This window comes from Colossoma macropomum, unplaced genomic scaffold (genome assembly GCF_904425465.1).
Source record: "Colossoma macropomum unplaced genomic scaffold, Colossoma_macropomum, whole genome shotgun sequence".
Taxonomy (NCBI): Eukaryota; Metazoa; Chordata; class Actinopteri; order Characiformes; family Serrasalmidae; genus Colossoma; species Colossoma macropomum.
In genome coordinates, this window is record NW_023494802.1 from 27,798,978 (window position 1) to 27,871,066 (window position 72,089).

At 37.7% G+C, this 72,089-nt stretch overlaps 3 protein-coding genes across 5 annotated transcripts; 1 reads left to right on the plus strand and 2 right to left on the minus strand.

The window, feature by feature from the left end:
- Positions 1-6,796: 6,796 nt before the first annotated feature.
- On the minus strand, positions 6,797-17,396 carry znf217 (zinc finger protein 217). Of its 2 annotated transcripts, XM_036592038.1 has the most exons (6): positions 17,030-17,396; positions 12,400-14,002; positions 11,788-11,910; positions 10,301-11,599; positions 7,834-7,955; positions 6,797-7,745 (listed from the first exon to the last, which is right to left on the minus strand). In XM_036592038.1, exons 2-5 carry the CDS (start codon positions 13,718-13,720, stop codon positions 7,846-7,848), a joined length of 2,853 nt encoding a protein of 950 aa, XP_036447931.1. In that variant the 5' UTR covers positions 13,721-14,002; positions 17,030-17,396; the 3' UTR covers positions 6,797-7,745; positions 7,834-7,845. The 2 variants fall into 2 exon arrangements, with proteins under 2 accessions (XP_036447931.1, XP_036447933.1); XM_036592040.1 differs by lacking the exon at positions 7,834-7,955.
- Positions 17,397-31,288: 13,892 nt separating this feature from the next.
- bcas1 (brain enriched myelin associated protein 1) lies at positions 31,289-55,636 on the minus strand. 2 transcript variants are annotated; one of them, XM_036591626.1, is made up of 18 exons: positions 55,203-55,636; positions 54,754-54,811; positions 52,997-53,075; positions 50,273-50,536; positions 49,265-49,528; positions 48,322-48,585; positions 47,785-48,048; positions 46,163-46,426; positions 44,963-45,288; positions 40,519-40,671; positions 39,498-39,557; positions 38,830-38,865; positions 38,555-38,743; positions 37,454-37,492; positions 36,986-37,111; positions 36,791-36,874; positions 33,816-34,034; positions 31,289-31,628 (listed from the first exon to the last, which is right to left on the minus strand). In XM_036591626.1, the coding sequence occupies exons 2-18, from the start codon at positions 54,790-54,792 to the stop codon at positions 31,563-31,565; spliced, it is 2,736 nt and encodes a 911-aa protein (XP_036447519.1). In that variant the 5' UTR covers positions 54,793-54,811; positions 55,203-55,636; the 3' UTR covers positions 31,289-31,562. The 2 variants fall into 2 exon arrangements, with proteins under 2 accessions (XP_036447519.1, XP_036447520.1); XM_036591627.1 differs by lacking the exon at positions 37,454-37,492 and having other exon boundaries at positions 55,203-55,635.
- Positions 55,637-67,634: 11,998 nt separating this feature from the next.
- Positions 67,635-71,105, plus strand: pfdn4 (prefoldin subunit 4). The gene is made up of 4 exons (XM_036592196.1): positions 67,635-67,711; positions 68,877-68,984; positions 69,102-69,242; positions 70,687-71,105. Exons 1-4 carry the CDS (start codon positions 67,685-67,687, stop codon positions 70,816-70,818), a joined length of 408 nt encoding a protein of 135 aa, XP_036448089.1. The 5' UTR covers positions 67,635-67,684; the 3' UTR covers positions 70,819-71,105.
- Positions 71,106-72,089: the final 984 nt, after the last annotated feature.

The window sequence follows — 72,089 nt, forward strand, 5'->3', positions numbered from 1 at the left end:
ATGAGTGAAAATGTACCCGCACAGAACCTTTACTTCTAACAGTGTAGTAGTTCAGAAAATATGCACGTCAATTACATCCATAAAAGACAATGTGTTTGTTTACAAATCCAAATCCAGAAAAAGTTGGGATGTGAAATGCCAGTAAAAACAGAAAGCAGTGATTGGTAATTCAATTTGACCTGTATTAAATTAAAAACAGTACAAAACACGATAGGTGATATGATAAGCAAGGTAGCATTAAAGATCATTATATATTCTTTAACAGGAACTGAAAAATGTGTGTTTCTCTAGAAATTCTGGGTAAGTCAGTAAATTTCCATTATTGTGAAACATATCACATTTTCTGTCCACCAAATTGAGTGAATGACAGATCATAATGCATTTTCTTTCCGTAGCCTGACATATTTCTTCGTGTTTGGTATAGTGTATGGGTAACACCTCTGCCTTCTACGCTATAGACTGGGGTTCAATCCCTGCCTGGGTAAGCACCCTGCACCATACTAATAACAGTCCTTGGGCAAGACTCCTAACACTACCTTCACCTACCTGTGTACAATGATCAAATTGCAAGTCGCTCTGGATAAGAGCGTCTGCCAAATGCCATAAATGAAACACAGTATTAGGGTCTTCAAGCCTGCTGTTTTAGAGGCAGTCAGAAGCCATAATGTTTTGATGGACAATTACAAGAAAACAAGAATTATCATATCATAAATGGTATGATATAATGAATCATGCTTCATATGATCAGGCACATGAAGTAACAGAGTAAAAATGTCGATTTTGGGTTGACTATACATTATGAATTAAGCTTATGATTTTAGCAGCAGTCAGTAACCACAAACTGGCATAGCTGTGCTGGCACTACAGTTGTATGCAAAAGTTTGGGCACCCCTGGTGAAATTACATGATTTACTGAGTGACAAATAAGCACACATCCTCTACAGAGAACACACTACTACACATTTAATGTACAATTGATTTGTTGAATTTAACTTATCTGGGAAAAGTAAAACACAAAAGGAAGCATGTGCAAAAGGAATAGCACACTTTATGTTAAATTATTTTCCCCAATATGTTAAACTTAATAAATAGAAAAAATGTGCACCAGAATTTGATGGAAAATGCCATATTTAACTTTACTTTTCAATACAACTGAAGCTATTGGTTTGTCGCTGTGTTTTTATTAAGTGAAGTCTCGAGTTCACTTGATAGTTCAGTGATAGCTTTGAGAAAAACTTTTTTAACCTTGTCAGAACCCTGTATTCCTTCTACACTGCATGTGTAAATAAAATCCCCTTTTAGCCAAACTAATAATAAAGACAGTCAACACATTCATCTACAGCATAATACCTTTATTGAACACATGGTTTAAACAATATTGGTGGTCACTAGTGGTCAAATATACACACCTCTAGAACAGGGGTGGGCAACTCCAGCAGAGTTGGGTGATTTCCCTGCTTACATTTCAACTAAATCTGGTAATGAACAGCAGTGACACTGACATCGTAGTGGTGGTGTTATGAGTGTATCAGGGGCAGCAGTGTCTCTAGGGTTTTTACACATCAGTGTCAAAATCATTCAGCCAGCAGCTGTCCTGTGGTTAGAAACTGACCACTAATGAAGGGATAGAGGTGATCAAGGTAGATGTGTGGTGCTCGTACCAGCACAGCATCCACTATCATGGCACTGTCACTGCAAAATAGTGTGTGTTCACTGGTGGTTCTATGGTGGTCTGTTTCCAATGAGGGATGGGGGAGAGGGCAGCTGATAAATAGTGCAGCAACAGTCAGTAACTAAACCTACGAAGTGCCCATGGTTCGCATTTCTGATTAAATGGACAAGAAGCATGAGTGTTTCATATGGTGTTTCTGTTATTTCTGATACCACCTGTAGTTTTTCAAGTTCAAGAATGAAAATTCTTGTACTCATTTTTTCTGTCTTGGGTTATATAGGCCTGTGGGATTGTGGGAGTGTTCAAGAAAGAAATGTGTGATGTTAATCATATATACAGTTTCTGGTGAGTGAGTTATAAACCCATTTATTGTTGAGTTTTAAAAGTAGGAGGCAGTAGGTCCACTTAAAGGATTGGACTATGTAAGAGGGAAAAAAACAGATTTTAGGGGCATACAGAGGGGGGGCCTTTTGGATTTGTGAACTTTTATCTCTGTTCTCTAATGGCAGGAATGAGGATCTTCATCTCGGTTGTTTTCTACAAAAAAGACTCTTTGAGAATCTTTGATTAATGTATTATATTTTGAAGTGGTTTTTGATGTTTTGAGTATATGTTCTTCCTGGTGTACTGTCACTTTAACAAAGCCCTAGCAGAACCTACACAGATGAGGGCAATTTGTGTCTTCAGAAGGAAGTAGGTTGAGAGAGTTGCTTCATGAGCACTGACGATATCAAGAAGCAGAAATGTTTGCTCGGTTTGTGCCTGTGTACTCTGTCTTGTTTTTTGTACTCTAAAGAAATAAATATATACTTTTGCAAAACTTGTCTGGCTTTTCAACAGTGTGCAGGTAACACTCTCTCTGCTGTATTTTAGGGGACGTCAGAAAAGCTGAATTAAACTGGGAATGGTTACAAACGGTTTTCTAAAGACTTGAGACACCTTTGATCAAATGGAAGAGATTTCAGCACCATTGCTACATTCCCTAAAAGCTTGTCCTCAAAGTTATAAAGAACCTTGAGAGATTGATTGCCATTCAGCCACAAGAGCATTAGTGAGGTCAGGTGCTGGTGTTGGATGATTAGTTCTGGATCACAAACACCACTCCAACTCATCCTGAGGCAACTGGATGAAGCTCCATCACTCCAGAGAACACAGTTCCACTGCTCCACAGCCCAATGCTGGTGGGCTATATATTCCTCTAGCCAAGGCTGTGCATGAAGACCTTAGACTCCTATGTGGGTGTTCCACAGCGTCTCATTCTATTAGCAATGCTTTTCTATGGAGACTATAAATGCCCCATGTGCAACTGAAAACCTGTGTCAGGAATGGGTGCATGTTAAAGCCACTAATTAAAAGTGGTGTGTGGAAATAAAGTGTATCCCTTAACTGCTGCACAAGACTGACCAGCACAGGACTGTTTGGTTGAGGAGGCTTGCAAGCAAGGCTTCAGTCCTTTTCCATCAGTGACCATGAACGTTTTACCCTGTAGCTCAACTAATATATGCTGTTTAATACATAATGTGTTTTAACTAAGATGATCAGGTCACGTTTAAGGAGCTGTTCCATGCAGAAATCATGGGTTCACAAAGTTCCTGGCTAGATACAGTCATGTCCATAAATATTTGGACATCAACAGAGTTATTGTTAGTTTAGCTGTCCACCACAGTATATTGGAGTTGAAATTAAATAATGTGAATATGACTACAATCTCAAAGTGTAGACTTTCAGCTTTAATTTGAGGGTATTAACAAATCAGGTGTTCAGCAAATCAGCACCCCACCCCCCCATCTTTAGGGACCTACAAATATTTATGGACCTGACTGTATATGAGTTAGCAATTGAACTTTGGATTGAACTTGAAGGTGCAGCAGTTATGAATGTGAATAAATACATTACATGACAGAGCGTCTGACTGGCATTTATCACTGTAGCTTTTCCAAACTCATGCAGGCCGGCTCCTGTACAACACTGCTGATGCTGGACTACATTACAGATGTGATATGAGGCTCAGTGTACAAAAATTTCAGCCTGCATTATTGAACATCCATTATTGCTTCCAGACGAAAATTAAAAGAGGAGTCAGTGCTTAAGGGCAGTTTGACTGAAACTGAACTAATTTAAGCTTTTGTCACAAGGTGAGGTCTTATTCATGGATTTTAAAGCAGATATTTTGGGTTCACTGTGGCAAGATCTATGAAAGAGAAAAATTATCATGAGCAATTTACATAAAGAAGGCCACCTAATAATTGTAGTTACACTGCAACTAGAGACGGTACCGACACATGGCCAACAACAGCAGCAAATGCAGGGGGGAAAAAAACGAATACAATCCAATCTTGTACAAATATAGCCTTAAATAGCAGCATTGTGTGATGTTGTTAGCTGTGTTTTTCTGAGTAGTTTGAGTGTGACATCCTACTTTTACATGCTCATCTTAAGGGGTTCCATTAAATTAAATGACCTCTGTAGTTGTTTAAAATGAAATACTGTATCGAAATCAGTCGCTACTCAGAGTTCCAATACTAATATTGGAAAAGAAATCGCTACATACTGCGATGGCAATACACCTTACATTTTTTTGTGGGAGGAGCACAAAGGGCACAACCAGTTACACCCAGTCAGTCCTCAGACGTGAAGCCACAACTTCTGCAGTTGCACATTGCATTTAAATTTTTTTTCTACATTTTCTTACTAAAATGTATAAAGTATATTATATATTACTATTATACATGTAATAGATATACTTTATACACACACACACATATATATATATATAAGGTAGTAGGAGTGTCGCATAGAGTGGACAGTGAGTGGACAGTGTTTAAAAACTCCAGCAGCACTGCTGTGTCTGATCCACTCGTACCAGCACAACACACACTAACACACCAACACGACGTCAGTGTTACCGCAGTGCTGAGAATGATCCACCACCCAAATAGCACCTGCTCTCTGAGGGTCCGTGGGGGTCCTGATCACTGAAGAACAGGGTAAAAGGGGGCTAACAAAGTTTGCAGAGAAACAGATGGACTACAGTCTGTAATTGTAGAACTACTAGGTGTACCTATATAGTAAGTGGAGCTGATAAAATGGACAATGAGGGTAGAAACAAGGAAGTGGTCATAATGTTATGCCTGATTGGTATATATATAGCTCCAAGTAGCTTAGCAACAAAATCTAGTGTAATGTTCTAAAAAACACTTTTAAAACAATGTATGGGGTTATATATTCTAGCAGGGCAAATCAACATAGCCATAGCCCAACTTGTATAATTTCAAATTTGTAATGACTAATACAATAGTGTTCTGATTATCAAACAGTACACTGTGCAAGCCTATTAAATCAAAGTGATCTAAAGTAATCAAACCAAATAGTGCAAAATACTAATTATATTCCTTTGAAACCAGAACATGATGTAATGAAACTGTCTTCACTGAGTATACTAATTAAATAAGAAGAGGTAGACGATGCCTTTTGCCCGGTGCTCCTGGCCACCATGTCTCACTTTTCGCACAGCAAAAATGCAGAGCCTGTGGCCCAAAAGGCTATTTACCTTTGTAGAGTTTTTGCATTCTTTTGCCATTTTAACAAGGCTGTTTGGTCGAACATGAGACAAAGTGCATGAAATCAGAATTTGCAATTTGTTAACTACAACTACCACAACAGCTAATGTGATGGTGTGGTGACTCTGCTGGTCTCCCTTGCATCTCAGATGCTGCTCAATCGGCTCTCACTCAAATGAGGTCTTAATTAAAATAAGGTGGTAAATAAGCTGGCGCAACACTAAGAAGCCATCACTGCAGTTTTTTAACAGTCCTTAAAGACACAACACAGCAGGTGACGTCAGGGTGGCAATGTTCTTCTTGCAGCATGCTTTTTTAATGTAAATAATGTATATACACTATAAACACATTTCTATTATTCTAGCCACAAGATTCATTGGTTTTGTGGTCCAAGTGGTCACTCATATCTGTGTACCCCAAAAGTAAGCCAAGCAAAAAACTTTTCTAGCAAATAAATGCTGGTTAAAAATGTAACTGCATAATACTACTGCTATCTATTTAACATCCACATGGTCAAACTCAGAGACAAACTAAGAAAGCTTCACTAATACACATAATTGCTTTATTATGCAACTGAACAGCCTGAAATACACTCCATCTCTTGACAACTTGGTTACAAAAGTTAGAGATCCTTGATAAAGACCAGCGTGTACAAATAAACACTCAAAATCTTGGTGTGGAATTGTTGCTCCATTTCTGCTTATGTTGTGTTTGCTCCATTTCTGCTTATGTTGTGTAGGCCAGAAAACAGTGGCATTCATTCTGACATCCTGGGTACTCCATGTCCTGCATATTTTGTGTTTACCCTGCTTTATGCAGTGGATAGAGTCCCAAGGGCTGGGACCGAGAACCACTGCTGCAAATAACATCAAAAAAAGGAAGAAAATTATTAGTGAAAGTGCAGAAAAAAATAAAAATAACCAAGGGAGGATAATCAAAACAAATACATATTTACATACGGCGCACCTCAGTGTTACCTCTATCTATCTACTTAGCTAAGCAAAAAACACTAAAACAAGGGTTACTGGTGAGAGAATGCAATACGGAGAGAGAAGAGAGGCTGGACACACTCACACATTATTATTATTATTCTATTTGGACCACTGAAGTGGCCAGCATGTTAAATATTGACAGCAATCAATTCTCTCAGTTTAAATTTTGCACAGTGGCTAAAGAACAAAACTGCAAAAATAAGCAACTTCTGCCTTGTCTTCCAGTGAACAGCAAAGAAAAACAAAACAAAAGAAAAATGTTTCAAGTTTGTATCAGGAAAGGTTTCTGGCGCAGGTCACAAAAGAGCCCCTTAAATACAAGCAAATAAGTTAACATTCGGGTGCTATGAGTCCCCGCACCTTTAAAGGAGGTGGGGAAGGTAGTTTCTGAAAAAAGCAGACCACAACAGACAGGTCAGTAGAAAAGCCACCGTCATGTGCTCCAAAAAATAAAAAATAATAAAAAAAAATTAATCAGCATAATCGCATCCAGTACCTCTGCCACACGCATCTACAAGACAAAGCAAGATGCAAGAAAATAAATACACATCTTTGACTTGATTTTGCAAAACACAAATAGAACATTCAGGTATGTGAGAATGTAACATCAAACCAAAAGAAAGTCCTACACACAGAGCTGGCTTAGCACACAACTAAGGCAAGACTAAGTCACAGTTCTATTTGTCCATCAGACCTGAGGATGGCACATCTGGTTTTGTCACAGTAAAGAGGTTCCGTACAATGCCTGCATTTGTCGTCCCAATACGGAAGAAAAATAAATGTACACAGTACGTCACCATTGTTTCATGCGTCTCAGTTCCGAGACAAAAACACAGCAGCTTTCGTTTGCACCAATGGAAAAAACCAAAACATTTTAATTGCAAGATCAAAAACTCTCAGAAGCTGCACAATATAAAGTAGATCTATGTATTTTTTTCCTGCACAGTGTAAATAGAAATAGAAATGTCTCATTTAACATGTACAAAACATACTTTTTATCTGTCTGAACCGAACCTGGGTCAAGTTCCCCTTAGTTTATTTGGTCTACGCTACCTTTGTGTAACAGCATTCCGATCAAGTATAAGAGGCACTTGTTAGTTCAAGATTTCCGGCAATCAAAGCACTGCCCCGAAGCATCTGATTTTGAACACAGTTGATTCAAGAGTCAACGGCCATGTAGAGTAAGCAGGAGTGCATGATAAGTCATGTTTGGTGTTAAGTGCGGTACCACATCTGTAAGCTGTTGACATAATGGAACATTATGACAAGAAAACAACACTGTTCAAGGCCTGATCCCAAGTTCGCTCTGCTTCTTGGCCAAGGCCGAGATAACAGATGAATCCCCCTTACCACACGCTCAATATAAGTAACATGGCTGTCCCTTTAGAAGTAGTGTCTGGAGTGAGCATGTTTCAAATACATGTTCTTGTTTGTCATTAACTTAAACCTTTCTTCTAGTAGTCGTCGTCGTCATCATCATGGTGGAAGCGGATGCGGTGGTTTTATCCAAATATCTCAAGCCTGAGGAACAAAAGAATATTAAACTTTAGCTTTAAAATGTGAACCCCAGCACAAATTCCTTTTTTGACATCTGCCAGTGAAAATTTACCATTGTCAAGTTCTAAGAGCTGGCGTCAGGAGGAGCCGAACGGCTGTTAGGCAGCAGGCTGGGGTGACTTCTCCTCTGACTGATGCTAGCGGAGTAATGAGGGAAGAGCAAGGGCCTGCTCCCTGGGGAGACGAGCATATACGGGCGTTCATTAAAGACACAGGTCCTCAGCCGCCCTCCAGATTTAATAAGAGACATGACCGAGTTAACCATCGCTGAGGTCATGGCACCCATTACATCAAAAGAAGTAACCCTTTGAAAATGTGCCCCTATTAATTTATTTCTAACGATAAGACCAAGTGTAATTAATAGCTTAGCCTGTAAGGATAACTGGCCACGGATCGATACAGATGCCTCTGAGCTCCCTTTGAGACTGCTCTGTTTAAAATGGTTCTGAGAACTGTTCTTCAGAGAAGTTGCTGTGAAAAAGTATTTCTTCCATTTTGCTATTTTGTCACATTTGAATGTTTCAGATCATCCAACTAACTTTAATAAAGACATCAGTAAATTCAATATGCAGCTTTTAAATGATCATTCCATTTATTGAAGATTTATTTGAAGATTTTTTTATTCAGATAACCCATCTGACAAACTAATAACTGGCTGTGCCACCCTTGGCAGTAACAACTGCAATCAAACGCTGGCGATAACTTGAGATGAGTCTTTTCCATTGCTGTGGAGGAATTCTGGCCCACTCTTCTTTGCACAATTGTTTTAATTTGGCTACACTGGAGTGTTTGAGAGTGCTATCTGGCCGTTTAAGGTTTTGCCACAGCATCTCAATGGGATTTAAGTCAGGACTGAGCCACTCCAAAACCTTAACTTCTCTGGATTTTCTGATAGAGAGCAGAATTCATGGTTCCATTACGGCAAGTCATCCAGGTGCTGCAAATGCAAAGCAGCCCCAGACCACCACACTACTACCACCATGTTTGACTATTGGTATGATGTTCTTATGGCTTTATGCCAGATGTAACGGGACCTATGTCTTCTAAAAGGTTTCAACTTTGACACATCAGTCCACAGAATATAATCCCAAAAGTCCTGGGGACTATTTTGGCAAATGCGAGACGAGCCTTTGTGTTCTATTTGGTCAGCAGTGGTTTGTGCCTTGCAACTCTCCCATGAATGTCATTTTTGCCTAGTGTCTTTCTTATTGTGAAATCATATACACTGACCTTAACAAAGGCAAGTGAGGCCTGCAGTTCTTTAGATGTTCATCTGGGTTCTTCTGTGACTTCCTGGGTGAGTTATCAGTGCACTCTTTTTGAAATTATTGTGGGCTGACCCCTACTGGGTAGGTTCACCACTGTTCCAAGTTTTCTCCATTTGTGGATAATGGCTCTCACTGCAGTTTGCTGGAGTCCCAGAGCCTTAGCAATGGCTTTGTAACCCTTTCCACACTAGATTTTAATGACTTTGTTTCATCTGTATTTGAATCTCCTTAGAATGTGGCATCATGTATTGCTTTATGAGACCTTCTAGCCTGCTTCACATTGCCAGAAAGGTTCTGTTTAAGTGATGTTTAGATCCAACAGGCCTGGCAGCAACCATGCCTGAGTGTGGCTAGTGAAACGGAACCCAACAGCCAACTAAATTTGCTTAACTGTTTGATTTAGTAGCTAAGGAAGCAATTACTTTTTCACAAAAGGCCAGGTAGGGCTGATTAACTTTTTTCCTTAAATAAATGAAATCACCATTTACAAACTGATGATCTGAAACATTTAAGTGTGACATACAAAAACAGAAGAAATCGGGAAGGGGCAAATACTTTTTCACAGCACTGTAAATCATATGAGTATGGGAGAATTTGAGCATGAGGGAGCCAATGAAGTGTTCGGCAAACCATTAAAGTACACGTATAAGCTCACTTAACTGCTATAGCACAACTGTTTTCAATCTCTTTCGACGTAGAGGTGGTAAAATATTGTGTTACCTGGTGCTATTTTCATATTTTCGTATCACCTATCACAATATTTTAGTTTCAAAAGTAACAAGGAACAAAAAAAGCCCCAGTAGGACCACATTCAAAAAGTACTATCAAAAACCAGACTTAGATTTTTATTCAATGTTTTGCATACTGCACTATGTCCAATTAAACACAACACATTTTGTTCTCTTTGTAGTGAAACATGCAGATCAGCATTTCAGTACTAACAATATCTTCAATATGGCCAGAAAGGTAAACTGTGATGTAATTTATCATCATCTTCATCATCATCATTATATATTGCCCACCTCTACTCTGAAATTTTATTTACTGTAACAGAGTTATATATTATAAGATATACTGAAGGTAAACACATAATAAGGCAAACACCTACACATCTATACTGAAATTTAGAGAAAATAACCTCATGTTTACAATCAAGGCTGTACCAACACCTCCCATAACAAAGTATTTCACAATTCCTCACAAGTGAGAGCTAGTCTAATTCAGCAACTGTTACCTCATGCTTGCACTTACCAGCACTGGGTGAATTCCCGGCAGTGTGGCTGGAGCCTGCCACAGCGGGCTGGTAGAGTGAGGCCAGGTCGCTGGGTGTGTAGGTGCGCAGGAGGTTGATCACATTCCAGTCCGCCTCAATGCTGCTGCCAGACACTGCAGGAGCCACTCTGACAGGAGCCAAGGGCAAGCTTCCTTGCAACACGCTTTTCACATTCCTGCCTGAGGGCATGAGTCTACTGAACTCGTCCCCGATCCTTCCAGTGCCCTGAAGAGGCTCTGCAGGCTTTAGCCTCTTGCTGGAGGGCTCACCATAGTCCATTTGTGTCAAGCTCCTAAAGCGGTCTGAAAGACACAGCCTGGCCGCCTCAGAGGGCCAGATCACGCTGGTTCTAGCCGGTCCAGGCTTCTGAGTGGACGGTTCTCTGTCCACAGTCACAGGAGAATTGAATTTTCTGATGGATTCCACCGCCACGTCTGAGAACCTGGGCTGGATGACTGCACCTCCTTCGGCAACACGGCTTCTCTGGGTACTGTGCTGGGGGTCTCTCCAAGGCTCCTTTGCAGGAGAAGTCTTCGGCATTTGAGGAGGTTTAGAAGGCTGGACCTTCTCCCCAGACCTTCCCGACTGGGGTGGTGGGGACTTGGTCCGGCGAGGGTGTTTTCTGTTGATGTGAGGCAAAGGGGTGACATCTCGGCCTTCAAGGGCTGGAGGGCAGCCGGTGTACCGTTTTGGCTTGAGGGGGGGCCTGTAGCCATTTTTCTTCATATCCAAGTTTTCCTTATGGATAAGCTTCCTGTGCATGAGCAGGACCTCAGGGTAAAGGGTTTCATAAGCACAGGAAGTGCATGAGTTGGTCAGTAACATGTTCCTAGGCACTGAGGTAGCAGAGATGGACAAAGATGCTTTCAGGGAAAGATTTAATGGTGCCTCTGAGGCCTCTTTCCCCTCAGCTTTAAGGTTGATGGGCAAAGGGCATTTGATGTGTGCCTCGCTAGGAGGTGTATAAGGAGTCGTGGCAGACATATTCCCACACTCCTCTTTGACACGGACAACAGAGCTGGTAGTGGTAATGCCTGGCTGGCTGGGCCCTGCTTCATGTTTGATAATGGCAGAAACGGGGCTCGGAGCAGGCCACTGTTTAAATGATTTTGAAGCTTGCTTGTCATCCACATTCCTGGGAGACTCTCGGCCCTTCACGGGGATGTTGGGGATCTCTGTAAAAGGCTTGTCTCTGTGACGTCTGTCCAGATGATACCTCAGAGAGGTTTTCTGTGCTGCAGCATAGTCACAGTATTCACATTTGTAAGGTTTTTCACCTAAAGAAAGTAGAAGTGAGACAGTTAGCAATCACAGAAAAAAAGTGTCCCAAAAACAATCCCAAGATTAGCAAATCTGTTTCAAAAAGGAAGTGCCGTGTTCCCAGAGACTCTTTATGAAATTTTAAAATCTACATTTTTGATAATATTTAACATTCTTTGAAAATGCAGAGAAAAAATCTTCATACCTGTGTGTGTCCTGAGATGAATATTGAGGTAATAGTTGGAACGGAAAGTCTTGCCACAGTAACAGCATTTCCTTGGAGCAAGAATTTTCAGTTTCATTTTGTGTGAGCCATCTTCACTTTTATCTGCCAGTAAATTGAAAACAACACATACTTAGTCTACTTCCAACAAGCAGGCCAACTTGTTTTCAACAGAAGTTAAAGCAAAAAAGTAAATAAATTTCAAGGTTAAAGTAGAATAACAGAACAATGACTTCAGAAAAACGTTGTCATTTCAGAGATTAATTCTTAAATAACCACAAGGGGGAGCTGTTGAGAATCTTGCTTTACCCCAAATCACTTCTTAACAAGGCAAATGAGTCGTTACTTCAAACAGAAAGAGGTCATTTAAAGGCACTGCCACACCCTTTGTTAAAAAAACAACTTGAAAATCTCTATTGCACATAAGCAAAAACAAAGTATGTGTTTGCAATTGCATATTTTATCAACAATTCAAAACAAAACTGTAAAATGAATTACAACAATGAACAAGCATTACAGATTAGATGCAACTGTATCTAAACTAGTCTAAAATGAAAATAGAGATTTAAAAGATAAACATCAGCCAAATTCTACCTGAATGAAAAACTTCTCCAGGTACCCCTTCTTCAGAGCCATCCTCAGAGCACTCCTCCACTTGGTCCAGTGATGGACTGCCAGCAGAGCCCACGCTCGGAGCCCTTCCTTCCACAGGTGTTGTGGGGCTCTCTGCTCCACCTCTTTCTCTCTTGTGAACTCTGGAGTGCAGCACTAGCTGATGGTAAGTCCTGAAAGTCTTCCCACACTCCTCACAGTCTGTTGGCTTATCTTTGCGCATCAGACTCTTCTGATCTTGCAAATGGGTCTCTCCACCATTGAATTTGGGCTTCAGTTCATTTCTAAGGCCCCTCCTCACTGGCTTGTCACCGCTGCTTGAGTCCCAGATAGAGCCAAGCTCTTCTTTATCAGAACCGAAGTCCTCGTTGTCTGAGTTAGAGTCTGCATTGAGCTCCTTGTTAAGATTCGGGCCTACAGCAATCTTGCCTTTAGTGGCCAGTTGCCAGGCTTGGTAGGTATTGAAAGGGTCGAGTTGCGAGATCCAGCGGCCAGGCTGGCTGTTCTGCACTGCATTCTCCCTGGACCTTGGCTGCAGCTGAAGGCACTGCAGGAAGCCTTCCTGAGAGGCAGGAGCCTCTACAACAGGCTGGCAGTCAGCAGAGACACTCTCCTCATTCACCTCTGGTTCTCGACTGTGCACTTTACTGTGCTCAGCTAGCACCTCTTTGTTGAGGAAGAAGAAGCCGCAGACCATGCACATTTTGTACGCTGTGACTGCAGGTGATGCTGGATGTTCTTGGATGATGTCATTGATGGTGACAGGCAACTCAATGTCCTGAATCTTACTCTTGGCCCCAGATTTTCCATGGGTTCGCATGTGATTCTTCAAGAACCAGGGCTCCTTGAAGCGCCGGCCACACAGGGTACAGCAATAGATGAAGGAATCCTTGTGCTTTCTCATATGAGCTTCTAGTTTGGCCGCATCTTCAGTGGCCTGGCCGCACACTATGCAACCCAGTTGCTCCTCAGGCTCGGTGGGTAGGCATGCCTTGGAGCAGGCTTTCTCTCCAGGGCTTAAGAGTTCAGCCTCCACCCGTAGCACGGCCGGGGCGTGGAATGTGGTGTGATGCTGCGCGAAGAGGTGTGGACCGAGCTCCTCTTCACTCTGAAAGGTTTCCTCACAAAACATGCAGTCCAGAGGCAGGCTGCCTGCCACCTGCGCATCTGCTTTCTCCGCCAGGATGACATGGGGCGTCATACTGGAGCCAGCCCCAGGCATGGTAGCACTACTGTGGTTCAAGATATCATGGCCTAGCCCATCAGGACTTTCCACATATGGAATCAGAGGGTGGGTGGGCATGTCAAAGGCTTTACTTAACACCCTTTTACTTGAGAAAAAATATGAAACTGTTGGTTCTATAAGTCGCTCTCATGTAAAAGACTTGGTTCAGAAGATTCTCACTGTTTTCAAATGAAATTCCAAAAAAGATTATCCTCAGAAAGCTTCACTGTACCCCTATAATGAGACATGACGAACTACACACAAAGTAGTTGAGGCTTGCCACTGGTAGGCGTTTACATGTGAAATCTCTTCAGATATCTTGTGATTCACAAAAAGGAATTATGTCCTGACAGGCAGAACCTGAAATGAAAGAGAGAGAGAGAGAATGTCAGGTGTGGCCTCTTCCGAAGAACATAATACACTCAAGCCTGAACTACAGATTATAAACCAAAACAGATCATGTTGAATTCTTAACAAGAAAAGTAACAAAAAGTAAGCAGTGATAGTAACACAATATGTAATAATATCTGAGCTCAACAATACTGTTAAATATCATTTGTACGACATAAGCCAATATATTTATTCTTGTTATAGTATCTGCTATTGCTCATTAGAAATCAATGCACCTACTCATTACAACTTCAGGAGACTTCTACAACCTCATATACACACGTAACCTCACAACAGGAGAACAGAGAGCAAGGTATTGCAACAAACCCAGAATTGCAATAAAACTGTAAATGGCCTGCATACAGAAAATGGAAGTCCCTCATAACTGATCCTGAATGTCAACTCAAAGACAAAAAAAAAAGCGTAATGTCAACCAACAATTGCTACGACTGCCTCTAGAAGAATTTCCTAAAACAATGCCAGTGAATGGAACGGCCTGTCCAACTTTACCTATAGTCAACCAACACAATGCCCACTCATGCAGTGCTTAGAGCTGGAAAGATATTTGCAGTCACATATCTACTTTCTACTTTCACATCTCCATTTAATATGAAATCATTCTACCTCAACAATCTACCTCACAGTCACTGTGAAAGTGACACAAGAAGTCAAAAAGCCGACCAATTTTCCTTCTAAAAAGGTAAATACTTATCGTAAATAGGTATCGCAATAACAAAAACTATATACTTAGCCTAAACACATTTCAAAGAATGAATCTGATATATCAAAACCACCAAAAAGACACCAAAGACTCCACAACAGAACAAAGCACTGGAACTGGTCTAATAATGTCATTTTAGACAAGATCGAAACGTTTGAGTAAACACTTCATAAAGTCACTTTCACAGCTGTCCTTTGAAATCTGCACAGTTCACCAACAGGCTGCAATTGTGGTGTAGCTGATGAAAAGGCAGAATAAGGAAGCTTCAGCACTTTGTTAACTATTTGTTGAGTTACCACTCTTTGAGAAGAAACTGAGGTGTTCACTAAAAACAAGTAAATAATAGAAATGCACCTCCTGAATGTGTTCATCGTGACTGATAAAGTGAAGCCTAACTGGGCTTATTTTTCAAGACACGCTGACGATAGCTACAAATTTCAAGCTAGATTAATGAAACAGCACATTATCATTCTCCAGGCATGTCGGCCTGCTGTTCTTCCCCCCACCACAAGTGATTAGCCAACAAACGTAAAAGTCGCCATCCACGTCACCCAACCCTGCACGCCTGAATCACTTTTTTTGTACTCACACCACAGAAAAAATGTCTCTCGTCAGGAATAAAGTCCATAGCTTTATGTCAGAGCACCTCGTTGTAATCTTTACCGGCTGACATGCTGAAGACTCAGCTAAGGACCAGCTGTTGCTTGTCTCACTCGTTCTTTTGTTAGGGCTTTAGCATGCGGCTCATACAAAAGACCGGCGTGCTAGCCACCAAGTCACCCAAGTTCATCGATAGATGTTTACAGGTTTTAAAATAAAGGAGAGGAATAAAATAAGACGAAATAATGAAAGGCTCGAACGTATAAGTCACATTCATGGCTGATCTAATATACCAGCACTGTTTCTGCATCGTGCATATAAACACCGCTGGCTGTGTCTGTAGCAGAAGAGTGTTTGTGGAAAGGATAACCTGCTTGCTGTTTATAGCAGAAAGCTATTCGGTTTTAGATGATCTCGGCGTATTCTGCAAAGCAACTTTAAATCTCTCAGACTCCACCCTTTCAACAGACGAAAAGAATCGGTAATGTTACTACTCGATGCAACTGATATATGTGAGCTTTAATATTGGCCTTTTTTATTGGTGTTGGCCATTTAGCTGATTCTGGCGCTATAAGAACTGGTGAGCCATTCGTTTTCATCCGTTTAAATGAATACTATTCATAACTGTAAAAAATGCTGCCTTCATCCACGAGTTGTATTCACAAAATGCCCTCGGGCATAAATGAAGTGCACGACTGAAGAGGTGGCAAGTTGGGAAAACAGTTAGGGCTACATGACTGTGGCTCGAGCAGATAACACGGACAAAAGCCCCTAAATCAGCGGTGAAACCACCCAAACTTACATAATGCTAATAAACTATCTCACTCACACACTCGAATCTGGCAGCATGTAACCCTAACTAAGTGGCCATAATTTCCTGACACGTGATAACCTGATCAGCAAGTCCTCAAACTGCTTTTTTTTTACAGGATCTGATTTATCTAATGTTATGCTATATAAAGCCCTTACATAGTAAACTCTGAATTTAATGTGTCCACCGAGATTCGGTGTTCACTGATCTAATCCGCTAAATTACAGGTTTCAGTAGCTCATCTAAAGTTAAATGAATAGCTAGCTGTGCTTCTGCTACCAAAGAAAAGATCAATCGAGTGATCAACTATATCCGTGATCAAATTAACTTTATATTCCAATTTCCACAGCTATCGTTAACTTACTTTACCATCTTACATTGTAAGAGTTAGTTAGCTTACATCACGTATGCTGAACCAATCCATCCCTTACTGGATAACGATTTGAATAGTAACATAGCTGTTATCTCGAATTCATCTCTCTACGACTGAACTTACTGGCAGATTTACACACTACACTGGCCAAAGACCAGCAGTGCTTCAGGTGGCGACTAGCAGAAGTTAGCAGAGCGAAATTTGTTCACTACAGGTTCGTTTCAGTTCACGATTCCTTCAGGGCAGCATCAACCGTCCACCACGCAGTTCCTGGCTTAACTGAATAAGATAGCAAGTTTCTTATCCCTGTCCACTTCCTACACTTAAAAACACATACATTATCGACGGAGTGACAACGCTTTGCTAAGCGAGTTAGCTTCGACATGTAGGTTAATGTAAAATTAGTCTGGCGATAACACCAAAAAATTGGCTAACGTTAGCTAGTAGTCCAAGTAACAGGCACGGAAAAATAGGGAACTCACCAGTACCTACCAATATGTTCACTCGTCAGGTATTCAAGCTACTATAGCAGACACGGTTATTAGAAGGTATTTGGAATGATACGTGTGTCAGAGTTAAATACATATAAGTTCTTCGGATATTAAGTCGTATTCTGGTTAGCTGCGTTAGCCAATTGTTAGCCGGCCAAAAAGCTGCGCTTTCAATGTTTGCAAATCTCTCACTGTGCAGCTGTTGCGTTCCGAGGCGCGCTCACATAGAGGGCACCTCAGATCACGTGCTCCTCCAAACTATTCTTCAGCAAAACTCGTTTATGAGAGATAGCGAGGTCCGACTTGTGAACGAATCACTCCTTTGAACCGGCTCTTTTTAGTAAGCCGGTCGAACCGACTCGCAAGTCAGGCCGAACCGAACTTGGGCTTTTTTGCAGCATCTACACCATGTGTGCGCTGAAACAATACGAATCACAATATTTCACAACGTACAATACGACATTATAACATATGAAGAATAACCTCTGAATTCACTTACATTTCTCTCTGTGTGCTGGAGCTGGCTTCCTCTTTTCTGTGGCATGCCAGCATGCGTTTAGAGAGGTGTTTCAGGGTCCATTCGTGGATAAAAAGTAACGTTATATTAGATTCGCGCGCTGATTTGAACGTCTTTGTATGTGGAGGAGAAGGAATAAAGTTGACTAATCATTGTGCCCCCACCGCTATGAGCCAAGAACGAAAATGAAGTGTTGAATCAGGTGAGCGAGTCACTGAAACGGACACTTCCAAAGAGTCGGTTCGACTGGCTGATTCGAACTTCCCATCACTAGTTTATGAGAATGTCGAAGAAGGCACGTTTCCAATGACCCCATTGTCTTTTACATTCAGCATATCCGGCTTGGACTGATCAACACGAATAAAAAGCCTGTTCCATATCTTAACCTTACTTAGCCTGAACTCAGAACGAGGGGAAGCTGCTGTTCACAAATGTTTATATAAATATATATACTTTTTTCTCTTAAACTTGCACTGCAGTTAAACCAGTATAATACAACGTGACGCGCATTGTAATCTTTGCCAGTGGCTCTGTATGGTTTCCTGACCTAATGTGTGGGCACCAGACATGAGTTCTTCATGACATATTCCAGCAGCCTTTTTGGTAATGTCTAGCGTTAGGTGATATAAATAGAGCATTATTCTGTCATTATGGCTGAAATACAGTATGCAGCAGGGCGGATAAGTTAGTTTGGGGGTGTTTACCAACTACAGATCGCCATTCTTTATTGTTTTGTTACACGACTGATACATTTCACCAGCAACAGTCCAAAGTGAGTCACGAAATAGCAGGAAATTGGGTGTTGTTTGCGAGAGCACTGACTGATGCCTAACATGTCTCCTACCCTACTCACTTCAATCCTGCACACGCCATGTGGGGCTGGGGGAGGGGGAAGACACAGAGGTGTATGCAAAACCTATGGAAGACTCCATTATTTCTCTGTCATTATTTCCTTGTTATGACTTCTTTGAAGTCAGAATTTTAGCTAGTGCTCTGTAGAAACGGGAGGTGGGAAGTTTCTTTGTTCAAACGTTAAACTTTCACAACAGTCAGTTCAGTTTACAGTGACTGCAATATTTAAAGGAGAAGGCCACCGATTTTTCAAAAAAAATCTTCATAATTAAAGGGTTGAGATGTAAACAAAGCCATTGAGAAAGGTGTGGAACGCTCGGTTCTAGAGAAGCTAGCCTAGTCAGAATTATTCACAGAGGTGATGATAGGAACCAGACGTCTGCCTCTAAAAGCTATTACATGTAATGGTTAGATACACACTGCCACATTGTTCTATGATAGTTTTGGGGGTAAAGTTTTGGCTTAAAATGTATTTTAATCCATTCATGGAGTAGGGGTACATGCAGGGCATTGTGAGGCAAAATAGTCCCCAAATCAAATTATTTTTCAGATTTGTTACTCTTCTACCATAGTCGACATTACATATAAAAATTTAGAAGACTCATGTAGGTTCACTGGTGGTTTTGGATAACAAATAAAATGGCTATATTTTTGTTGTAGACATCATTCAAGAAATAAGAGTCTGTAAGTTTCTCTACAAGCAAACCACTCTGAATGACCTTTAGATCTCAAGGACTATCATTCAGAAACATTAGTGCAATTAGTGCAATTTCCCTTTAATGCTGATATATATATATATATATATATATATATATATATATATATATATATATATATATATATATATATATCTGACAATTAATCTGACATTCTGACAATTTAAAAAAGAGAGAAAGAAAAGAATAATATTGATTTTGGCTGTAAGCCCCCACCCCCGCCCTGTGTGGTATAGTAGCCTGTGGTTTCTAGTTTACATTACAGAAGTACAACTTGACCTACAAATCTAGTCCTTTAGCATGGATGACAAGGCCATGTTGTTTTCACATTCATCGAAAAAGACTTAACCTGGTAATCTTTTACCAATGATCACCTTTCCTTCCCTCCTTAATATTATGCATGTGAATGAAACTGCACATCCCCTCCCCCATCCTCCCACCCCCATGAAGCACAAGATGAAGCTTTTTGGAATCTCCCCAAGGCCCTTCTCCATTTCACTATTGTTCTATAAGGATAACTCAAAGGGTTTAATAGGATACATTTTTATCCCCACATTCTGACTTCTGGTGATACAACTGCCTATTTGATTTATGATCTCTAGCTGAATGCTTATTTATTTATATGACATATGGACAATAAGCAATAATATCCTTTATTACCTTATATGGACCTGACCTATAAAGTACTGTTAAAAAGATATTCAGTAGATAAACCTACTTGTCTTTCCCCATTTGCTTCAGTGGAATAACAGTTTCTCTTTAGCTTAGATAAACAGCATGCATGTGGGGTAGGTGGGACCTCATTTACATGTAAAAACAGCATGAAGTAAAACGGTATAATAAAGTGCCCCAAGTTTAAAATATATTAAGATAATGCATGCATATATGTTTGAAACGATACATATATACAGCTAAAGTTACAGAAATACAAAAAATAGTGGACAGTGATGTAGGCAAATGTATGTGCTATTATTTAAAAAAATAACATAACCAGAAAGGAAATAGAGGCACTAGAAGACTTATTTATACTCAAGATCTCACTTACTGACACTGAAAAACTTTTATGCTAGTCAACATAGTATCTCTTTCATGAGATCCAAGCAAACACTGTCAGGAAATCAAACCTAGCATTCTTTGCTAGCTACAGTAATTCCACTGAAGCACATACAGACTGAAATACACTGTTGTATATGTCTATTCATCATTCTTTAAATGCTGGCTTGTGAGCTCATGGCTCACTGTTGTCCTTTCCTTTGAGAAAGAGGAAGAAAGAGGACGCTCTCAGCCGAACACCACAGCTGTCGGGGAGGAGACAAATCCACATCAGCCTATGCTAGTCAGCATTTGTCTGAACACCTCAACTCAACTAGCTGGCTGGACACCTCCCACTCTATTTCCTTCTGCAAAGTTAAAAAAGGGGGTAAACATTCAGACACTCAGACATGATTCAATGAAGGCTTTAAGTTTTTTTTTTTTTAACTCCTTTAATGGCAGTAAAAGAAACCCAGAGAAGACCAAGCTGTTGCTATATACCAAGTATGAATTTGTTTTGCTATGAAGACCTACATCTAATGTATTCAATGAGCAAATGTGCCACTTCCTGTCCCAAAAAGCCTGAAGGCTTTTCATTGAAACTTTCTTTCATGTATAACAGCGTCACCCAGGTGTGTGCTAATGGTGATTCAACAGCACCAGAGTGTTTTGTGTTTTCTTTATTGTGACATAATGTGAATGTGATTACGCCTCATTTACCAGCAGTATGACACAATTATTTTAATTTTCAAATCCATTTGAAATGTCCATTTCTTTTCACAGAAGCTGACAAACTGCATCAGTAATACTTTAATGATAAAAAGGGAAATAGGTTATATGACCTAAGCTCTTATCTACATCATGACATGAAAGGAACTCCTACACTGTTTCACAATACAAATGAAACAGCTGGAAAAAGCCAAAGCCTAGTTTACATTCTCATTGAAATGGCTTCCAAATCAGCCCTCTGTAACAGCGTAGCTTCTTTTTTCCACATACCGCATGCCTTATCTGTTAGCTTGCGTAGTCGTTCATTTGTATTTGCACATAGATGTTTTGAATAATGTGTAGTTCCTTTTCACCTTTGGAGAATTCTTGCTTCTTCCTGAGTCTCTGTCATACAAACAAGTCTAGAATGGTAATCAAAGGCACCACATGTGACACACCGAGGCCTCCCGCTCATTTCCTATTGTTGGGCCACCACAAAAGCTCTGTGAGCAGCTAGTAATCTGGAATGGCATTATTATGTCTGGGAGCGATGAAACTGCCTGCTGAAAGATCCCCACTGGCCTGTAGATGCAGTAAAGCGCATGGACCAGAGTCAGAATTACAGCAAAATGATATTATGTGTGTTACATAGGTTATAGTGTAATACAGTACAACTTTGCATCTTTATTTAGTTTAGTTTAGACTTCATGTCATTTCTTGTCCATCTAAGAGTGGCCTATGAAAAGCGCAAAGAGTAACATTGCTTCTGCTCTGAAGACATTCTGATAAAGAGTGAGCAACAATGAGGTGTCTTTGTTTGTTCAGTGATTAGCTTAGCTGATTAGCCTGTGCTGTTTAACTTAGAAAGAAAAAATCCTCCCACAAGGCGCTCCCGGCTGTTAATCACCTCACTGATCCACACAAGGTTACAAACATCAACCCAGCCATCCAGTCAAACCCGAAAGGTTCAAATAGTGCTTGTGACAAGCACACAGTTTAATGTGACTGTAATACGCCTGACTGAGAGTGGAGCAGAATTGTGCTTTTCAGCACTGTGGAGTTGTCACTGTTTGGTAACAGGGGAAGGGAGGGGGGTGTAATTCCCTCGGGGATAATATCAGCCTGAATAGTTAGTCACATCAGCAAGGAACAAAAGCATAAAGTAGGGCAGAAAGCATGGCAATGGCTGTTGATCAATTAAGGAAAAATCAATTCAAAGGTTCAAACAATTCATCTGTAATTGTAGCACAATTAAATCAGAGACAAAAGCTTGAGCTACAGTTGTTGAATAAGAGGTCCTCATTAACCTTTGAATGAATGAATAGTAACATTCTATTCTATTCTATTCTATTCTATTCTATTCTATTCTATTCTATTCTAAGGCATGAGTTTTACTGCTAAAATGTCACAGGCAAGTACATGTATATAAAAGTTTATATATGAAAAGTATATATCACACCCAGAAAGTATAAGGCTGCAGGTACAGAGAGTCTCTCAGGGTGAGGCTGTGAGTGTGATTGTGTATTCAGCACACAGCTCTGGTGTGTAATGGCTGCCTGAGAGATGTGTGTGGGTTGTGAGGTTTTTGTCTTGATGTGTCAGGAGCAGCTGACTTCATTGTTCTCCCACAGACCCTCTGCATGGCCTGTTTGGAATGGAGTGGCTGATACTCTTTCCCATTCCATTTAAACTTTTATTTATTTATTTATTGATTCATTCATTTGCTCATTCATTTATTCCTTCGTTTGTTTAGCTGTTGTTTATTTATTTATTTACTTTTTACAGCTGATATGTGGGGTTATATAAAGAAGTAAAAAAACTAGCTCTAAAATGAGGCATAGCAAACAATATAATAAACCCAACTGAAAGAAAAACAAAGAACGAGGCATAAAACAAAGGCAAACAAATGACACAATTTGTTAAACCATATACTCTATTCTTAATGGTAACAAAAGCAGAAATTATAAGAGTTTAATACTGTTTAGTTAAATGTGCTAGTACGTAGCGAGTGCTAATCTCAAAACAAATAAAGTTCAATGATTTCCAACTTCACACATTTTTTTATGTCACTCATGTTGTTTCATCACATGTGCTAGCAAGTATAATTTCACATGTGCTAATCTCACAGAATGCCTTTTTCCAACAATCGCACCTGAAGTTTCTTCTGCAGATTGTGCTTCAACATAGCAGTTTGTGTCACACATGTGCTAGCAAGTATAATTAGCATGTGCTAAATTTAAAATCAATAACGTGAGCTTTTTTTTCCAACAATCATGCATCAAGTTTCTTCTGAATGTGGTTTAAATGATCATAAATTTAAAATAAAAAAGTTCAACATATCGGTTTGAATCTTGAAAGCACATATTACTCAATGTGGTAGCAAGAATGATTAGCATGCTAATCTCATAATGAATAAATATATATTTTTTTAATTCGTTTTTCCAACGATCACGCATCAATTCTTTACAATGCAACATTAGTTTAAGCGGTTTTTGTCTAGAAAGCACATATTATTTGCTTATAAGCATCATTAGCATGTTAAGATCAGTATAAATAAATTGAAGTGTTATTATTTTACAAATTCATGCATTTCTATTGATGTTTGTGGTTTAAATGATCATAGACTTTAGTATAAAAGTACATCATAGCAGTTTGCATCTTGAAATTACATATTTTGATAACCAGTGCTAGCAAGAATTAATATGCGCAAATCCTGGAATGAATAAATAAAGTGTAACTTTTTCTGTCAACCACGTATCAAGTTTCTTCTGCTGAGTTTGGTTTAAATGATCACAGACTTGAATACAAAAGTAGTTTCTTATAGTGGTTTAAGTGCATATTATTCAATTATCTGTGCTAGCTAATAATTGCTAATCTCACAATGAATAATTGAATCTTTTTCCCAACAACATGCATCAATTGTCCTATGAGTCTTGTTGAAATGATTACATATTTTAATACAAAAATAGTTCAATAGTTTACCCAAACATTGTGTGTCTTGAAAGCACTGTTCTATTACATGTGCCAAGACTAAATTAGCAAGCTAATCTCAGAAAGAATAAAGTAGCACATTTTCCAACAATCATGCATCACATTTGTACTTACTTGTGGTTTAAATGATCACAGAATTCATAAAAGTAGTTCAGCATAGCAGTTTGTGTCTCGAAAACACGTATTCAGCTACATGTGCTAGCAAGAATAATTAGCATGCTAATCTCAGAAAGAATAAAGTATTGCTTTTTCCAACAAACATGCTTCAAGTTTCTCCTGCTTAGTGTGGTTTAAATGATCACAGAATTTATGAAAGAAGTGCAACATCGCACTTTGTGTCTTGACAGCACACTTGTGCTAGCAAAAATAATTAGCATGCTAATCTCAGAATGAATGAATGAAGTATTACTTTTTTCGACTAACATGCATCACGTTTCTTCTCCTGAGTGTGGTTTAAATTATCACAGATTTTAATATAAAGCTACTTCAACGTAGCAGTTTGTGTCTTAAAAACATATTCCATTACATGTGCTAGCAAGTTTAAGTAGCATGTGCTAATCTCAAAGTATGACTTTTTCAGGAATCACACATCAAGTTTCTTCTACTGAGTGTGGTTTAAATGAGATTTTAATATAAGTTTTTTAGTACTTCAGGATAACAGTTTGTGTCTTGAAAACAAATTCAATTACCCATGCTAGCAAGTGTATGTAGCATGTGCTAATCTCAAATTATGTTTTTTTTACAGCATTCACATGTGAAGTTTCTTCTGCTGTGGTGCTGAGTGTGGTTAAAATGGTCACAGAATTTAGGAAACTAGTTCAACACTGCAGGTTGTGTCTTGAAAGCATATTTAGTTACATGTGCCAGCACAAATAAGTAGCATGCTAATCTCAGAAAGAATAAAGTATTGCTTTTTCCATAATAGTGCATAAGTTTCTCCTGCTTAGTGTGGGTTTAATGATCACAGAGTTTATAAAAGAAGTTCAACATAGCAGTTTGTGTCTTGACAGCACATGCTAGCAAGAAGAATTAGCATGCTAATCTTAGAATGAATGAAGTATTACTTTCTTTTTAACATTCATTCATCAAGTTTCTCCTGCTGAGTGAGGTTTAAATGATCACAGATTTTCATGCAAAAGTACTTCAACGTAGCAGTTTGTGTCTTGAAAACACATGTTCAGTTACATGTGCTAGCAAGTTTAAGTAACATGTGTTAATCTCTAAGTGTAAGTATGACCTTGTCAGCAATCACACATCAAGTTTGTTCTGCTGAGTGTGATTGAAATGGTCACAGAATTTGGAAAAGTAGTTCAACACAGCAGTTTGTGTCTTCAAAGTGCAGAATCTGATTACTTGTGCTCACAAGAATCATTAGCATGTTAATGAATAAAAAAAAATTTAACTTTCTTCAACAATCATGCATCAAGTTTCTTCTGCTAAGTGTGGCTTAAATAGTCACAAATATTTGTTATGGCTAAGGACAAAATGAGCCCTGAGGACAAAACTATGGGACGTGCGACAGGTTAGGGGCCAAGCAAGTCCTTTGTTCTGCAAATCTGTCACTGAGGTTGCGGATAAAGCTCAAACTGGCAGCTTTTGAAATGGAAACGTTGCTGCTGGATGCATTGTGACATGACAAGTGGGGGTAAATGGTGTGAGCTAAAAGGCAGGGCTATCTCACTACCACTGTGCACACTGAACTGAAGATGAGCACTCAGCCTGGCAGCATATGGTGATTGTTGATGGAGATGTTCTTCTGTGACATGCAGAACCTTCCAGAATGGACTCGTGATCTAAATGGGGACAATTCTGTCCTTTGCACCCATTGTTGGGCTGTTCTACAATGACTACAGAATGTATATGAGGCACAAAATATAAATATATATGTAAATAAATACAAACTCTTTTAACTGTGGTTAACTGAAGCGCAACTCAACAGGATGTGGTTTGAGAGTCATTTTGTGAGAGAACTTTGTGTGAGAAGGAGCACAAACAAGGAGTATTTTCATAGAGTAACACCTATTTTGAAATGCCAACACTAAAGTTGTTGCTAAATTTAAGTTAGCCAACTAAGATGGAATATGTATTAAAAGCACACCTGCTAGAAGTATAAAGATGGGCAATTTCTCATTTTAAACACATGGTTTCTGTGGGAAACCACTTTAGGGTCTGTACAGAACTTTTCAATCGATAGTTCTTTAAAAAGACCCAATTAAAAGGTTTCTTTAAGGAACAAAAGTACTCTCAGGAACACTTTTTTGGCACCTTTATAATAAGAATGTACTGCAATGGCTTCCTGTTAATCAGTTCAGCACGTTGCTAGGACATGCCTGCTCTCACATATCTAACGCAGGGGAGAATAACAATTATGGGAGTAACCATGAGTGTGCAAGACAACGACTGCTCTGTTCATTCACTGCAAACTTCTTGCTTCCCTCCCTTCCAGCCTCACCCAAACAGCTGCTCTGTTGTTATGGACACTCAGGTACCTTGCCCAGCCGTGACTTTTTTTTTGCCCTAAGAACACATAGTAATCTAATAATTGGCTGATATTACCTTCATAATAGTGCAGATATTATCAGCCAGTTTCTTGATGCTAACATATAGAATTATACTTTGGTGCTATCATATTAAAACCTAGCAACTCTGTTTGCTTATTTATTTATTTATTTATTTATTTATTTATTAATTAATTAATTACCATTTGAAAATGGTACTTGGCTTTTATATTGTATGAACGTTTCATTACCTTAATATGAAGTTGTATGCAAGAGTTTGGGCACCCCCTGTTAAACGTTTTGTTTTTTTTCTAAGTGACAATAACTGAAAATAAGGAACCTAAACATGGTATTTTTCTCCAAATTTCAGCACAATTTCTATTTATTTAAACATAATAGAATAGTTTAACATAATTATATAAATTAAGTGTGCCATAACTTTTGCACAGCCCCTCATATGTTAAATTCAGGACAGAAACGTAATTGTGCATTAAAATGTGCAGAAGTGTGTTCTCTGTAACTTATTTTCACTTAGAAAATTAACAAAACATGTCATCTGACCCACACTTTTACACACAACTATACATTAAAGGGCTCATAACATGGAAAAACACCTTTTCTTATTTGTTTGGAAATAAGAGTTAAAAATAGTATGTAAACCTTGTTACATTTTCAAAATGAGTCATTGACTCCTCAGATCTTACAGTCCATATATGGATGCTATGCTGCAAAAATAGCCCATTTTGAATTTATTGTTTCTGTGATGTCACAAGAACCAGCTCCTTCACATATATCCACATATTCTGCCTACAGATGTTCTAAGGTGTCCAGGCCTAGGTTGTTTTTCTGAATGAAGCATAATGCAGGACAGGCAATTAAAACAAAGCTCATTTAACTTATATCAGTCTTAAAAGCCCAGAAATAAAACAGCCTGCTTAAGTCAAAGTGGTTAAGAGAGGTTGTAAAATAGTCACGTCAGAATGAATTTTCAACATTTTTGGTACATAAAGCCACACAAAAGTTATAATTGGACCTCAGGGGTAAAAAAAAATGCAATAAAAATGTAGGATATGGGCCCTTTAAAGGGATTTCCTTCTCCTACAAATGTTACCATTTCAGAAATGCAAGGTTTTGTTATAACCGTGACAATATGATAGGTCAATATGAATTATGTCAGTATGAAATTACTGTTTTCAATTAAATAAAGGCATTTTATTAAAATACATATAAAATGATGTGTTACCACTTTATGGGCGTCAACTAATGGTTTTAACAAATTTTTCTGTAAAAAAATGTGAATTTTTCTGTTGTGTCAAAATGGACAGAGCTGATGATTCCATAAAGAATCATTGAGAATGAAGGTAATCATTGAGAATGAAGGTAATCATTGAGAATGAAGTTATAATGAATTAATTTCATATTTAAAAAGTGGTGATTAAATCTTATGGCAGATAATTACACTATATTATTTATCATTTTATAACTTCTCGCTGTTCCCAAGAAACATATTAAACACTTATTAAATATTAAATTAAACACCTTAACATATGCAATAGATTGGCCGCCCCTGATCAAGTGAAGTGTTTTTTAAGTTAACACATAACACACACAACACACACTGATTTTGTAAGTTAACACATCCTCTACAGAGAACACACTTCTGCACATTTTAATGCACAATTACTATTTGCTGAAATATGTTGGGGAAAAAAAGTTATGTCACGTTTTATATTTCATGTTTTATTTTTTCCAATAGGTTAAACACAGCAAATAAATTGAAACTGTGCACTAAAATTTGTATAAAATTTCCATATTTGAGTTCTCTGTATAAGAGAACATAAAAAATCAACAAAACGTAATTTGACTGGGGGTGTTCAAACTTTTGCATACGACTACACCTTCTGGTGTCTAGCTTTTAGTATTTCAAGCTACTACACTGTATATAACCTGTTATTGAATTCAACAACAGCAATTGTTACCGTAACAAGTGATTCCAAACGTTTGAATGGTAAAAATCATCTTATGAGGAGGTTATTAGTGCTGATGCTATAATTTATATATGTCAGGAAACAGGATGTGTCAGTTTTGGAATATAATGGCTTCTGTTAGTCATAAAGTGGGCTGAAAATGTCTTGGGCCCCCTAGGGGCCTTGGAATCTGATCTCTTCCACCCTCATACTATATACTCTCCTGCTCTCTCTCTCTCTCTCTCTCAGACAGAGGGCTTTGAGGCAGTGCTGGCTGTGACACACATTAATGCTGACAAGGGGCCTCCCAGCCCACTGTCCCCCAGCTCCAGTCCCCCTCCCCCGGCTAAGATCCCTCACCCTGCTGACCTACTGCTCATGCGCGAGACCAGTGGACTGGGACAAAAGAAGCACGATGGGTGCTGAAGACCTTTAATCAGGAGCTGATAACACTGCATCACTGTTATATCTCGAATGCTTCTCAGTTTTTAATTGTTTACACCATTTAGAAATGCCAGCTTTACCATGTGTGAGGATTTCATGACAAATGGATCAATAGAAATGCTCCAAAATCAGTTGGAAGGAAATCTTGCTAGTATGTAAACATGTACTCTTCATTCACCACTCTTACCTGTCCATATATGGAAACTAAGCTGTAAGAACTTCCTGTTTTGAATTCGACTTTTTGTGAAGTCACCAAAAAAAAAACAATGAATTTACATATATCTACATATTCAGCCTACAGCAGTTTAGCTCCACCCATTCACATTGATGTTATGATGTACAAATGTACAATTGTACGCAAAAGTTTGAGCACCCCAGTTGAATTGCATGTTTTGTTGATTTACTAAGGGAAAATAAGCACATATCCTCTACAGAGAACACACTTCTGTACATTTAAATGATCACCTACTGTTGCTGAAGTTAGCAAAAACACACAGAAGATGTGGCCTGTGCAGAAGTTATGACACAATTTTGGTTTGTTCTGTTTTTTTTTTTCAATGCGTTTAACTCAGCAAATGAATAGAATTTGTCCTCTACAATGAACAGACAAATGCCATATTTAAACGTGTTCCCTGTAGAGGACGCGTTAACTCATTTTCACTTAGAAAATCAACAAAACGTAATTTGACTGGGGTGGTCAAATTTTTGCATACAATTGTATCAGTCATACACGTACAGTAACAAAAACTGTTTTTGGTGTATAAAACCCACACAAATGTCATAAGTTGAAAAATAAAAAGCAAATAAAAAGCAAGAAAAAGCTAGCATATGGGCCCTTTGAAGTTAAGAACGTGTTTTCCTTTTTCCTATAAAGTTGTCATTTTGGAGATATAAAGTCTAGCAGCGATAGCCTTAATTAAAGTGATTTCACTGAGATCTGAATGCCTTATAAAACTCATCAATCTGCCATTTGTTTGTCTGAGCAGGAATGAAACCAGACCGTCAAGATCTGTTAACAAAGCAAAAAAGAAATGTCTTCATGTTGTTGAACCCTTGCATTTTATTAACAAGGACTGGATCATTTCTCAGAGACAGAATATTTCATTTAATTGATGACATTAGTTGATTACAAGCAATAAAATGCAAAAAATGAAAAAAAAAAAGTGATGAAAATGTCCGTGTCTCTTAGATTCAGATATCAAGATAAAATCAGGATTTCAAATTAGGTCCATTCTCTTTATATATGCGCTGAGGGCAGACTGAAATTCCATAAACTGCCTGACTGATACTGAGCATAAATACCACTTCAGAGGAAGCAATTACACCATGCTGAAAGCGAATGAGCAGTTTATTTAGAGAGTAATAGAAACCATGTGGAAGGGTTAGTGAGGGCTTGGCTAGAGAAAACATGCTTTACAGTAGTACCAACAAAGAAGACGATATTTCATAAAGCTTGCATGCGATAATGTGATAAATATGTTAGCAAAATTTGTGTTAACTAAAGAAACTGATTTTAAATTAGCATGAAACTGTAGCAATGGGCCATACTGCATCAAAGGGTCTTATGGCACATAAGATGTTAACAGTTTTATCACCAACAACACAAAAAAGCATTCGAAGTGTTGTTAACATTGACTTAGGGTGACTTTAAAATTGGATTGAATGGAGAAACTCTATGGGTTATTTGCAGATTGTTTTCACAGCCATAGGAATGTTTGTCCATGTGTGCAAATATCAGATGTTCCAGAATCATAAAGCTGGACATATGACACTAGTTTTTTTGCATGCAATAATAAGCATTTACATAAAAGGCCATATTGTGGGTTAAGACAGGGTTAATTGACATTTACATTACACCACTATATATAACAGAAACTGCAAGTCACATTGAACCTTAGTACCTCTTTTTTCATCTCCCCATCAAACTTATTATAAAACCATCCAAAATTCACCAAGTCTCAAGACCCTCTTGCAACTTTGCAAAGTTTCCTCTGTTCTTACTGTATATAAAGAACCAAACACCTCTGTGTGGCTTATAAAAAGGAATTCCTAATTTTCTGCATAATTCATTTATTATGATGTAAACAGTGTTGTTCAGAGTGGTTTGATGTGAAATGCTCTGTTCTAGAGAAACTTACCAAGTCAGGTCTGATCATAGTGGTGGTGATAGGAACCAGATGTCACAGACAGCTGTTACATAAAATGCTTACAGATATATTACACCATGTCTGAGATATTGTTTTAAGATAGTTTTGAGATAAAGGTTTTGGCTAAAATGCATTTTAACTACATTCATGAAGGAGAGTTACATGTAGGGAGTTCTAAGGCAAAACAGTCCCTAAAAGATTTTTTTTTTTCCAGATTTACCATTACATTACACATAAAAACTAAAGACATGTGGGTTAACAGGACATTTTGGATAGTAAATCAAATAGTTATATTTGCACTGTAGACATATTGACCTCTGGTTCCTATCACCACCACTGTAAAGAAATCTGAATCAGTATGTTTCTCGAGAACAACGCATTTCACATCAAGCCACTCTCAATGACTTTGTTTACTGAATTATTTAATCATTTTGAAAAATCAGTGGAATTCCCCTATAAGTATTGGGATTAAGACGCAAGTTGACTCCAGAAGGTTTGGGAAGTACTGAAATTGGGAATGGCCTTGCTTTATGAGTTTCCTTTCAGTTCAGTTCAGGAGGGTGAGTAAGAAGTAAACCCCCCAAGTCAGGACATTCAGATGCGTATACCTATTTACATGCAAAGGGTTTTCTTTTCAGCGCAGATGACGAAGAGCAGGGCTTTTACTTGGCCTTCTCAGGTGCCACGGCTTCCGTTTGCACTCCAGCGTCAGAGTGACGTTTTTGACCCTGAGAGACACATCAAAAGTAGATTCAGCATTAGAAACAGAGGCAGGCTCAGTTTAATAGTGTCTGCCTTTGCTAAGGTTAGCATTACTGCCTTGAGCATAACTGATCACAACCTGTTAGGCGACTACAGGCTTATTTACATCAGCTTCCCAGATGTATCTGGCTCAAACTCACAAGTAGAGTTCTGGATAAAGGGTGTATACAGATATGCTTTTATTGTATGCTTATAGGGTGACATCATTGGTGCTCCACCTAGAAATTACAAGGCAATACAGAAAGTACTAACTACATTCAAAAGACTTTTTAACTGACACTAATAGCTGACTATTAAAACTCATCCTTTAACTTTTTGGCCATATACTTTCATGTATAATATACTGTGCCGGTATATACCTGGGCTAAACCTATAATACCTTTTTTGGAAGAGCACTGACAAAAGAGTGAGAGTTCGCATATCTATTTTTGCCAAATGAGGTCACCTAGTGGTCAGGATATGCCACTGGTGGGAAGACGTTCTACGTTAGACATTACATATAAGACCAAACCACAAGTGACTCATAGTGCACAAGGGGTTTTTATACATGTTCTGTAAAAGTCATCAGAAAGAATTTTTCTTTTCAACCTGAGATTTTCATCATGTACCAGAATATCACTATGTGTGTGCAAGGCCCTATTTTTATACCAATGCCAAAGACAACACTGAAAAATTAATTTTACTGTTTATCATCATGAACTTTTTTATAACTAATGACTAATGATTCATCGAAGGTGTTCAGATAATATAAATGTGCAACTATTTGAGTTATAATGAACTGAATGAAAACTTTAAAGCTTTCTTTACAGTGATGATGATAAGAACCAGGGGTCACGATGTCAACAACTCAAATACAGCCATTTTATTTATTATCCAAAACCACCAGTGAACCTACACGTCTTCTGAGTTTTCATTTGCAACATTGATGGTGGTAAAACAGTGTTAAATTTGAAAAAAAAAATCTTTGGAGACTGTTTTGCCTTAGAACGCCTTGCATGCACCTCTCTGCCAAGAATGGCTTTTAAAATACATGTTCTAGGCCAAATTCTTATCTAAGAACTATCATAAAACATAGTCTCAGGCATCAGAAATTCTATTTTTTACATTTAATGTAACAACTTTCTGTGAGGGAACTTAAAGAGGCATTAAACGCTACTGCTGTCTGATTCTATCACCGTCACCTCCATTGTTCATTCTGACTACGCAAGTTTCTCTAGATTCATGCATATTTCACATAAATCCACTGGGAATGACTTTTTAGTCATCTTAATGACTAAACTGTGCAGAAAATTTGAAAAAAAAAATCAGTGGAATTCCCCTTTAAGGCAACCAGGGCCAGATGTTTTTATAGCATTAAAGGGGAATTCCACCATTTTTTTCCAAATTTTGCCCAATTCAATTGTTGAGATGTACACAAAGTCATTCAGGCTGCATTGCTGTGAAATGGTTAATTGTAGAGAAACTTACCAACTCTGATTTCTGTAAAATAGTGGTGATAGGAACCAGGGGTCACTATGATTACAGCACACATTTTATTTGCTATATACAACGACCAGTAAATTGTAAAAAAGTCTTTTGTTTTCTTTGGGTACTATTTTGCCTTATAATGGCATTATATATCTCTCTGCCATAAATGTATCCATAAAAATATATTTTTGGCCAAAATCTTATCTTAAAACTATCATAAAACAATGTCTGGGGCATCAGACAATGCATTTTAAACTATTTCATGTAAATAATTTTCTCTTCGGGAGCTTTTAAAGGCATTAAAAACATTGGACGTCTGGTTCCTATCACCACCACTAGAAACAATTCGGTCTCAGTGAGTTTTTTAAGAACAGAGCAATTCACATCAAACCATTCTGAATCAATTATAAAAATATTTAATTATGCAGAAATTTGGAAAAATTGGTGGAATTCCCCTTGATCTTATCTTGTAGAGAGAGTGTTCAATGTGATGCTCAGTTGCTCTACCATTTGACAATAATCTTTGTGCCAAGATACTTTCGGGAAATCCGGTTTAACAACAACTCATTTCTACAGTAAATACCTCGCCTTACACTGATATGGCAATCATGTTTACACCTTTGTGCTTGATTTAGCTTTAGCCTTTAGTTTTTTTTTTGTTTGTTTGTTTTGTTTTTTCTCTTTACCAGGTTTTTGAAGAACAGTTGGATGGAGTTCCTCTTCTCTAGCTTGCGTGGGACACTGGGCGAAGGGTTATCTGCACTGCCCACTGACTTGTTGTCCGGGGCGGCCGCAGCAACAGCAGCAGCTGTAACGGCGGGCTTTGGCTCTTCTTTGACCTTGGCACTTGCAGCGGCCTCTGCTGCGGCAGGGGCTGCAGGGGGTTCTTTCTTTTGCTCTGTGGCCTTTGATCAAATCACATCAGAAGAATAAGTGTAGCTACTCTTTTCACTGACTGCCCTGATTCTCTTATCTACAATGATTACAAAGACAGAGAGCTACAAAAAGAGAGCAAGAAGAGATTAATGTGATAAGCTTTAAAAGCAGAATAAGTAGAAAAGGCAGTTACTCATGGCCCATAGACGAGAGAGCTGCTCCTGTAACAGTGATTTTTAAGTGATAAAAAGTGATGAACTGTAGTCCTGGTGAGAATATTAAAACTAGAATCCATATACAGCGCAGTTTTAAAGTAATAGTTCGGCAAAAGAGACATTCATGAAAAAAGTGTCTGAAGTGTCCTTTTACACTGGAACTACTAGGCTAATGTAGCTAACAAGTAAAGTAAGCTACTCACCAATTAGCATCTTGCAAACTGCATGCTGAAATTGCATTACTGAATAATGCAAATATACTTGCCTCAAACTGTGTATAGTTATTACGTTATCTCAAATAGTGTGGTTCTGAGGTTTCATATCTATAAAAATGGACAAAAATGTACATATAGCTAAAAACAGTTGTAGCAGCAATCTTGAAGCCTGGATTTTATCTGCACTTTTGTTGATCGACAGCATCAGGAACCAATTAATCAAGTTTATTTGAGATTACATAAACTTATAAATTACTACATTTTTATCTTGTACATGAGTTTCACTTATGGTAACTGGTATATGTAAAAGCTCTGCTCTGCTCTGATTGGCTGCCCTGTATTGTGTCTCATACAGAAAGAAATCCAGGTTGAAACACTATTTATAGCCTAAATTGCTGGAGGCTAAATAGAAGGATGTTATGTAAGAGACAGTTTCCGTTTTTAAACAGTATGGATTTGGGAATTACTATGATGTTTACATACTACATCAAACTATTATTTCAAAACAGTGAGGAAATTTTCTATGGTATAGGCCCTTTAACAACTCAATGGGGTTTAAGGCAAGTGTGATTTAAACACGCATACAATGCTTTGTTGGGGTATGTTTCCAGTCCTTGTTGAATTGTAGCTCCACTGCAACATATTCCAGATACCAAACATGTCTTGGTCGACATACTAAAATTGAATTTAGGGGAAAATTGTGAACATGTTCAAATATTTTGCTGTACTATTCCTTTAAGTCAGCTGTAAGCATTTGAGAACAATAACACCAGTTATCTGACAAAGTTACCCGACCACAAAATAAGTAGGTCAGTCAGAGGCTGTGTTCAAAATTGCTTACTACATACTGCTGGCATACTGCCAAAAAGTAGTAAGTGGCATGCAGTATGTGACCAACATGAATTTCTCCAGCATGCCAAAGATACCTGGATGACATACTACTCTGGCTAAATATTCCAGTATGCTAAACTGTGTCCCATAATCCAACACAGAAAAGGGGCTAGCAGCGGTTGCTAAACAGTGACTGGAGGGCTAAGAAAGTGAGGCAGGTCTTATGAACAGTCCAACTGGTTAAGCCCCTGAAGCTGGTAGAGTCTAGTCATGCCCCTGCCCTGCTGTATGGTACATGATATAGTAATTGTTGTCTTGCTGGGCCAGATGTGATCTCGTAGCATGAACATCTGGAGACATTCCTGAGAAATTCTGGACTGAATGTAGGTGGGAATGTAGACTTATTAGGGTGATAGCAAAGTGGATGTCAAATTTCAAACCCATTCAGCCCCTCATGAAGGTGGAACTCAAAGTAAATTAAGCATGTAGATGTGCTTAATTAAATATGTGTGTGCAGTGAATGTATTACATGTAGTAAAAATAAAAACTACAAGGCAAGGTTGGTTGGCACAGTGTGAGATAAACACCTCTGCCTTACATGCTGCAGACTGGGGTTCTATAGGGTGAGCACCCTACACTATAGCAATAAGAGTCCTTGGGTAAGACTCCTAACACTACCTTTGCTTAACACTACATATGTCTACCTCCTCACCTGTAAAGTGATCACACTGTGACTCACTCTGGATAAGAGCGTCTTCCAAATGCTCTAAATGTAAGTATGAAAAAACCTATGGAACTCTGAAATATGGCAATATATGGATTTCAAATATATGGCATATACATGCATATTGTTGCTGCCCTTCAAAAATGTTGTATCTCCAAGGTTTGTTATATTAACTTCCATTAGAAGTTAAAGGGGTAAGATTTTGGAGATACAGAGATACAGAGTTTTGGTCCGACAGCAATGATATATGAAATTCACTTATATCTAACTTATATATGTCACACAGGGGCATATGTGTGACATTAATGCCAACTTATACAAAATTAGCCATTTTCAAATACAGAACATATATTTCAGCCATATTTCAACATCTACAAACATATATACGTATTTAACAATATATCATAGAAAACATATGGCATATATTAGTAACATCTGCTAGCTTATATCATGTTACATAATATGAGATTTTTATGCATCTTTGTTTCTTCCACATACATCCTTATGAAGTGAAAAGTATTCAATAATATGTTTAATAAGTTGTCCCCAGGCATGTATTGTAGTAACAAGATCCCAACTGGCCCTGCCAGACTAAGGTAATTCTGGCATACTGCATAATATACTGCATACTGCTATGAGGAGTAGCATGCAGTGAACAGTACACACCAGTGCAGTATACAGTACTAAGTATGCTATTTTGAACACAGCCATGGTATGTCATAGCACATCCTGACAGCATCTCCTTTAATTTTGTAAGTCTGGTTAATTTTAAGATGACCATTATAAATATCACTAATTACCGCTCCTCCAGTGCCAAGGGAGACACTGGCTGCAGCACTTGATGCAGCTGCCTGGATCTTAGAGCTCACTTGGCCTAGCAGTACCTCAAATTTACACAAAAGTCTAGTTACTTCATGTGTTCACTCAAACCACAATAGTGTTTGACAAACACCACTCACTGGCAGCCTTGAGCTTTGTGCTGCAAGTCTGTTTACCTTTGGTTTGAGCAAGTTGGCAAAGGGTGAGGGCTTCTTCTCTGGTTTCTTTTCTTCTGGTTTAGGGGCCGGAGGCGGTTCCGGTTTGGCAGCAGCCTCAAGGGTGCTGGTCTTGGATGCATCTACCTTAAATAGGGGAGTAGGAGAGAGTATGAGTATGACAACAGTCCAGAGAACAAAGAAGGAAATACATCAAGGAAGCACTGGAGGCAGAAGAACGAGGAACATGGACAGCATTTGTGAGCAGAATCACAAGAGGAATTTGAAGCAGCTAAGTACATGGGGTGATGAATTGCAAAGTACAATTCATACAAGTATCATTAGCTGTCTAGCTTAACTGTGACCTGAAAGAAAGAGGCAACATCAGATTTTCTTTCAGAAGAGAGACCAGTGTTTCCTGCATGCAGCCCCAAAAAGGTGATCAAATTGATCAGATGATCAGATTGAAACAGTGCTGAACTTATTTACCTGTACCTCAACTGGCTCTGCTTCTTCCTTCACCACAGACTGCAGGTAAGCAGATATTTGGGGTTAACTAGGCAAAAAACTACAATTCCCATGAGCCTTTGCAAAAGCTTTTCCAGTCTCACAAGACCCATAACTCAGCTGCTTGTAGCACAATGCCTCTAAGAAGCCTGAATAAATTTGACATCAGTTATTAAGTGATGGGATGAAGTGAATGAGACCCAAAGCTCATGGTTTAGTTGGCCGACAGTTGTCATATGAGGTAATGGCTGCTGTCAGGATGATGTCACTGTAATGGAAGTTCAGTTGTCTACTCATCATGCTGAGTGAAATGTTTGCTCCTCATGATGAGAAACGGGAGCAGATTTTGTCAACAGATGAAGCAATTTCACTAAAATGCATATGAGAATGAAGTTTGAAGTGATGAATCTGACACAAATTATGATTTGAAAAACAATCACTAATAATATGGCATATCATAACTCTTCTTTCTCAGAATCAGTCATTGATTGGTGAAAGGATGCAATTAACTTAATGGCATCAGTGATGAAAACACTGAATGGGTAAGTCCTGTTAATTTCAAAATGGCCACTCTGTGTTGCTGTTTACCGCTGCTGATGCCTTGGCAGGGGCGCCGGCTCCGCTCGCTGTTGCCGCCTGAACTTTTGACACCACCTTGCCTAGCAATGCCTCAAATGAACATAATTCTGTTATGGTGTGCCACTTCTTAGACACTAAAATATGGTACAATGACCTGACCCAATGCTAGCTAGTGTTCAATGTGATACTACTGTGCCATTTTTCTTTATTTTTACTTGTTATATTATCCCATATGAAAATGAATAATATTGCAATTAAAGATGGCACAAGACCACTTTTTCTTGTAGTTATACCAATACTGAAACCTACTACTTGGCTGCACTAGAAACAATTCTGTGCTATTTCAGGCTAGATTTACATTCATTTTTTTCTACCGATATCCCTCCAGCATTTGCTGCCCAATATCGATACTGGCTACTGGACTGCTGCCATCTGTAAGTGCAATAGAATATATTGTAATGCATTTTTAGTATGCTGCATTGCATATTTAGCTGTCAGATGTACCTTTGGACGGAAGAGCTTGCCAAATGGGCTGTCTTTAGCTTTAGCTTTACTGGGGGTCTCTTGCTCCTTGGCTGCTGCTGCTGCTTCTGCTGCTGGGGCCTCCTCTTTCTTTACGGTTGATTCAGCTTTACTTTCCATCTTTGGAGGTGCTGGCGGTGGAGGAGGGGGCACCTTCGGTACTTCCTGTACCTTATAATAGAGACAAATGGAAAATTGGAATGGAATTTCTGACTGACTGAGACTTATAAAATGATATCACAGGAAGAGCTTCTTACGCTTGGTGTTGAAACCGATGGGGTCTCCTTCTGTGACTGTGTATTGAAAAAAAGCAGAAAAAAAAAGTCAAAAAAGCAAACATATACAGATTAAAGCAAAGAATTCCATACTAATACTGATGGTCTTTCTGTCTGGAGGCCTTCAGTCTATAAAGCATGGTGGGAAGGAGTGTGGAAGCATCTTCAGCAGCAGGGGTCAATCATACAAATACAGTACCTGACTCAAGACCAGTAAATCATAAAGCTCTATGTTTTTCCACTCAATAAAGGATTTTGCCAGCAGCTGGGGATTATTATGGATAACTATCAAAACACAAATGGTCTCCATTGGATTGCAGTCTTTCATGATGAATTAACCTGCGTAAGCTAAACTGCAGCAAAAGAGATACCTGACTAAGCAACTGCAGAAAATAAATGGGCCCAGAGTCAAATGCACTTGGTGCCGAGAGAAAAATCTGTAAAATTTCATTAGCTCAACAATGCACAAATGAGAATCTGATACACAATCACACAAGCCATCGGAACATGACTGCAGCTTAATCATTCTTTTGAAAAATCAGTCAGTTGAAAATACATTTGCATTAAACTACAAACAGCAGAAAAAATACAATCACAAATGATCCACAGCCATCATTACTGGTGCAATAGCAGTCCACAGAGTTATTTACCTGGTCTTTTGAGGCATCAGGAGCAGCTGTCGCTTCTTTTGTTGTTTTGGTCGGACTCACCTTCGCATGCAAAAAAGAGAATGGAGTCATGGAAATATTTGAGTGACTGTGGAAAATCATGATGGTTGCATGCTTTAGCATATATCTCTCCTTCAGGTACTCCATCCAGGAAGCCTATAATGTTTCCAGCTGCTGGGTTTTAAATCCGGGGCTAAGCAATTGAGATATATATTTAAAAAACAGTCCCAGACTATAATGCCTTGCTGTCAAGGCGCAGTTCAGATGGGCTAGCTTTTGCCACAAGCACACAAAGAGCTCCATGGCAGGGCTCATAGTGAACATGTTCTCTTATTGAGTTGGCCATTGTCCTCCGGAGATGGCGTAGGCCTGCCCATGCTTTATCAGGGCCCATCACAATTTCCAAACGCACAGGCCTCCCCTTGTGAGCACACATTATGCAGCAAAACAAAAGACTGCCACATTCTGACATGTTCAAAGAGCTTGATTTAGCACCATGCCAGGGAATAGTTTAACTCTTGAAAGAGATCAACTTTGGAATTCTAAAGAATTTTTAAAATCAATTTAAGTACATTTTTATCTTTTATAGTTGCACTTAATCAAGATGGTGAATTCACTGACCACTGACATAATCCTGGCAATGTTTTAAATTCTTTTGCTTTGTGTTTATGTTTAAGTTTACAAGTTTCATAAATTTTCATTCAACTCTATTTAAGGATGGACGTTTTTAGGCTATTTTACACATTCAGTAGATTATATGTTAGTTGGACGTCATGAACTCTATACATTACTGTATTAATGTCAATTTCTCATTTTAAATTGACAAAATTCTGATCAATTCCATTCTGAAAAAAAAATAACCATCAATGTAATTATTATCAATCACAATTGTCGCTGGAAATATCAATTAATAAGTAATTAACAATGATTTCAAAAATCAATTTGAATGAAAACCAACACCATGGAACAGTAGCAGGATTGAATAATAATACAATGTACTTACAAGGGTTTTGAAAAAGTTCATAACTGGATTTTCCTCTGGGTTAATCTCCTCCGGTTGAGCGCTGTCTTCTGCGACCTCAGCGGCGCTGGAATTGAGCGATTCACCCTGTGACTCTTCCTCAGGCTGTGTACTTCCCTTTATGTCAGGAGGCTCCTATAGATGAACCCAGAGAATTAGCCCTTGGAAAACGTGTTACAGTCCTACAGCTGATGTGCAGTAGCTGTTAATCGCTGCATTGAAGCGCTGCACAATTCCAGCCATGCCTCTGCCTACTCGGAGCTCCGGCAACAATCACCCTTTCATTAGTGCCTGTTTTTTCCCCCTCACTCATTGATATTCAGCAATGTTCTGGACTTAAAGCCTGTGTGCGCCTTATGCGTAGAAAAGTTGCCAAGTTACTGTATAGTATTTTCTTTTGTTTTTTTCTCAAAATTCAGAATGCATAACCTCTGCTTGCACTTGCAAAATGAGTGTTAGAAAGTTCCATCTTTCAACTTTGTGAACTAGACAGGAATGATTAGTAGATAATAGTTAGTATATTGTTAGTGAAGAGGGAAACATTGATCTTTTGAGAAAGGGGACAAAACAGTTGTCTACCCAGACAAAACAAAATGACAGTTTGTTCATAAAAGTGCGTAGTTGTCACAGACACATATAATCACTTGACTTGATAATAACTTTGATGCAGTAGCACCACAGTGAGTGCCAAAAATATAGCTTAATTTAATTGATTAAACTCTAAAAAGGCTGCAGATTCACTAATCTCTGGCCTACCCTGGCTACCATTGTACCCTTGAGCAAGGTTCCATGACTGTCCAAGGGTACAACATTGCTCCATTATTATCCCTCTTAAAACAGTGGTTTAGCCAAAATTTAAATTTATAATTTTTTTTTCCCTGTCCAAAATGTAGGTGATCAGCCATTACCCATCATTGAGCCAAAAGTTTGTTCCTTTATTTTGCCACTGAAACTATAAGGCTAATGTAGCTAACATGTAAAGAGAGCTTATACTCCATAGTTAGCATTGTGCTAACTGCATGCCTAAATCATCACACTGTTATCTCAAACTGCTCTGAGTTGTGAAGTAATCTCAAATAGACTTGTTTAAGTATTTTTGGCACTGTATGATCTGCTGTAATCCATGAAAATTGACAAAAGTACAGACAAAATTCAGGCTTCAGGATGGAGGCTGCTAATGTTTTTAGCTATGCAACATATCTTTGTCCATTTTAATAAAACATAGCACATTACTATTGAAAATCATTAAAGTACAACAGCATCAGAAACCACCAAAACAAGTCTAGTTTAGATTATTTAAAACCTCTATTGAGTTTTAGGCAACTGTATGATGATTTACACAGTTTTCAGTATGTCTATAAGATGGTCGATAAGCTTCCATTACTATGTAACTGACATAAGCTTTGTAGCTGCAGTTAAAGACTAATAAAGCAAACTTTGGACACCAGACATCCTTGGAAAAAAAAAGTTTACACCAGCATGAATTCCATGCTGGTTTAAGCTGGTTTATGCTGGTCACCCAGCACGGCCATGCTGGTTGACCAGTATACCAGATGTACAAAACACAATATATACTTGTTTTGGCTTGTATTGGTAGTGACCAGCATATCAACTTCTGTTGATACTGATCATCATACCAGCATCCAAAACGCAACATATGTTGTTCTTTTTAGTGACCAGTTATGCTGGATTATGCTGTTTCTCTAAGGATGTCTTGGCTAAGCGATATGGCATGAGAAAAAATCTGTGTAATTGTTTGTCTAAGTATAGCTTTAATCTGATGTTGCTCCAACATTACACCTATCTTTCTAAAAAATGTTTTTAAACAAATATTAATACATTATAAGAGAGAATTGAGTGAATCTGTTTCACTAATGTTTTAATGATTGCCTATAGGTATTTGTATTGCTCTGGCTTAATTTGTTTATTTTCTCTTGGACTGCTCAGTTACAGTAAACATACATGATGCTAATAATATAAAGGCGGCAATCTCAAATAACCAAAGGCAATGAAATTCCTTAAAACGCAACATAATAAATTTTACAGTGTACCATAGGTTTTTAGTATATAGATTACTATGTGTATTTAAACTTTAGGGGTGACTCATGTTAGGATTAGTTTTTAATTTGACAATTAATGTTGAATTGCTTCATGCAGTGAGTTCATCCATGCAGTGAGATCTCCATTTCATTCTTCAAATCCAGGCTTGTTTCCAATCGGTCGGACTTACGCTACTCAGAATGTGATGATGTCCCTCTTGCTCCTCTGCTGTTGCTTTGACCACAGCGTCAGCGACACTACTGGACTTACTCCCACACTTTGACTCATTGCCCATGCTCGAGCAAACATCGATTGTGATGTGAATGGTTCTTTCTTTTGCATGAACGTTTATGCTGGCATTATACGAAAACTCTTCCACAGTCCTTATGCATGCAGACCTCAGCTGACAAAGCAAATTCATAAATTTTGCAGAATCACTTGCTTGAGTAGGGTCATCAATAACCACCCAGTCTTCCTCAGTTGATTCTAGTGCATACGTTTCTTCTCCAGTGAGCTCTCGTGCATACATTTCATTCAGTGGCTCATCACAAAGCGCTGCTGATTCCGTAATAGCAGGAACATCATTCCTCATGATGGGTTCCTCAGGTTCCTTCACTGATTTCACATAGAATGGCTTCTCAGCTCCTGATCCTGGAACCTCAATGACAACCTCTGGCATCTCAATGGCTGAAACAGTCTCCTCTGCAATAGGCAACATCTCTTCTGAATATTTTTTGGCTTTAATCACGATGTCCTCTGCAAATGCTGCCTCAGTTTTCAACATCTCCTCAACAACAGATGGTGGCTCTGCTACACTGGACGCTTGAAGGGCCTCAGGACGGGTCAGAGGTTCAGCTGATCCAGCTTCAGTTATTTCAGTATCATCAGTGGCAGATGCCTCTAGCGAGATCATCTGAGTGGATGGAGCTGAATCGGTAATGTCCTCGGATGAGAGCGCCATCTGAACGGAAGCAATCAACTGCAATGACAGCTTTTCTGCAGCTTGCATAATTTCAGCATCAAGATCAGTGGGCGATGGCAGAGAGACAATGTCAGCATCTTCAATGGTTTCGTCATGGACCATGCAAAAGGAGTCTATCTCCTTTTATGGAGGATAAACAAGCAGATTAATCAAAATGCCCAACTTCTGCACAATGATACATTACTGGATGCCCTTGATGTAACACATGTATCAGAGAGGGTCAAAATAATGGAAACAGCAATAGAAAATGGGGTCACGTTTGGAAGCAGCTGGATCTTAGTTTAAATTATATAATGTATGTATATTTATAATGTAATGACTGTGCATAATTAGAGTCACATCATTTTTAAACCACTTCCATTAAAATATTGACCATCAATAACAAATTCATATACAGTACTGTCCAAAAGTCAGAGACCACCCTTCATTTTTTTCAATTTTCCAGACACAACTCAATATTTTCTGACAGTTTTAGTGATTTTCATTTATTTTCCTTTCCTCTGCAAGTGAATTATTTGAAATTTAATCTCCTCAGAAATATCACCTGTAAAAGAAAAACTTGAACATGAACTCTGTTTTGACTAGAAATTAAATAAATGAAGCGTGGTATCTGACTTTTTCACAGTACTGTAGATTTCACATCTGAATGCTTTTTTCAGCACTCTTGGCCAGTCAATATTGGTAGGTATGTGTCATTTTGAAGAATGTTTCGCCTCTAGAAACTATTAAAGATATGTAACAACATTCTACAAATAACTGATGATAAAATGCCTCCAGTGTTTTCTTAATGATTTACTTGATGATGTTCTAACATAATATCGGGATGACAAACACATTAAGAGCCATTTTATATTAATTACTACATTAATACTATAAACTCAGCAGAGGATAATTTACACTCAGTGATGGGGTCACAATAAATTTTTCTGATCAGTGCTTTCTAGGAAATTCTATCTTTAATGCCCTGTGATTTTCGTCATTGTTTCTTCACTTTCAATTTTTGAAACTAAAGGCTGTCTTGCTTCACTAAAACTAGCAGCCATTTTAGTTTAAGAATAGAAAAGTGTCAATAGAGATCCATCAGTGAAACATAGTTTCGTTCACTGAAACTAGGATGTATCTTGTATTGAGACAATAATCCCAGTATATGTTTGCATACAAAATGTTATTACTTCATTAATTCATGTATTCGAAGTATGCAAATCTAAATAAACTGTATCCATTTATAGATATAATATATGTAATGTGTACCACAGCCAAAAGCAAAGAGATACACAAAATATCATATGTATTTGTGTGTATTATCATTGGGAAAAATGAAGGATACTAAGCTCATATTAGTTAATTAAGCTCTGACAGAAGAAGAGAGAACTAATTGTGTTACTCTTGAGGTGTTGCACTTACAAACATCTGGCCATCAGTGTGTACTTCAGGAGCCGTCTGTTCTTCAGCTGATTCATTGCTCTCTGATACTGCTGGGGTTATGGGTTCATTCTTCTTCTTGAAAAGCTTGAAGAACTTGGCTTTTGGAGCTGGTTTTGGTGACTCCTCTTTAGCTGGTGTGCTGTTCTCCACTGGGAGTTCTTGCTCAGGTGATACTTCCAGAGATACGACTACAGCACTGGCTTGCTTGGCATCAACTTCTACTGATTCTGCTGATGGCTTTGCGTTATCTGTTTGAGTCACGGCAGGCGGTTCACTGTTTTGCTGCACTGACACTTCACAGGACACTAGATACGAGTGAAATGCAGTTAAAACCCTACAAATGGTGTGTCCATGCAAATACATAAATACAGTTGAAATACCATTGCTGAAATGGTGACTTGAAGAGAGAAAGAAAAAACATTCTTAGCTTTAAAGGGCAATTACAGGGATTTTTCAACATTTCTACATAATTCAGTGATTCGTCAGTCAGAGTGGTTTCATATGAAATAAGCCATTAGAGAGTCAAACTGTTCATAGTTGTGGTGATAGGAACCAGAGGTCTAAAGCATTTAAGGTCTTTAAAAGTATCACACAAAATGGTTACAAATATACTGCCTGATGTTTAAGGGACTGCTTAACTATAGCTTTATTGTAAGGCTTTTGACATATATATATATATATATATATATATATATATATATATATATATATATTTAAATACATTCATGGCAGAAGGGTACATGCAGGACATTGTATGGTCAAGCAGTTCCCAGAGAAAGCTTATTTTTTTAGATTTACTACTAATTTACCAGTATCAACATTACATAGCCTATAAAAACTCAGAAAACACATTTTCAATAGTAAATAAAGTGGCTATATTTGAATCATATATGTAACAACCCCTAGTTTCTATAACCTTTATTAAGAATATGAGTCTGTACGTTTCTCCACAGTTACTTTATTAATGACTGAATTATCTACAATTTTGAAAAACTGGAACTGGAATTGGAAAAGTATAATTGCCCTTCAGTGTGTATTAATTATTCCAAATAATTTTGGACTATTTCCGTCGGTCCATTCATAATGAAACTTTCACACAAATTAAAGGACAGCCAGTATTTTCAAATGCCAATAATAAATCAATAAAATAAAAACTAAAATTTGATTTACTTGACTTACCTTCTGCTGCTGGTACCACAGGTTCATTCTTCTTCTTGAAAAGCTTGAAGAAGTTGGCTGGCTGAGCTGGTTTTGGTGTCTCCTCTTTAGCTGGCACGCTGCTCTCTGCTGGGATTTCTTGCTCAGGTGATATGTCCAGAGATACGACTACAGCACTGGCTTGCTTGCCATTAACTTCTACTGATTCTGCTGATGGCTTTGTGTTATTTGTTTGAGTCACGGCAGGCGGTTCACTGTTTTGCTGCACTGACACTTCACAGGACACTAGAGACGAGAGAAGGTGGAACAGTATGTGAAACGCAAATAAAAACAGAAAGTTTTTTTTTTGTAAATCTTCTTTAGCCTGTATTTAAACAAAAACAGTACAAAGACAAGATATTTAACGTTTTATCTCATCAACTTTATTGTTTTTTGTAAAGCTCATTCTAAAATTGATGCCTGCCCCATGTTCCAAAAAAAGTTGAAACAAGGGCAATTTAAGACTAGGAACATTTGTAAATATTCAGAAAGCATTAAAAATGATGTGACGTAATCATGAGTTAGTGTAAAAGAAGCATCCAGGAAAGGCCTAGTTCTTTATGAGCAAGGATAAGTCAAGGCGCAACAATTTACCAAAAAGGCATCAGCAAATAGTCTGAATGATTAAGAACAACAATGCTCAACCAGCTGTAACAAGGATTTTAGATATTTCAACCTCTATGATACATATTATTATCAATAGATTCAGAGAATCCAGAGAAATTTCTGTGTAAAAAGCAAGGCCTAAAATCACAACTGAATGCCCATGACCTCTGATCCCTCAGATGGCACTGCACTAAAAACTGGCATGTTTCTGTGATGCATGGGCTCAGGAATACTTTGATAAAACATTGTCAATAAAACAGTCTGTTACTGTATCCACAAATGCAAGTTAGGACTGGGCTATGCACAGGTTAAGCCACATGTCAACAATGTCCAGAAACCAGAAACACTGCCTACTTCTCTGGGCTTCATCTTGAAAATAATAAATGTTGCGTTCTCTGGGCCAAAGAAGTAAAGAAGCATCCAGATTATTACCAGTGTAAAGTTCAAAAGTCTGGGTCATAGTATAGGAGTGGATTATTTTTGGTAACTTGCACTTCTATGAAAGCATCATTAACATGGAAAGATATTTACACATTTTGGAACAACATATGCTGCCTTTTAGTTTCCTTAGGCATGTCTATGCGTATTTCAACATGACAACTTCAAGAAACATTCTGCATATAATCAGAGAGTGTGAGTGCTAGAATGGCCTACCTGTCCACTATTGAAAATATATGGTGTATTATGAAGCTCAAAATCCAAAAACAAAAGCCCCATACAGTTCTGCAGCTGAAGAATGACAAAAAAATCTGCTTTGAAAACTGGATCAATTGGTGTCTGCAGTCCCCAAACGTTTATTAAAAGGAAAAGTGATGTGACATAGTGGTAAACATGCTCCTGTTCCAATGTTTTGGAACTTGTTGCCGCCCTCATATTTAGAATGATCATATATTTACAATAAACAATAAAGCTCGCTAAGTAAAACATCAAATATCATACTAGGTTTAAGTTGAATACAGGTCAAACAGAAATTATTAAACACTGCTTACTTGACTTACCTTCTGCTGCTGGGGCCACAGGTTCATTCTTCTTCTTGAAAAGCTTGAAGAAGTTGGCTGGCTGAGCTGGTTTTGGTGTCTCCTCTTTAGCTGGCGCGCTGCTCTCTGCTGGGATTTCTTGCTCAGGTGATACGTCCAGAGATACGACTACTGCACTGGCTTGCTTGGCATCAACTTCTACTAATTCTGCTAATGGCTTTGTGTTATTTGTTTGAGTCATGGCAGGTGGTTCACTGTTTTGCTGCACTGACACTTCACAGGACACTAGAGACGAGAGAAATGCAGTTAAAATAAACAATACAAATGTGTCCATGCAAATACATTAAAACATTTAACATTTCGTCCCTGTTGACACCTGATAGTTTTAAGATTAGGTTTTGGCCTAAAGTATATCTTTAAATACATTCTAAGCTAAAAAATACATGCAGGCCATTGCTTGTGAAAATAGTTCCCAAAGGAAACATGTTTTCTCAGATTTACCACTATTTTACCAGTATCAACATTACATAGCCTACAAAACTCAGAAGACACACTTACCCTCTGCTGCTGGGGTTATGGGTTCATTCTTCTTCTTGAACTTCTTGAAGAAGTTGGCAGGCTGAGCTGGTTTTGGTGTCTCCTCTTTAACTGGTGTGCTGCTCTCTGCTGGGATTTCTTGCTCAGGTGCTACTTCCAGAGATACGACTACAGCACTGGCTTGCTTGGCATCAACTTCTACTGATTCTGCTGGTGGCTTTGTGTTATTTGTTTGATTCATGGCAGGTGGTTCACTGTTTTGCTGCACTGAGACTTCACAGGATACTAGAGACAAAAGAAATGTAGTTAAAAACACTACAAATGGTGTCCATGCAAATACATATATACATTTAACATACCATCATTGTCATACCAAAACCTTGCATCTCTGAAATGGCAAATTGAAAAGGGAAGAAAACAACATTCTTAGGTTTAAAGGGAAATTCCACCTGTTTTTCAATATTTCTGCATTTTTCAGTAATTAACATGTCAACAGAGTCATTCAGAGTGGTTTGATGTGAAAGGCCTGTTGTGGTGATAGGAACCAGACATCCAAAGCATTTAAAGCCTCTAAAAGTATTACAGTAAATGTCAGCAAATAAAGTGGCCACATTTGTGTTGTAAACATTACAACCCTATAATCATTGTTAAAAAATCGGAGTGTGTATGTTTCTCTACAGTTAAATTCCCAATGATTGAATTATCTGTAAATTTAGAAAAATTGGTGGACTTGCCCTTCAGTTTATATAAACAATTTCAAGTAATGTTGGACCATTTCTGCTGGTCCACTTCTTATTGAGTATTCACACAATGTAAAGGACAGCTGCTTTTTTCAAATGGTGCAGAAAAACTAAAATCAAAAATGAAATTAATCGAGTTGCAATGTTATTAAATGACAGATTATATGACACAGACATGTCAATCAAATACAAATGCTATAATTGTATTGATTTACTTGACTTACCCTCTGATGCTGGGATTACAGGTTCATTCTTCTTCTTGAAAAGCTTGAAGAAGTTGGCTGGCTGAGTTGGTTTTGGTGTCTCCTCTTTAGCTGGTGTGCTGCTCTCTGCTGGGATTTCTTGCTCAGGTGCTACTTCCAGAGATATGATTACAGCACTATCTTGCTTGGCATCAACTTCTACTGATTCTGCTGATGGCTTTATGTTATCTGTTTGAGTCACGGCAGGCAGTTCACTGTTTTGCTGCACTGATATTTCACAGGACACTAGAGATGAGAGAAATGCATTTAAAACACTATAAATGGTGTTCATGCAGATACATAAAAACATTCGAAATATCATCACTGTTGAAAGAAAATCTCAGAAATAGCAACTTGAAACAGGAAGAAAAGACATTCTTATCTTGAAAGGGAATGTACACCAATTTTTCAACATTTCTGTATATTTCAGTAATTTCAGTCAACAAGTCACAGAACAGTTTTGGTTAAATGGTTATGAATATGCTGCTTCATGTCTGAGACACTGTTTAACTGTAGTTTTGAGATGAAGTTTTGGCCTAAAGTATATTTGTAAATACATTCTAAGCTGAGAAGTACATGCAGGCCACTGTGTGTGAAAATAGTTCTCAAAGGATACTTATTTTCTCAGATTTAACACTATGTCACTATTCTCAACATTACATAGCTTATAAAACTCAAAAGACCCATTTTGCACAGTAAATAAAACAGCTATATTCATGTGGTAGAGTGGGACCCCTGGTTCTTACAACTACTAAAAAAACAGAGCTGGCAAGTTTTTCTATAATTCAATTCTCAATGACTGAATCATCCATAACTTCAGTGGAAAAAATCTGTGGAATTGCCCTTCAGTGTATATTAATTGCTCTGTGTAATTTCGGACCATTTCTGTCGGTTCACTTATAATGAAATGTTGACGAAATGTAAAGGAAGCTAATATTTTCAAAAGGGAAAAAAAACTAAAAAAAACAAAATTTGATTTACTTCACTTACCCTCTGCTGCTGGGGCCACAGGTTCATTCTTCTTCTTGAACTTCTTGAAGAAGTTGGCGGGCTGAGCTGGTTTTGGTGTCTCCTCTTTAACTGGTGTGCTGCTCTCTGCTGGGATTTCTTGCTCAGGTGATACGTCCAGAGATACGACTACAGCCCTGGCTTGCTTGGCATCAACTTCTACTGATTCTGCTGGTGGCTTTGTGTTATTTGTTTGAGTCATGACAGGCAGTTCACTGTTTTGCTGCACTGATACTTCACAGGACACTAGAGACGAGAGAAATGCAGTTAAAACACCACAAATGGTGTCCATGCAGATACATAAATACATTAGAAATATCATCACTATCACACCAAAACCTTTTATCCCTCAAATGGTTATTTTTCAATATTTCTGCATAACTTAGTTGTTAAGGTGTAAACAAAGTCTGTAAACAAATCAGAGTGGTTTGACGTGACACACCATTTTAGAGTCAAAAATGTTTATACTTTGAACAGTGATAGGAAATTGTGATAGGAACCAGGTGTCCAAAGTGTTTAAAGGGCACCATTATTGAAAACAGGATTTTCCTCACTTTTTTAAATAAAAGAGTTTGATAAGAGTTTTTTTTAAAGTTCCAAAACACACCATTCATCCCCTAGTCCACCCAGACCATATATGAAAACTAAGCAGCAAAAACAGCCTGCTGTGAATTCACTCTTTTTATGTTATGAAATTTTATACAAAAATGTCATACATTTACATATATCCACCTCTTTCCCTCAGTCACGTTGAAGTAATAAGCAGTTTTTAAACCTAATCAAGTTTTTAATGATGCACAATACAGGGCAGCCAATCAGAAAAAATCCTCCATGTAGGTCCAGTTAGCAAGCTGGCTAACTCGCTAACCATAAACAGCAAGAACAGAAAAATGGACATAATTATATCAGACAATTATATATTTGTGGGAGTTTAGTGCTGCACACAAAAAAAAATTTAAATAAATAAAATTTAATAAAATAGATAACAGGCATGGTCAGTGGGGTGACGTGTGCATCTGCTGTTAGCCAAGGAGCTAACATAGCACTTAGCAAGCTGGCTAACTCACCTAACATAGACAGTACACAAAAAGGAACATTATATCAGATAACTATGTATTTACCACAGCATAGTGCTGCACACTGATCTGTAGCTGGCATGGTTAGTGGCAGTAAGGTGATCTTTGTGCGGCTGCTGTTTGCCAAGGAGTTTCCAAATCATTAGCAAGCTGGCTAACTTGTCTAAAGCAAACAGTTAAGCCACAAAGTGAAGATAACAATGAAGTCTCCTGACTGACTGTGTATAATGCAGTCTGTTTTTCATGTGTTTATAGCCAGTGGAGAAGAAATGTTTACAGGTTTGTGCTTAAAGATTGCTAAAATTAGCATGTCCTCTTTTTGATGGTTCAGTGCTGCCATAGGAAAGGCCTCTTCAGAGGTCAGCACAGTCAGAGCAGTAGCCCTATTGATCAAGGACTCAAATTCATGTATTGGACTCACCAAAGTTGAACCTGACATTAGGAAGGAAGGAAGTTTGGAAGTTTAGGACGCAAAACCATTCAACAATGTAAATTCAATTTAAATGAATGTAATTTCACAAACTCTAGAGTGACTGGGCCTTAAAATGCATTTTTAAAATGACTGCCATGGGAGAGAGGTACATGCAGGGCACTGTAAGGCAAAATAGATCTCAAAGAAAATGTATATTTTTGGATTTATCACTATTATACCATTATCAACAATACAAAGCCTATAAAAACTCAGAAGACATGTGAAGGTTCACTGTTCATTTTGGATAGTAAATAAAATCATAAAGTGGCTATAATTGTGTTGTAGACATCATGACCCCAGGTTCCTATCACCACCATTGTTAAGAAATAAGAACTGATACGTTTCTCTACAATTTAATTCCCAAATATCTATTTATTCGTAACTTTTGAAAAATCTATAGAATTGAAATATCAGTGGTTGCTGGATGTCTGCAGTGTCCTTTGGTGAACCTCTGGCACCTTTAAGCATACAGGACAACCACACAATCGCTGGACACTTCTAGAAAAGCCTAAGCATACTCTACTAACATCGCTTGGCATGTTATAGGATGTCATGGATACCAAATAATCCTTTCTAATTAATACAGCCATGTCAGGGATTTGAAATATCAGCCTGCTCAGGGAGTTCAACAGCCACTCCCCAGTGAAAGCTTTGTCCAAGGAGTTACCAGTAGCTACAAACTGTATAACCAACGCAACTAAAGTGTACACAAAGATTACTGGCTAAAATCCACCAGCTAACTGAAAATTTATGAGTCATCAATAATGATCTGTGAAAGCTGACTGAATCAGGCCTTCACAGTCTGCCTCCTTGCTGAAATATCAATATTTTCTCAAGTCATCCTCCTCAGTGCAGCTTGCTTATTCTTTTATACGACTGCTAGTGCAGCCAGATGCTGTATGCACAGGAGAAAATCAAACAGCAGTTTGTCACAAGTGTTGTCACCGGTCTACGCCCAAAGTTTATATAGCATTACCATCATGCCTTACTTAAAATTCCTAATATGATCTAAAACCAGGGTGGATAAGAATTGATTCTGTTGATCATAACCATTTAAAAATTCCAATCCAAACACATGGAGAACAGAAGAAATCTGACCGAACAACAACACACAACAGATATGATTAGTCCCAGCCTATGTAGCATTGATGTTCCTACCAGCATCAGGCAAATGAGAACCAGATATAGCATGTCCGTTGGGTTCACCATTTTGAACGTGTTTTCCACCATGTTCTGTCTGAAAAGAAGAAGCAAATGTTAGAATATAATGCTCCATAATTATTCAGTTTACTGTTTAGCTTCTGTATTTTTCTTCACATTATTGCATTTTCAGTTTTATGGTAATCCATATGAGGTAAAAGGAATGTACACAACACTTCAGTTCAAAAGTTTAGAATCAATTAATTTATTTTAATTACTTAGTAAGAAGCAAGAAGAAACTGAAACGTTTAGATATATCCAGAAAGATCAATAGCACTGTACAGTATAAGGGTCATTCTACCGAATTTGTTCAAAGTTATAAATCAAAACTTGAACTTCAGACTAAAATCCTTTTGCCTGAAGCAAATGTCATTACCAATACAATAACTTCCGAAAACGTTACTAAATGTTTCAGTAGTGACAATTTGAGCTAATTTTGAGCAGAACTCAAAACGCTAGCCAGTATACAAACAGCGAACACAGCTTTGAACAGTCATACACTCATAAAATCTTAATATTTTTCATGAAAACACATGCTGTGATATTGACAATTGTCAAAGTTACACACAGATTTTTAGACATTTACTTCAAAACAATGGGATCTAACTGCTCACATGTGGCCATGAGGGACAGGGATGTAGTCTCACTTTCTGCTCTAGAATGCAGGGGTGTGGCTAAAATATGGCTCCAGCCATGGACTAAAACTCTTTGTATTTCAGTAGTGACATAAAAAACATGGGACAGAGCTATTTTTATTTAAAAATTAAACTTGTGATAGATTTAAAAGAAAACAAAAAGATCTTTTTAAAAACAACATTAAAAAAAAGAAAAATAGGGGTTAGGGTTTATTTAGGGAATAGTCATTTCCCTACAGAGAGTATTTATATTTATATATTTATATTTTCCTACTATCCCAGTCAGTGCCTTGGGTTTAAATAAATAAAGACATAATCCTTGTAAATATCTAAGGTATGAATTCTTAACTGTTTTTTAATATTTTTTTTTCCTGTTTGAACAATTCAGTAGTATGCTCCATATAAGTACGATTCTAAAATGACAGAGAAAACTGCATAACATCAAAAATGTAACTATTATTAATAACTGAATATATAGAATGTCATGTATGTTAAATGCGACTTAACGGAAGTCATATATATATATACACATCGCTGCCATTGGAACAAAACCTCATATCTCCAAAATGATAACTCTACGGTAGAAAGAAAAAACATACTTTACTTGTAATGTAAGTCAATGGAATCAGACTTTTATTCCAAGTAGTTTTGGGCTGTTTCTTTTGGTCCATTCGTTGTGAAATTAACACACAATGTAAAGGGAAACTGGCATTTTCAAATTATGTCATAAACAACAAAAAAAAAAACAGAAATGAAAATACAAGGTTTTGCTTTGACAGCAGCGATATACCAGTTTTATTTGTAGGACCATGAACATGCACAGGAGAAAGCACACAGAAAAACCTCCAGTACTGACATCTAAGGTATCCAGCCAAAAATCAACATGTATTTTGCTGTGCATGTTGCAACATTCTTGAAAGTTTCTGGCTCAATAACACAAGAACATTGCCGACTATAAGAGCAAGGACTTTAGAACTTGTACAAGGCTATGTTTCCACAGCTTCAGGCTAAAATCAATCCCTTTTTTTTTTTTTGTAAACCCATAAAAATGCAGATAAACGTAAACGTTAAAGATGCTACCTGTGGTCTTGTTATTTCAAGGGATTGCCTATTTCCCATCTTGATTGCACCTGAAGACCTGCATTAAAAACATGAACATGTAATGAGAAGGAACATATATAAGCCTACTTGTTTACATGATTTTAGGCCCAGATGCAGTGCAGTGTAAATGATGTTATACAACAGAATTAAAACAATTATCTCCCAGATTAACTGTTTTCAGCTCAATTTCTTTGCCTCATTTTTGACATTTTTTTTTAAGATTTTCCATTTCTTATTTGTGTGTCTTCCACATATGTATCCCCAATTAAGCTCCAAATAGCTATGATTAGCATTACAGGTTGTTTACACTGCATAGATTTTGCATAAAAGTTATTCTGAATAATCTGTTGCAAAGCAGCTCAATGAACAATTTGCACTGCATAACAAACAAATATTCTTATTTGCTGTTTTTAAAAAGACTGTCTTACCTTGTGAATGTCCTGCGGCCTTTTTTTGCCTAATTAGGCAGTCGTCAGTCCCGAATGTTTGTGCAGTATTCCACGTTCCGATAGCATAAACATCAGCAAAGTGCTGCAAAATAAACTTGTGTTCACACATATACCTATGCTAAAAATGGGTGGGGCTGTACTGTCTGCAGTGATATCACAGCCTAGCTCCTGCTCATGGCTCTGCCTCCATGTGCCTTTATCTCTTGGAGTTCAATGCTGATGAACCCTTGTCAATATCCATTGTTTTCCACTGATGATGGGTTCACCCTACAAGCTGCTGAGCTTTGAGTCATGGACACATACTCGTGCTTCTGTCACATGGTCACTCAAGTCTACAAGTCTCCAGGAATCTGCATAGAACTGATCTGGGGTCAACGCATGCTCTATTGATTGCAACTCCAACTAATGAATAAAAAGGACAGGCTAAGTCAGAGATCAGCTCTCGAAGCAGAGTTTCTGATATAGGTGTGGCTGATCTCAAACAGGATGTATGTGAAGGATATTCATGTGCTGGGCGAGCCACTGAAAACACAGCTTATTTGCTCAGTGTGACTCCTGCCCAGAACTTGAACATGCACTGCTAAAAGCTTTACACTTTGCCTCTGCCTGTGTTTACCCACTAATGGCATTATCTGTCTAAAACCCATTAAGAAACAGCATAAAAGTACTTGTTGGCAAGTGAAAACATCTTACATCTAGTTAGTATACAGTCAGTATACAGTCAACAGTCAAATATTTGGCTGTTGACAAACTACACCACATTGGAGTAAAGCGCATTATGAATAGAAGCTCAAAGTGGAGACTTTCATCTTTAATACAAGGGTATTTACATCTAAATCAGGTGAACTGTGTAGGAATTACAACCATTTTCATACATATCCAACCATATTTTGGGGCTCCACACTAACTGGACAATCGTCTGCTCAGCTGTTACATGGCCAGGTATGTATTAGTCCTTTATTATTACATTTACAAGCAAGCAGATAAAAGATCTAGAGTTGATTTCAAGTGTGGCATTTGCATTTGGAATCTGGAATTCCAAATCTTGAATTTGGAGGTCCAAAGAGCCGTAACTGCCAGTGAAGCAATGTGTTAGGCTGAAAAATCAAAAGCAAAATTTGGCCAAATCAACTATTTCATACATTCTCAAAAAGAAAGAATGCACCGATGAGCTCAGAAACACCAAAAATCCCAGAAGAATATTGAAAACAACTGTGGTGGATGGAGAGGAACTGTTTCCCTAGTGAAGAAAAACCCCTTCACAAAAGTTGGCCCGATCAAGAATACCTTCCAAGAGGTAGGTGTATCTATGCAATCGCTACAAAAAGGAGAAGACTTCATTAGAGTAAATACAGATGGTTTACCACAAGATGTAAACCATTAGTAAGCCTCAAAAACAGAAAGACCAGATTTGAATTAGCCAAAAAAAATCTAAAAAGCGTGTACAGTTCTGGAACAACATCTTATGGACAGATGAGGCAAAGATCTACTTTTGAAGAGTATGGAGAAGAGAAGGAACTGCTTATGATCCAAAGCATACCACCTCATCTGTTAAGCATGGTGGAGGTAGTGTTATGATGTGCAAGTATAGCTGCCAATGGAACTGGCTGACAAAAGCAGCAGGATGAATTCTGAAGTGTGTGTATATGGCTATATTATCTGCTCAGATTCAGCCAAATGCTTCAGAACTTCAGACATGGACAATGCAAAAGCAACCAAAAGCTTTTTTAAGGCAAAGAAGTGAAAAAATCTGCAATGGCAAAGTCAATCACTTGATCTCAATTCAATCGAGCATGGCTTCACTTACTGAAGGCAAAACTGAAGGTAATATGCCCCAAGGACAAGCAGGAATTGAAGGTAGCTGAAAGGCCTGGCAGAGCATCACCACAGAAGAAACACAGTGTCTAGTAATGTCTATTGGTTCCAGATCTCAGGCAGGCATTGAAAGCAAAGGATTTGCAACCAATTATTAAAATTGGCAATTTATGATTGTTTCTTTGTTCAATTACTTTCAAGCACCTAATAATGGGGGCTATGTTTGAAAATGGTTGTAAATAGTATACCACGCATTCCACTTCAGATGTAAATACCCTCAATTTTTAGCTAAAAAGTCAGCATTTTAGGCTCATATTCATATCTTCATCTTCATCTTGTGGTAAATTAATTATTAACCAATATAATAAGACAATTTAGTAAGCCTGTCAAAATTATTACATAATCACCTGATTGCAGTTATTTTAAGCTGACCATAATTATTATCCCCAGTTGTTAGCTTTCACAATCATATGTTAATGTTGCAACAAACAGAATGTGAATTATGTATATGTAAAAGAAATAAATGCATAAATAAAAGAAAACAGTAAATGCATCTACTGAGACAAATCAAGGGTCTTATGAAAGCAATGTAAGTTCTGTATATAACAATGTAACTTCTGACTGGTGCTAGAACACCTTGAGAGAGTGTTTGTTTATTTGAGCTTGAACTTTGTCAGAAAAGTATCAATAGCAAAAGAGCAAGATAGCTTATCAGGCAATCTGACCACTGTAGGCCTGTACTTTAATAGTTACACACAATAAACAAATAAAAAGACAATTAAGTAAAATTGTCTAGAAATAAGTTGAACAGTCTTATAATATTCTTACAATATCATAATGAGAAACATTAGACATTTTGATGAGATTTAGGATGACTTCACTTGCCACAACATTACTATTCCAGTATGAATGCATGTTGCTGCTGTCATGACACAACCTTGTCTATCTGCAATGGTTCCAGTAAAAGGAAAAATCACTCTTAATTTTAATGTATGTTAATGTAACAAGATTTTATTCCAATTATTGGTCCATTCATCATGGAGTGTTCACACAGAGTAAAGGACAGCTTTCAAATGCTGTTAAAGTTATGAAATTTTGACAGTGACAATAGACTGAAATTATATACACTGTGAGACTCCAAGATATTTTGCTTTTGGTTTATCAACCTAAGGATTTAAAACACTCTTGTTAGGCTCATAAGGAGCAGTCAAGGAATAATTACTGTTATAATTATTTCCAGAGTCTACTACTATAAATACAAGCTAAAACCTACAGTACAAGCTCATTCTCTTTACCATCTGCTTACTTATATATATATATATATATATATATATATATATATATATATATATATATATATATATACACACACACAAAGACATGACAAGAGGTGAGCTGACTGGGACTCCTGAAAAGCCACTTAAGTCCTATTGGGCCTGCCTTCTGCAGAGTTACACTGACACTGATTTAGTATCAGCAACTATTTTATGATTTAGAATGCCTGGTGTCAGGGGATCACCACTAGATCCACTGTACATGCAGTGTACTTCTACAGTGGCAGGCAGCAAAAAAAACATCAAAGTGAAATTAAACTTTGTGTGTGCTGGCTCTGTTGCCTTGTGTGCCCAATGTAAAAGGTTACAATGATTAATATAGTAGTTTGCATCACTCTGTATTAGCTGCGTTGTAGGGATGTGCATGTTTACTAAAATGTCACTTTCTGTAAATGTGGATCTCCTGTTTATTCTCTCTAGAATAATATGTGGTTCCGTAGCTTTTTTGTGGCACATGGATACACTGCACCACCCTGCCCCACCACTAGGCACTCCATGATTTTCAGATACCCCACTCAGTATCAGTTCTGGCGCCAAACCAGAATCAGATGTTTAAAATCTTGGCCAGTTACCAACTAAAATTTCATGTCAACAAAGTCTATTAATTAATTTTTACTGAAACCAATACTGTGACAAAAACTAATATTAGCAATTTATATTAGCAGCAACTCAAAGGGCAATGGAGTAATTACTGGGGGGGTAAAAAGGGGCAATTGCACTGTGGTCTATGGCACAGAAGATGTGGTAATCAGACCCCTTAAATTCTTTATTGGGCCACTTATATAGAGAATGACTGTATATTCATGACTCACAGAAGGATCAGTTTCATACCAACATAGCTCCTGGAGACTCTAGGCGAGTCTTAGGTAGTCTAATGTAAACATTTAATGCTAGATGCTAGTGGGTGGAGTGGCCTTGAGAGTGACTTGTCTGAGACATGGCAATGGTGAGTAAACAAAGAAATTACATTGCAATTTGGTGACACTATTTTGAGTGGTCCTTTTCAAACACTCAACGGACTCTCGTGTCAAAAACATATGAGGGTTAGGTTTTGGGTTAAGGTCAAGGTAAGGTTTAGGATTAGGCCAGGATTAGGGTTTGGTTTTGGGTTAGGTTGGGTAAGGTTAGGTTTTGTGTAATGGAAGTAACATATTAACAATATATGTACTTAATGTAAGTAATGTATCAACAGTACATCTACAAGATATTCACTTCAGTGTTTTCAGATGCTGCACTACTGCTACTTCACTGATATGTTGTTGATGTGGTACTGATACTTTATAAAGGGTTTAGTAATCATTTACAAAAGACTAAAATAAAGTGTTACTGTAATTTTTATTTGTTGATAGTACTTTTCTTTTGTAGGTGTGGAGGGGGGCACTAGTTACACCAGGAATAGATCATGGTCTAATGAGCATCTTTGGAGGCCGCCTATCCTTAGTATGCTAACAAAAAATTGAAGAACTGAAGATTTTTTGTTTAAATGCACTTTGAAAAATGTAAAATAAACAAACAAAATTATTATTTGTGAAATTCTCTTTTTTGTTCAATAGCCTCTTATTTACTGGACAGTTATATCTCTCTGTACATTTATGGTATTAGAGGGCTTTTAATTATTTTATATGGCAGCAGTGTGTGGGCTTTCAAATTCAAAGACTTCTCATTTACCTATTTTTTTTTCAGCTGACCACTGGGGCCTTTGGCAGACAGTCCCTGGGCACTAGCTGCATTGGCACACGCAGTAATCCATCCCAGAGTTACACCACTGATAAGTGTTCATTGTGTATTGTCATTAATGTTTTTGAAAGTGAGAAAAATGAAAGTGAGAAAAGTGATTAGCAACACAGCTAACAAGAAACAAAGCAATTAATTCAATTAAATGACAAGTAATCCATCCGAGAGTTACACCACTGACAGAGGGTAAATCACAATGTTCATAGTGCACTGACATTGAATATTTTTTTTCCATTTGAATGAAAGAAAGACAAGTGAGTAGCAATACAGCTAACAAACAACAAAGCTACCAATGCAATTAAATGACAAGAAAACATTCATCACAACATCAAAAATATTGTGAACTTAACAGTTCTTCATTCTAAAAGAAGGAGGAAGTGAGGGAGGTTTACGCCAAGAAAAACCCATACAGGCCCAGGAAAGAGGTCATAGTCAATCAGCAAACAGATGCTGAGCCTTTATGTAGGAACTCAAGAGTTCATAGCTGTTCACACGGTCTGAATCAACATACGTGGGTGTCAGCTGCCATGAGCGCAATTCCAAACCCTTATGGAAAACAAACTGTACTGTGTCTGAGCATGAGAGGATGTGCTTGTTTTAGATGCAGCTTCATGAGCTTGTCAAACTGTCACTTGACCTGCAATTTTCATAGTCAGTAATCAGGTTTTATTGGCTAAGTAAGCTTGCACATCTAAGGAAGTTGTCTTTAGTTACACAGTAGTTCACAATTCACATTCTTTTACAAAGCTATTAACATATTCCAAAGTTAGCAATGTTCAATGCTCTGACACTAAAATGGCTGCCTGATTGCTTAATCTATTTCAAGCACATTTTCAGTGCAGTCCTTATTTTGCCTCAAGTCCAATATCATGAGAAGCTAAAAGAACCCACATGTAGTGAAACAAGTGTGCAGATTGCTGGCATGTAAACTGAACCAGGAAATGTGCAAATAAAGGCCTCAACAACCCTTATTATTTCTTCTTTTTCACTTCCCCAACTTACACAAGCACAGAAACCGCCATCTCCACAGCTGATGCTTACCTGGTTCAGCGCATTTAGGCAAAGGAAAAGGAATGCAGACTAGCTAGCCTCTGATGACTGCCATAAACGCCTCATTACAAAGCCTGTTCTGTCATCAAGGGCATAGTTTTGGTTTCAGAAGTCGGGGGGGCGGGGGGGGGGGCACTGTGAAGTTGTCTTCTATTTCTGCTTGATAGTTTAAAATAATTAAAATACATTTCTTTGCCTCTGCATCCTCACTGTTATAGCGTTCAAGTGGTAATGAGGTGTGTCCATTCAAAACTCATTACTGACCTATGAAAAATTTGTTTTGTAAGCATTGTATGGCTTGTTAGAATAGCGTGGACCTTTTAGGAGATATATAGTATCTTAAATTAATTAAGGAACCACATACAAAGCATTCTCCATAGAAGCTTTAGATAATAAAGAACCATCTTTTTTGTGAATTTAACTTCCACTAAATTTAAAATTGAAATAAATTTTTTACTTTTTATTTTGATCAGAATGTTTCTATTTGTTAAATTCAGCAAAGAAACAATAATTGTTCTTTAAAATGTGCAGAAGTGTGATGTTTTATTCAATATTTTAATAATTCTACAAATGAGAAGTGAATAAATGATGATTAATATACACTGTTTACATTTATTTTTTTTATCAAGTTATCTGCCTTGAGATATAATCTCCAATGGAAAATAAAATGAATTCTGGATATTTATTTATTTATTTATACTGAATTAACAATATATTCTGGTACATCTTTCTTAGTTATTTTAGAATTACAGCTTCATTCATCATTTTAGACACATCTTAAATTTCCTAATTTTTATTTACAGCTTCCTTGTGTACCCCCCAAATCCCCAGTGGAAACCACGCCTGTGAATGTTGTACACCAGGATTTCTCAACCACTGGTGGTCCTCCAGCCTATACTGAGGAGGAGCATGTGGTCTGTAGTGGGCCAATGATGGCAGTTCGTAATAAAAATCAATAAAAAATAATGTTTTCAAATGGTAAACAAGTCCTGCAGAAATGTGACTAAAGTAGCTTCATAATTTGCCAACTTCTCTAGAAGCAGGATACATGCCCTGGAGGTTTCAGTCATCCACTCGCAAGCTACTGGTGTAAATTGCATTGCAGAAGCATTGAGCTTAATTTGCCACCATTCTGCCTGATTTCTGGTATAAGACACACTAATATTAGTCTAATCTGTTGGTATTTAAAGTTCAATGTCCCAAAATGACATTTTAAGCAAAGTTGAGTTGTAAAGGTCTTTACTCAAGTAAAAGTATTAATACATGGGTAAAATAATCACTCTCGGTACCTTTCCAGAAAACAGCTTTAGTAGAAGTACAAACATATTGGGGTCAAAAAAATACTAAGAACTTATAGAACTGCAGTGGAACATGAGCTGATGTTTGTTAGCCTTTATTCATCTCTTTCTGGCATTCGTTAGGTCTAAAATAAAATGCTAAAGCTCCACAGTCAGAGGTGTGACCAGTCACAAAGCAATACAGATGTTGTCACAAACAAAACATAATTAAATAAAACACAAATTAGTAGCTAAATATGAATGGCTAAAATGTAACTGAGTAAAAAGTAGATTCCTTCACATTTTAATACACTTGAGTAGCACAAAAAGTATTGTGATGTGAAAACACAAACTCAATTCCAAAAAAGAAGAACGCAGTAATTTGTAAATTCACTTTGACTTTTATTTAAATAAAACCAGTAGAAAGACAAGATATTTGATGCCTTACCTTTCAAACTTCATGATTTTTGTATCATATCAGTCATTCTGAAACTGAGGCCTGCAAAATGTTCCAAAAAAATTGGGACAGGGGCCTTTTTTAGTCTATTGTGAAATGTTCAAGAAGCATCTTAAACAGGTGATGCAATCATGCTTGGGTATAAAAGGAGCATCCAGGAAAGGCCTAGTCCTTTATGAGCAACTATGGGCTGAGTCTCACCACTTTGCCAAAAAATGTGTCAACATTTTAAGAATAATGTTCCTTAACAAACATTTGCAAGAATATTTCACCTTCTCAATGCAAAATATCATTAAAAAATTCATAAAATCCAGAGAACTGTCTGTGCGTAAAGGGCAAGGCCAAAAACCAGTACTGAATGCTCGTGACCTTCAGTTCCTCAGATGGCACTGCATTAAACATGGACATGCTTCTGTGATGGATATCACCACATGGGCTCCAGAATACTTCTGAAAACTCTTCGCCAGTCGCCACATCCACAAATCCAAGTTAAGACTCTACTACACAAAGTGGAAGCCATTTATCTAGAACATCCAGAAACCCAGTCAAATTCTCTGGGCTAAAGCTCATTGATGACTGATGCAAAATGGAACCGTTTGTTGTAGTTTGACAAATCAAACCTTTAAATTGTTTTTGGAAATAAGGAATGTTGTGTTCTCTGGGCCAAAGAGATAAATGATCACCCTCATTGTTACCAACGCAAAGTTCAAAAGCCAGCATCTGTCAAGGTTTGGGGGTGTGTTAGTGGGTGACTCACACATTTGTGAAGGCACCATTAATGCTGAGGGGTACATCTGCATTGTGGAGCAACCAATGCTGCCATCTAGACCAGGCATGTCAAACTGGGGGCCTTCCAGGCCAAAGTGCTGCAGAGATTAGCATTTACCCTCAACTAACGCTCTAAATTCAGTTATGAAGGCCTTGCTAATTAGCCGATGAGCTGAATCAGGAGTGTTTAATGAGGCAGTGTGCTGAAGTCCTGCAGTGTATTGACCTGCGAGGACTGGAGCCTGACATATGTGATCTCTACAATGGTTTTTCAGGGACATTTGTGCTTGTTTTAGCAAGACAATGCCAAGCCACTCTATGTTCTATGTTACAACAGTGTGCCTTTCAATAACTCAAAGACATACATACACGAGTCTTGAAGGTAAAGCTGTAGAGGTAGAAAGTTCCATAGTTGTGGTGCACATCTGCTAAAAGCACAAGCTCCCATTGATGAGAGATGGAAGTGTGGAGCATAGGATAGCCTAACAGAGGAAGAGCGTAGTGTTCTTGACAGGGAGTCGTCATGAAGAAGGTCAGTGAGATATGAAGGGTTTAAACCTTTAAGTATTTATATTTTGAAATCAATTCTTTGTTTTATAAGAAGCTGTGAAGAGCACAGAAGCCTGCAGTAATATATTCATGGCAATGAGTACAGGTAATGACATCACGAAAGAATGTGAAAACAATAAAGTTAATATGGTGAAACAATAACTATCTCGTTTGTACTGTTGTCAGTTGAATACAGGTCAAAAGGATTTGCAAATCATTGCTGTCTGGTTTTATTTACATTTTTCCCTACTGCTTCAACATTTTGGAATTGTGTGTGTACTCAAGAGTGCAATCCATCTAAATTTTACTTAAGTACATGTACTTGAGCAAATGTAACTAGTTACTACCAACCTCTGTTTTTTACTATGGGCCTTTATGCTTTCTAGGGATAAATAGGTGGGCCTTGAGGTTGAGAACCACTGTTATACCTTTCCAATTCAAGTGGTTTGAAAGTGAGTGTGGAATGAAAATTTTGCAGGCTATTCTTTAGACTCATTTTGCTGCTACTGTAGATCCAGTTCAGGAATTGAACATTTCCCCATTCTCAGAATATTTCCTCATTCTCATGCTTGACTGCAATGTTTGACGCAGTAACCACTGTCTTATATTACTATACTTATCCTTAGTCCAATGACCGCCTAAATAAAGAATCCTCACTGTTACTAATGAACAATCAGAAAAGCCAGCAAGTTGAAATATAGAATATAGCTGTTTGTTACCAGATTCACTTTCAATTCACTGTGTGATGATGACCAGGCAAAACCCTAGAAAGTCCTGAATAGTCCCTAAATTGCCTTTGTGCGGTCAGCTGTTGGTGAGGATTAGGCTAATAATGTGCTAATATATGCAGGCCACAGTCACAGTGTCACATTGTAAACGTACACACTGGAGGTGGATGAGAAATTCCTCTGTGGTCACCCTCTGATCGCTGCCATCGTGAAAGGAATTTTTCAGACACGCAAGGCATGGAAGACTTCTGATAAGCACCAGGCTTAGTGATCCAGTCATCACTATTCATTAAATAAATCAGTTTTTACATTTATTCAGTACATCATTGGGATGTTTCGCAAAACAGTAGTTTTTTTTTTAAACATATTTCATATTTTCCTTACACATTGGGCTGGTAATGGGTTCGATATATGCTTGATATTTGCGTAAATCTAAATCAACAGTGAAATGATCACAAACAGAGTGCAAGTATTGTGGCAATATTTGCCTATGGGTGCAGTACACTTATTGCTTACTAAGTGCAAGTTTACTAAAGAGACACTGACAAACAAGATGTTCAAAATCTACAGAGATAAAATGCATTCTCAGGCCTCAGCAATCTACTTTGTGTATTGTTTTAAGAGATTATTAGGTTTTGATTTCTTTTTCTAAGCAAGATCTCATTTTATATGTGTCAGAGAGCAACCATGTAAAAATAAGCAGTATTATTTTAATGTCTTTTTTACAGAATACACAGGTGTCCATGAATTCCTCTTGCTAATATAAACACATCAAATTCTTATTTTCCTTTTAAACTTGCATTTTAAAATAATAAATAAATTTCTATCCTGAAACAACAGTTCAAACTAATTTGATAAAATGGGTCATATATAAACATTCTATCAAATTATTTCAAAGTAGCAATTAAATATACAAACCTAAAATATTTATAATGGTTATGTCATTATCTATTTAAACTACATTAACTGAGATAGTAATAAGTTAAATGTACCTAAAATCATAATTTATATGGTACTTTCTTTTGGGAGGTGTCTCAGCTAAACCTTACATTTGAACTTGTGAAAATAGCACTTAGATTTTTTTGTATTTTTTATGTTGTTTATCATGAGTGGTATTTTTTAAATAAAAATTTCATATCATGTCACTACAGAAACACTGAGTTTTAGTCCACATATAGAGCCTTATTTTAACCACGTCCCTGCATTTTAGAGCAGGAAGTGAGATGGTCACATGGTGAGCAGTTAGATCCCACTGTTTTGAAGTAAGTGTGACCCAAAGTCTAAGAATCAGTCTGTAACATTGTATTGTCACTTCCAAAATGTATTTTTTCTGCACTTAAGTAAACTTCTTTGTGTTTTACTAAAGAAAATATGATGTTATGTGTGTACTACTAGCTGTGTTTGCTAGTCATGTACTGAATTGGGTTGTGCTTAACATTAAAATTGTCACCACCGAAACATTTGATAAAGTTTCAGTACTGTTATGATTGTTTTGTTAGTGACGAGAAGGAAAGTTCAGTCTTTTGTTGTAATAAAATAAAACATAATTAAGGAATAGGGTCACTCAAAGCAATAGCATTTTGGTCCAAGTCCGAAATGTGCTTTGAACAAATTCAGTAGAATGATCCATATAAATTAAATTATGTTTGTTTTCTCAATGGAAGATTGGTGGGGTTAGGCTAACTTTCTGGCAGGCCAAATCAAACGTCCTCACAGGCTAACTTTTGCGGCCCTGTCACACTCATAGTTTGAAGGGTCTTATATAGTACCAAAAAAAGTTATTTGACTTGCACCCATAGTAGAACCATTCTGGGGCTATATATATATATATATATATATATATATATATATATATATATATATATACATTTTTAAAGGTTCTTTAAAGAACTAAATACAATGGTCTCCATTTGAGAAGAAGAGAAGAACTATTTAACATTCAAATGATTCTTTGAGCTGCATGGTTCTCTCCCTCTCTCTCTCTCTCTCTCTCTCTCTCTCTCTCTCTCTCTCATATATATATATATATATATATGCATACATAAAAACATGCCTATAATTTTGTCCACTAGATGTCAGTAGGTCTGCAGTTAACCCACAAAGACGAAATAAATCTATATATTTGCTATTATACAGGAGCATTTAAGAGCATTGAAATGCCCCTTATATCTACAGATTGGTACTACATGTTTATGTGCTAATTCGTAATTATTTGCAAAAAGGACTACTGTAATTCGTTACAGTAACACAGACACTTTGGACAGTGGAAGTTCAATTCAGTGTCACCGAACTGATTCATTTAAACTACCCGTTTCAATTCGTTGGCCATCAAATGATTCGTTGTTTCACGAGTCAAATCAGCTTTATTCTCACCTTCTCCAGGCACACTGATGTTCCGTTGAGTGAGTCTGATGTCGTTAATTCTACTCACTAATGGAGCCAGACTGGGGGTTATTTTACAAAGCAGGATTTCTCGGTTGGCCTGATAACTTAGGCCAAAAAACCCAAACAAGCTTAATTGTCAAAATAGGAGACGACAAATAGGCTAAAAAGAAAGTCCTCAACTTTTGGCTTAAGTTATCAGGCTTGTTCGTAATATCTTAAATTCTGAAATATTATCGAATTTTATTCTACAAAAAAAAGGTTGATTCGGCTATACTTGTGAGTCGGTTCGCTCACTTTGCTAAAAAGAACCGGTTCAAAAGAACGATTCATTCATGCTTCGACGGCGCTCCCCTTCCGTTTCAAGATGGCAGCCACCACGAAGAAGTCTGTTGTAAGTCTTTCTATTCTGAGCCTGCGGTTATTTTGAGACATGTGGTCCGGATTTTATTCCAATTCACTTTAGATTTTCAGATCGCACTGATGTTGTTTTTGTGGGTGACCATGCACAAATGCCTAAGATAGACCCGTCGTTAATTCAGCTGCGTGCTTTAGAGCTAGCCGGCTAACATAGCGGTCTATAAGGCTTCAGTATGACTGGCAGAATAAATAAGTTATCTTACTACCGCATATTAACACATATGCTCTTTGAGCATATTTAGCGTCTTATTATTCCTATATAAATGCTTGGAAATTGAAGACAGCCCAACTGTGTCTTCTTTATTATTAATGTTGTGTTGTGCAGATGTGTAACGTTGTCTTAACTAACGTTACACAGTTTTAACCCCCGAGTTACACATTAAAAAAAGATGGTTCTTCAGGTTTTTTCAGTAAAAGCAGTGGTTTTAGTTAGAGCCATAAGTTCCGTATAGAACCATTGCGTGCTTAAATGGTTCTTTGCATGGTGAAATAGTGTGTGTTTTATATGGCTTTATATAGAAGCTTTTTGAAAGTAGCACCAAAAAGGGTTCTGCTTTTGTTACAGTGTCAAGCTTGTAACTATTGAACACTTTTTGCTCCTAAATAGAACCGTTTTCAAAAAGGTGCTATATTAGAACCATATAAAACACATTCTCCATCAATCGGAAGAACCATTTAAGCATGAAATGGTTCTCTATAAACCTTATGGTTTTAAATAGAACCATTGCCTTTACTAAATAACCCTTGAAGAACCATCCATTGTAAGTGTGTATATTAACAAATATTAACAAACATTGAATCTTACACAAAACATTAATTCTCACAAGACTTTTTTTTCATAAAATCCAAAACAGGCTCAACCTTATTGTCTTTTATTCACAGTAGATGTGATGTGGACATGAAGGCTTTGGGTGGATGCTAGCTGGCATTTTAAACTGGTTAATAACTAGATTACCTGCTACAAAAGTAGTAAAAGTAATACAATTCTACATTGTCAGCTGTCATAGTTATGCTCAGAGTTTGGTGTAGTATGTAAACACTGTTAAATATGCAAATAGAACATTTCTGCTGCCCATACAGTAGGGCTAAACAACACTAAACAACAAAGTGTTGTTATTAAGTGAATACTCTCTTTTTAGGCTGTTGAAGATGTCAACGTCACCTTTGAAGACCAGCAGAAGATTAACAAGTTTGCAAGGAGCACAAATCGGATGACGGAGCTGAAAGATGAAATAGAAGCCAAAAAAGTGAGGACACTGTGTTGTTAACTGACACATTCACTGATACACTTGTTGCTTGTTTTATCTGAATAATCTACACTGATCATTCACTGCGTATTTATCAGTGATATTTTTCATTCTCAGAAATCCCTCCAGAACTTAGAAGATGCTAGCGATGACCTTATGATGTGTGAGGATGATGATCTTCAAATCCCATATCAGATTGGAGACGTTTTCATCAGTCACTCACAAGAGGAAACGCAAGAGATGCTAGAGGCTGCAAAGGTAAACAAGTAACCTGTAAATCCCTTTAAAATCCTCTTACCACTGACGTAATCAGTCAGCCACAATATGTTTGGTGTCTGATGTTTGCTTCATTAGTTCTGCACTTTGTCCATCTCCTAGATAAGTGAGTGTGCTTACATGCACACTTAATTATACAGTTATTATCTGATTTCATCTGTTTTTTTTTGTTGTTTTTTGCTGATTTTGGCTGTTTCACTTACTGCAATAAAGCTGTTGAATTTCAAGAAATCTGATGACACCTTGGTTTTAGCTCTGTAATTGGGTTATTCAGTACATGGGTGCTGTTAATCTGATCTATTTTATTTTTCTACATCTGTGCATGTGCAGAAGCAGAACCAGATAGACTCTAAACCTAACTGTAAATTCTAGTCTTAATTCAATGCTTAAAAATGCAAGTAGACAACAACTGTCAGCATTATGTGCAATTTGGAACCATAAACAAGTTTTTACTCCTTTTTTAGAAGAACTGTGTCAAAAAGTTTAAATTTTACTTCACTTGCTGCAGAATGCAAAGCTATGGTAGAGTTGCTTACATCATTTACTGACCCATGTAGACCCAGAGATTGTCTTATTGCCAAAACCTGATTGTCTGCAGTTGCCAGATTGTTATGTACCTGTAAACATATTGGCGCACAGTCTCAGAAACTACATTATCAAGTCTATTTGAAATTAGTTAATTCTATGCAGCTTGAAGCAGGTGTCTAATGATGTATATATTAGTAAGCACCTACCTGGGATAACATAGCAGTGGCTTAGGAACAACTTAGCGACCACCTGGGACACAATTGCAATGTCCTAGCAACATCTTAGCAGCCACGTGGGATTCCATAGCAATGGCTTAGCAACCTCTCAGCTACCTCCTGGGATTTCGTAGGAATGGCTTTGTCAAGTGAGCTTAATTTAATTTAATGTTGTTTGTTATGCTGTGGCTAATAAATACAGAAGTTATATTTGGCTCCTGAGCAGTAGCATAAGCTATCTGGCTTCCTTCGGCTTTAGCCAACTAAATGGAGGAAAAAAAACTCATTTTAAACAGCCTGCCCTCATGTATCCACACCAAAGCCCTTATAGTTTTTCAAAAAGAAAAGGGTTTTGCTAGTCTTTAAAATTGAAAATCTCACTTATGAACTATTGTGGCACTACTGTAGGAGACAAGTAGACATGTATCCATCAGACGTAGCGATGGTTACATTTTTTTTTTTTTTAGGGCTTTAGTGCCCCTTCAAAAAGCAAACTTTAGATACCAGTCTTGGCTGACTGACTACATTTTGTGGGAAGGGGAAATAATGTGAACTTTTTTGCCAGGGAAAGTCATTTAGACATATTATTTTATCTGTGTTTTAATTCTGAAGAAGAGTATTCGACTATTGATACATATCTGGGTGAAGCAATTTTGTTATATTTTGTAATATAATGTCCACAGGAAGCTCTGAAGGAGGAAATCAAAGGTCTGGAGGGTCGGGTGGCATCAATACAGGAAGTGCTTGGAGATCTTAAGGTCCAGTTGTATGCCAAGTTTGGGAACAACATTAATCTGGAAGCTGATGAGAGCTGAGCCCTTCAGTGAACAGACTGTATTTTATAAACTGACAACAACAATGTGATTACCCAGTTCTCTATGTGGAGCTTGCAAGCAGACCTTTTCCCCGTTTTGCAGCACTGATGATTGTTTCTGGTTTTTTTTTTTGTTTGTTTTTTTAAATGTGCCATTATGTTTCTGTAGTATTGGAAACTATTGGAAGTGGATTTGTCAGTTGAAAGGAAGAGTCTGTGGCAAAGGCATAGGGAAGCAAAGCGGATACGAGGCCTTCACTGATATTTAAATAAAAGGCATAAACAGGTGTGTTGTTCTGCTGTCTGTTTTTGGTTTGCTGCTGTTTACGGTGTTCATCTTTTGGTTGGCTTAATTAGCGTCTGTTCTTTTCAGATGTATGCTTTCTAGGATGATGCTTTGTTGATTATCTAAAAACAAAAAAAAATTCAGGGCAGTTTCTCTAAACTCAGCACAGTTGTAATCCACCGAAACAAAGTATAGTCCTGTCATGCTCTTTAAAGGCACATTCTGGCCTAAAATGAGTTTAATGTGCTGTTTCTCATGTTGCAGTGTTCTGTAGTGCAACATTAAAGCCCTCATTTCTCATCCGTGTCACAGGATTTAGTTTTATATCTTTTTTATGTTTCATCCTTCAGTGTTTTCCCACTATGATGCCCAGCATGCATTACACAAATACACCATATGACCATTGGTAATGTCTGCGGTGTCACCTAATCCTCACTGCTAGTCTCGTCACTGATCTAAAGTATAGTAAAAACAACGAAGCTAGTGTGTAGCAACTAAAATCATAAAATAATATATGCAATTTTATCTTTATTCAGTCTTTTCTTCACATTTCTGTTTCTTCAAAAGTCATTTTTGTTGTTTGAGCAGTAATTGTAATGATTTAAAGACAGTTACTTCATTTATACTTCTGCCATAAGATATGCAGCTTCTTAGCCTTGTGTTTTTTCAAAAGTTCTTTCCCCCTTCAAGATACATCATCAGAAGGGAATTTTTCTAGTCTGTAAACTGGACATTTCACTCGAGATTGCTGCAGCACTCCTGAAGGATGCAAGTAAGCATGTTTACAACAGATGTAGTAATGATTCCATTTTTCAGTGTGGGCAGAGTGTCTCTTTAAGCAGAGGGAAAATGGTTTCTGCCTTCATTTTACTCTTATTAAATAACAGTCTTGAATTGTTGTCGTCAAGCCTATTTTTATGCAGAAAGAAATTAATATAACCAAGCCAAAAATCCATTTTTTTGTCATGAATTACCATTTTGTGCAA

Bases quoted from the DNA above. Each gene is read 5' to 3' on its own strand.
- znf217 (XM_036592038.1), bottom strand. From the start codon at position 13,720: ATGCCCACCCACCCTCTGATTCCATATGTGGAAAGTCCTGATGGGCTA. The intron at 11,911-12,399 runs GTAGAATTTGGC...ATTTACTGGCAG, and splicing joins TGGAGAAGTTTTTCATTCAG to ATAAAAGTGAAGATGGCTCA. The intron at 7,956-10,300 runs GTAAGTGCAAGC...TCGTCTCCCCAG, and splicing joins CGGGAATTCACCCAGTGCTG to GGAGCAGGCCCTTGCTCTTC.
- bcas1 (XM_036591626.1), bottom strand. From the start codon at position 54,792: ATGGGAAATAGGCAATCCCTTGAAATAACAAGACCACAG. The intron at 38,744-38,829 runs GTAAGAAGCTCT...CTCTATTATAAG, and splicing joins CATCGGTTTCAACACCAAGC to GTACAGGAAGTACCGAAGGT. The intron at 37,112-37,453 runs GTAAATAAGTTC...CCCCTATTTAAG, and splicing joins CAGAGCCAGTTGAGGTACAG to GTAGATGCATCCAAGACCAG.
- pfdn4 (XM_036592196.1), top strand. From the start codon at position 67,685: ATGGCAGCCACCACGAAGAAGTCTGTT. The intron at 67,712-68,876 runs GTAAGTCTTTCT...CTCTCTTTTTAG, and splicing joins CCACCACGAAGAAGTCTGTT to GCTGTTGAAGATGTCAACGT. The intron at 69,243-70,686 runs GTAAACAAGTAA...TAATGTCCACAG, and splicing joins AGATGCTAGAGGCTGCAAAG to GAAGCTCTGAAGGAGGAAAT.